This window comes from Sturnira hondurensis, unplaced genomic scaffold (assembly GCF_014824575.4).
Source record: "Sturnira hondurensis isolate 20B ecotype Veracruz unplaced genomic scaffold, ASM1482457v3 Scaffold0004257, whole genome shotgun sequence".
In the NCBI taxonomy this organism is placed as follows: Eukaryota; Metazoa; Chordata; class Mammalia; order Chiroptera; family Phyllostomidae; genus Sturnira; species Sturnira hondurensis.
In genome coordinates this window covers 1751219-1806394 of record NW_028076888.1, presented here as the reverse complement: position 1 = coordinate 1806394, position 55176 = coordinate 1751219, and the positions used below count along the sequence as shown (strand labels likewise).

General features: G+C 50.1%; 2 protein-coding genes across 3 annotated transcripts; one reads left to right on the top strand and one right to left on the bottom strand.

Annotated features, from left to right (window-relative positions):
• The first annotated feature begins 2026 nt into the window (after positions 1 to 2026).
• On the top strand, positions 2027 to 25797 carry SZRD1 (SUZ RNA binding domain containing 1). Of its 2 annotated transcripts, none has more exons than XM_037045122.1 (4): positions 2027 to 2115; positions 20589 to 20638; positions 22315 to 22566; positions 23673 to 25797. In XM_037045122.1, the coding sequence occupies exons 1-4, from the start codon at positions 2065 to 2067 to the stop codon at positions 23773 to 23775; spliced, it is 456 nt and encodes a 151-aa protein (XP_036901017.1). In that variant the 5' UTR covers positions 2027 to 2064; the 3' UTR covers positions 23776 to 25797. The 2 variants fall into 2 exon arrangements, with proteins under 2 accessions (XP_036901017.1, XP_036901016.1); XM_037045121.1 differs by having other exon boundaries at positions 22312 to 22566.
• A 2141-nt stretch (positions 25798 to 27938) lies between these two features.
• SPATA21 (spermatogenesis associated 21) lies at positions 27939 to 43523 on the bottom strand. The gene is made up of 10 exons (XM_037045049.1): positions 43435 to 43523; positions 43014 to 43062; positions 38782 to 39224; positions 38307 to 38395; positions 36437 to 36574; positions 33983 to 34054; positions 33751 to 33868; positions 29026 to 29201; positions 28010 to 28184; positions 27939 to 27951 (listed from the first exon to the last, which is right to left on the bottom strand). The coding sequence occupies exons 1-10, from the start codon at positions 43521 to 43523 to the stop codon at positions 27939 to 27941; spliced, it is 1362 nt and encodes a 453-aa protein (XP_036900944.1).
• Positions 43524 to 55176: the final 11653 nt, after the last annotated feature.

Below are 55176 nucleotides of genomic sequence, written 5' to 3'. Positions count from 1 at the left end.
CAGAGTGAAAAAGACAAAGACCTTTATCTTTGAAGTTGGTCAGGCTGTTCACAGTATTATTTGTTATTTTAGACATAGAGAATTTGAGCTGCTAATGAAATATCCATGTGGAAATGCCAATAAGGAGTCTCTCTATATGAATCAGAAACACCTGGTCAGTTTAGGGCTGGAAATCAAATGTGGGAGTCTTCAGCATACAGAGGGTGGCTTATACCATGCCCCTTTAGGTAAGAACAGTGGACTGAGGACAGAGCCAAAAATGAACAATATTTCAGAGACAGGAAATTGTGAAACCAGAGAATTAGTGAGCATGTCACTTTAACTTCTAAATAAACACTGGTAACATTTAATACAGGACTGCAATTTATAAAAATAATCATTAAGAATACAAATTGCAAAATTTCACAAGAAGCTGTTCCTTCAGAAAGATTAATAATGTGCTAAAAATACATCCCAATACCTGGCTGGTGTAGCTCAGGGGATTGAGCGCGGGCTTGCGACTCAGTTGATCGCGGTTCGATTCTCAGTCAGGGCACATGCCTGGGTTGCAGGCCAGTTCCCTGCAGGCCAACTCCCAGCAGGGGACGCACAAAGGCAACCATACATTGATGTTTCTCTCCCTCTCTCCTTCCCTTCCCCTCTAAAGATAAATAAATAAAATCTTTAAAAAAAAAGAGTTTTAAAAAATACATCCCGATTAAAAAAACAACAGCCCAAGTCAGATAACTTGATTGTAGCAGCCAAATACAACCCTATTGAATGGCATGTTTTAAAGATTGATGGGCCTATTTAAACACGTCAGTAAAAATAAAAACCATGATGCTTGCTTTCCCTGCTTTTTGAAAAATATTTTATTTATTTATTTTTAGAGAGAGGGGAAGGGAAGGAGAAAGAGTGGGAGAGAAACAGCAATGTGTGGTCACCTCTCATGTGTCCCCTACTGGGGACCTGGTCTGCAACCCAGGCATGTGCCCTGACTGGGAATTGAACCAGTGACCCTTTGCTTCACAGGCCCATGCTCAATCCACTGAGCTCTGCCAGCCAGGGCTCCCTGCTGCTTTTTTGATTTGCAAAAGAAAGCATGATCAGAGATGTGAGACTTACAAATCTTATGGCCCAGCAAGACATCCCCATAATAATAATAGGCAACCTGTAGAACTCATACTATGGATCAAGCACTGTTCTAAGCATTTCAGCATAATAACTCATTACCCATCACAATCTACTTTTGAAGAAGCTACTACTACTATTAACTCTTTTTTTTATACTTGGGGAAACCAAGGCACAGAATCTTTAAGTCACTTGTAGAAGATCACACAGCTGTTCAAGTTGGAAGTGTTCGAAGTTGAACTTTAAAGCCCAAGGTCTCCACTTCTACTCTGGAGAAAAATAGAACACTGTTTAGAAATATGCGTAAATACATTTTAAGGTAATTCTAACATATGTATCCGTCATTAAAGACTCAGGAGAACTTTAGTAGTTCTTGTTGTCTAGCTCAAGTGCAATATCACCAGCTAACAGTAATGTGTTTACCTCATGGTAGGAAATATAATTGTTAACAGATGTTTGGAATACTGCTTTATGAACAGGAGATACTGTGATAATTTTCACCCTATCAAATCGAAGTAATAAACTGTTTTATGCATCAGCAAATATTTTTCATTATTTGTTGAGGTACACAGTGTTTTCAGAATTTTGAAATAAAAACATAATCTGCACTTCCTGAAAACTACGACTCACTTAAACTCCCCCCGCCCAATTGCTTGCCCTTAGGAAAGATGGTTCCAAATATCACGCTTCCGGTACTCAAGACAGCGATTCACAGGACTCCCATTCGGTCTAACAACGTTGCCCTTAAGAAAAATGGCAACATTCTAACTTCTCTGCCCTCTTCCAAGATGGCTTCCTCGACAATCATGGTCCCTGGTGTGGCGCCTTTTCCGGGCTTGACAGGGGGCGGGGTCCATTGAGTAAAGGCCTGCGTGCTAGCGCCCGTGACCGAGGCGCGTATCAAGGCGCAAGCGCGGGGAGGGGGTTGGGGGAGGAGGGAAAGCGGCGAGTAAGATGGAAGATGAGGAGGTCGCTGAGAGCTGGGAGGAGGCGGCAGACAGCGGGGTAAGGAGGAGCCGCCGCCCTGGGGCAGGGCCGGGCGGGTCCTGGCGTGAGGGAAGCCTCCGAGGAGCGGGTCTGAGTGTGGTTATCCCTAAGGAAGGGCCCCGCACTGCGGGCCGGGGGTGGTGGACAGTCCCCAGCTCTCTGAGCGCTGTGAAGGCCTCTTAAAGGGGCCGCGTTCCATTTCTCCCTCCACCTTTGCTCGGTGCGCCTCCTTCCATCCCCGCGGCGTGCGCGTCACCCGGGGCGCCCCACCCGTCACCCAAGTCCTCTTTTCCTAGCACCCGCACCCGCTCTCTCGCCCCGGGCCGCCTTGTCTATTTCTTTCCGGGCCCTCCCGCCCGAGGAGAGATACAACGTGTGTCGTGGGAGGAGGGGGGGTGCGGAGTGGGGCGGCATGCGGGGCTCCGGAGAGGAGCTGGAAGGGAAGCAGTTGTCTTTGGGCCCCTCCACTGTCTACTCAAACCCCCCACCGCTTGCGCTGTCCGCCACGGTGGGCGAGTGTGGGTTTTTTTTCTCTTTCAATTTTACTCTTAAGAGCCCTTTGCAGGCGGGTCTCCTGGGGACCCTGCCAGCAAGACCGTAAGCCCAGTGGGCAGCCCTTCTCCCCCGGGACACACTCAATCATCTGAGCCCGAAGGGAGAGTCTCGGAGTGTGCTCGCCTGGGTGGAGAGGGGAGGCCTGCGATGTACAGCATAAAGCAGCCGCATTCAAGGGAGAGGAGTGGGAATTGGACCGTTCGGCTTGCTTTTGGAGTTTTTATTTGCCTCCAGAAACTGTAGGAAAAGTTCATCCCAAGCAGGAACAGCCAAGTCTATTAGGTAATTAATGTGGTCTTTTCAGGATTTGTGGTTTCAGTGGTGACCTTTGAAAAGATGGAGAGAGGTCTCTTTGGCCTCCCCACGTTTGTGTCTAGTGCTGGCTCGAGTGGCATCTGCCGTAAAGGTTTAATTGCTGGGATTCGGTCGTGGAAAGCCGAGTGTGCGAGGGTAGGACAGGAGCTGGGTTTTCCTCCCCCAGCGCCATTCGGGGTGTTTGTCAGCTTGAGGAGAGGCCAAGAAATGGACTCGCAGCAGCGGGTGTTTCTCTGTGGGAATGCTGAGACTTGGCTTCACAGTTGTTGGGGTTTTTTTGGTGGTTCAGCAATTCTCTCACGGTGTTCTTTTTTCCACTTAGCATGATTGAAAAGGTGAAGAATTAATTCGTTCAAAAGGTATTTGGTACAGTTCTTATGTGCCGACCATCTTTCTTGGGTTTTTGTCTTGAGTAAGGAGAGCAATTGAAAGATTTTATAGGGAGCAACAGGTGTCATGTGGGTATTTATTAAATGAACAAACATTTTGCGGGTCTGCTATGTGCTGGGCAGTGTGTGTGCGGAGCAGTGACTTTGTGCCAGAGAATGCGAAATTTCCCGTAGAGGCGTCAATTGCCTACTACTAATGTGAGTGAATCATTCAGACACCCCTATGCCTGCCCGCCCTCTGCAAAAAAGCTTGGCCTACATTTTGCATGTGACTCAAATGATAAATTTCTTGATCGTGTTAGCCTTTCTTTGTTTTTCTCACTTATTTCTAAGGGACATGAATGTCTCATGTTAAAGAAGTAAGAAAATGAAAAAGAAATGAGTGTAGGATTCAGAAATTGGGACTCACATTAGTGTTTCAGAGTGGGTAAGTTGCTCGGAGATCAGTACTGCATTTTATAGCTAAATAAACCCCAGAGATGTAAGGTTTAAATTTAGGCTTTTCTGATGCCTGTCCAATATTCTTTCTATTATCCTTTACTTTTGTAAAACCCTCTGAAAGTTCTAGGTACAGTGATGTAACCCAAACCTTGCATCATTGACCTAATGAGCAGTAGTTGCCAAAATGTGAGATCCCCTATATTATCTTTTATTAAATTGAAGTGTTGAAATATCTGTAGAAGCATCTCCTTTTATAAACAAGGAACCTGAGTTTAGGGTGTGGCCTGTCTTGTTCAGGGTCACACAGACAGTGGGGAAGCTGGGATTTGACCTCCAGCCTGTCTGACTCCAAAACTAGTTTCCTTCTCTAGCATTTTGCTGCCTCCCTTACCTGGGGACTTGTGGACGACTTGGGAGTTGGGCATTAGCTGTCACTTTTAATAAGTTTAACTCAAGTTTATGTTTGAAGGCTCTCTTGAATTTGATTCCCGCTTCAAAATTTGCAAGGCTCTTGTAAATGTGCACGTTTGAAGGAAGGGAGACAGGGTGAAGCCCTGTGTCCACATCACTGGGAAACCAACTGACTGCACTTGTCTTTCAGAATTTTTAGCTCCCAGTTACTCTGCCTCCCAACTGGTATACTGGTATATGGTAGTGAGCATTAAGTTACTTCCCCCTTGCAAAACAAATACAAGCCAAAAAAACAAACCCAAGTGGTGAGAGTACTAGCAAGTAGGGGTTGTCGACCAATTCTAAAAGTGAACATTCAAATTCTATGGAATCGGAGGCAGTTCTAGCCCCTGAGGGTAGAGGGTTTTGGTGATCCTTGTCTTCCACACAAATGGACATCATGTTAAAATTTCTCTCTTAATTTGCCACTATATTTGAGGTCATTGTTTCCTGTGTATCTTCAGAATACTTAGGACAGTCCAACTGTGTCATTCCAGAAAGACTGGCTTTGAGAAACACCTCAAATATTCTGTAAATAGCTAGCTTTTTGCTTTTAGTTAGTATGGTGAATGCTTGTTTAATATAAAATTGTCTCTTTACCTGTTTCCTCCCAAGAATTTACATCCCAATCAAAGGACAATTCAAGAAATATAACTTGCTTTTCACCAAGGAAATGCTTCTTTTTTGTTTCTTTAGATTTTTATTTATTCTTAGAGAGAGGAGAAGGGAGGGAGAGAAACAGCAATGTGTGGTTGCCTCTCACACACACCCCCACGGGGGTTCTGGCCAGAAACTCAGGCATGTAACCTGACCAGGAATCAAACCAGTGACCCTTTGATTCTCAAGCTGGCACTCAATCCACTGAGCCACACCATCCAGGGCAGGAAGTGCTTCTTTAAAAATAATATTGCCACCCTAGCTGGTGTGGCTCAGTGGATTGAGCGCTGGACTGCAAAGCAAAGGGTCACGGGTTCAATTCCCGGGGAGGGCAAGTGCCTGGGTTGCAGGCCAGGTCCTCAGTAGGGGGCATGTGTGAGAGGCAACCACGCATTGATGTTTCTTTCTTCTCTTTCCCTTTCACTATCTCTGAAAATAAAAATAAATAAAATCTTTAAAAAAATAATACGGCCTTTGGGAGAAATGAAAATATGAAATTGAGTTATTGTTGATTCCGACAATAACTGAATTGTCTGAATTGTCTCAAATTGTCTTCAATTGTGTCCATCTTAAGCACATCTCAAGGGACAAATAGAGCATTTTGTAATTGGAAGACATTTTTGTGCTACCCCCAAAATCACATCAACCGTTTGCTCAGTCTCTGATGGTTTGAAGCTTTATATTCACTTGTTTTTCCTAGTTCATCTTTTTGGTAGTGAGCTAACCCAGTCCTAGGGGAAGGCAGATGGTACACAAATTAAATTGGACTGAGTTACTGTAAAGCGTTGGCAACCTTTCTAATTTCCTTGCATCTCAAAAGTTGCATTTTATTCTTTCTCACAAGGGCAAGTCCTGTAGCAGTTGGAAGGTAATGCATCTTAAGTAAGTTAGAGGTTGACCAGTCTTTCGGACTAAGAATTCAGATTTACTTTCTACCTTCATTGAGCTATCATCAGTGATTATGGGTGGTGTACAAGCCCATAGAAAGGTGTCAGTAAACATTGAAGACCAACTGTGTACCAGGCACTAGAAACAGTCCAGTGGAGGAGTCAGACAGGTGAGGCAGCGCTTTCCTGGAAGAGGCATAGATGGGGAACGTGGCCGGGCTCAGAGACTGTCTTGTAGAAAACGTGATGCCTAAATTGAGTTGCAAAGGACCAGTTGAATTAAGCAGTAGTAAGTTTAGGAGGGGCAGGTAGAGTGTAGGGCCCTTGCCCGTGCAGACAAGGAGGTGGCAGGAAAAGAGAGTCCAGCATTGGGAGAGCTACAGTATTTCCTTCTGGCTGAAGGGTAGGGGGTTGGCAGGGCTGAGCGGAAAGAGATGAGGCCAGAGAGGTACGCAGGGGCTGGATTGGGAAGGGCCTCTTTGGACTTGGTTCTGGGGAACTTGGACTGTTTCCTGACAGCAGAGGAGAGCTTTGAAGCTTCTATATTTTTTTTAATTTTTACTTTTTTAAAAGCATGATAGTAATACAGTTAGATTGCAATTTAAGAGATAAGAACTTTGAACTGCTTCTCTTTCTTCAGGGTAGAGGTCGTTCTCCCTGCAGCATGGCTGCAACCCCACTTAGGAGTCTCTAGTGCTGCGTGTCGCTGCTGTCATTGTGGAATATGTGTGGTGGCTGTGGGTAGTGGACAAGTAACAGTCGTTTCAGGGCTACCTGGTGCTGATTTCTTTGTGTCTGCCTTTATAATAAAGAAGACATTTAAGATTTGTGGTATCAGAAAGAACAAATCCAGGTGTACCATGCCTGCGGGACCCATTTCTAAGCTAGTCCTGGTCTATTCAAGAAGATGGGGTGCTAGGGACTGTGAGGTCCTCGGAGCGGGCCTGCATTTCTCTAAAGCAGCTGGCCAGTTTAGACATGACTGTGCTGAGTCTGGCCCTGGACTCTGGAAAAAGAGCTGTTTTACTGTGAGAGAAGATAATGTAACTTTCTCCTGGGAACTTCTTAGCTCTTTTCACTGAGGCTGCATGCAGGTAGGGCCTGCTCCAGCATGCTTTGATGGTCCTAGGGAGCTGCTGTGGTTGCGGTGGTGGAAATTCGGGCAGTCACAGGCCTTCTTGCTTTCCCTCCTACAGCAGGGGAGAATTTAGTGTTTTGTTCTAACACTTTGGTAGAACCCCACAAAAGAAAAGGCACGTGGTTCAGGTCTGACGAGTCCAACATACTCTGAGTCCACCTCTTTCTTTCCATGCCCCAGCCTGCACGGTGGCCCCCCCACAGTTCAACGTCAGTTTCTGGCTGTATCAGGTAGCTAGCCTTCATGAGGTGTAGTGTGTTCTTTCCTGCACACTTTTCCCGTGGGAACAGAAAATTTTCCTGTCGGGACAACTACTGACTTGTTGGTTTCCTAGGAGAAGATTGAGTTTAGCTACTTATATCTGTGGCCAAAATACAGAATGAAATGAAATTTTTTAAAAGTAGTAACCATAGAGATTTCTCCTCCCAAGCATTTTTAACTCTGCTAGCCTCTGCCAAGCATGCTTCCCTTTAACATCAAGTTCTGTGCAGGATGTTGGTGGGAAGATAAAGGTTAAAACCAACTACCCCAAATATTGCTAATTTCCACAGTTAACGACAAATCCCAACAGGGGTCTGCCTGTATGTGGATAAAGAATTTTATCCCAGAGGGTAGTACAGTTCAAAAAGCCCCCCACAGTAGGTGATCCCCTCCCCACACCCAGACTCTTTCCCTTGTAAAATGAACACAGGAAATAAGTCATTCTTTTATAGAAGGAATAATAAACATGTACAGTTGAAATTGCTTTCTTCAGGGACACTACCCTTAGATGAGCTTGTACAGGGCAGCTGTGACATGCGTCTGGAAAGTAAGGACTGTCGCCGCTCTGCATTGACCTGGAGAGCCATATTCCCATCCTTCACACTCTGGCCTTGGCTTATAAAAGCATTTGTGACCCTCCTGCTGTCATTTGCTTCTGCTACCTGGTTGCACATCTCACTGGTGAGTGGACACTGCCCAGGAGGCTGTAAGCTCCCAGATCCCACAGGCTTTTTTTAGATAGCGTCTTGAGGGCTCACTGTAGGGCAGACACAGTGTACGTTCGTTATCCCATTCGATCTCAGTGGCCTAGTGAGGCGTAGATGCTGTTATTCCTAGTGTCCAGGAGAGGAATCACATGACATATTCCAGCCCTGGGGGTTGGCTTTACTCTTTGGGACCTTTTTGGACAGTTTGTTGACCTTTGCTTCTCAGAAGATGATTAACTTGTTAAGTGTTTTAGAATACACGTAGTTTCTAGTTCCTTGTTACTTGTTTCTCCTGGGGTTGGCCCCCTGCTTCAAGAACCTGGATGATGAGCTGATAAATTTTGTCTCTCTTGACAAACTTGAACTTGAGAGCCAAAAGGTTAATGCTGCTGTCAGTTGTAATACTAAGAACAGTGACTGCACATGAGGTGCTGGTTGATATCTTGATCGTAGTTGGGAAATAACTTAGCATTTGGCCAGTGGAAAGAGATAATATAATAGAAATCATTTTTGCTCAGATTTCTTGAGAAGATTTAACAACTCTGCTGTCTTAGGATTCTGTATCTGTAGTCGCAGGCTGGCAGCCTTTGGGCATTCAGCTGAGGGTATGTTTGTTGATTTGAGAGAGAAACATCGATGTGAGAAACATCGATCAGTTGCCTCCATATGTGCCCTGACCTGGGACAAACCCTACATCTAAGTATATGCCCTGACCAGGAATCAAACCTACAGCCTTTTCGTGCGTGGGACGATGCTCCAGCCAGCTGACCCACTCGGCCAGGTTTTCAACATCTTGAATACCTTTACCTGGGACTTGGTTGCTCTCTTCCCCTCTGCGCCCCCCCCGCCCCCCCCCCCATCTGTTAACTAGTGCTCTGTCCTGCTGGCTTTAGCCATTTATTTTATTGGCTTGACCCTGGAGTCGTTTGTTGTTCCTGCTGGGTGCCTTTGATGACTAAGGATTTGCCCTTGGGTGTTTGAATGACACCTGGTCCTGGGGAGGAGGGTTGGTGGCTTTGTTTCGGCCCCCAAGTCTGTGTGCCTGCTTCCAGTGGCTCAGGAGCCTTTCTGTCTCCCCTGTGTAAAAGGCAGCAGGAAAGAGTAAGTCACCTCTGCCTTTAGTAATCCACTTTCTCCTTCCGTGGCAATAGAAGTCAGAAGAGCAGGCTCAGGGTGCAAGTGTCAGGTCTGATTTAGGGACAAATCACTGCCTGCCTTTCTCTCAGTTTTGTTTTCTCATTTGCAAAATTGGATTACTCTGCCTGGCCTGGTGTTGAGAGATAAAGAGTCATTCAAAGGCAGATGCTGGAGCAGGGAGCACTGTTGCCCTGTGAGTGAGGGCAGTTGTTCCCTCGTTCTCCAGCTGCTGATGGTGCAGCCTCTGCCCAGGTCTGGGGTGCAGTTCCTAAGACTGGGTGTCACTCTTGCTCTGTTGAGGACTAACATTAACTGTTTGCTCTGAGAGCTGTATTACTTAGTGTGGTATGACAACCAAAAGGGAAAGGGCAGAAATAAACTCGAAGAAGGGGGGCCCCGTTAGGTTTTACCCCCTACTTTATTCCAAGGGTGGGCCTCAGCAGCATTACTCCCACCCCCGCCTGCCCCACTTCCTTAAGATGAAGGGCCGTGTGGCTGGCCTCCCCGTGGAGACCCTTTGAGGAGGCGCTCGGAGCAGAACAGTGCACTGTCTGATGGCGGCTACCAGGTTTCCAAGGCCTCCAGCCTGGGGTGCGTCTGACTCGCTGGGTCTGGTCTCGTGTGTACTTCTTCATAGACTTAAGATTTTTTGAGGTGATTTTATTGTTGTTCAAGTACAGTTGTCTGCCTTTACCCCCCACCACTTCCCCCTACCCCAGCCATCCCCACCTCCCCTGCTTCTACCCCACCTTGGTTTCGTCCATGTGTCCTTTATAGTTGTTCCTGGATTTACGATCTGGACTTCAGGTTCCAGGTCAGTTGTGGTCTGCTGCTGTAGTCCTTCCCTAGGAGCCTTGGCCTGGATCTCGGGCAGGCTCGTGTTGCTCGTTAGCCTTTGTCCTGCCTTGCTAGTTCCTGCGGCCGCCCACCAGCCACTCTCCTGAATCTTTTTGCTTTCTCCTTTTGAGATTTAGGGTTCAGTTCTGTTGTTTACAGTTGAGTGGCTTTAGGCAAGTCACTTAGCCCAGGAGCATGTTGCAAGGCTGCTGTGTGTCCTGGGCTGGGGTGAGGCTTAGCAGTGGCAACGGAAGACAGTGTCCTTTTACACACAGCTCTGCAGGCTTGGAGAATGCTGCCTCCGCCACCACTGCTGAGGAATGCCTCGGGCAGCCTTAGCTCTTATTCTGAATATGATTAGTGCCTCTGGTTTCAGACCAGATAGGCCCCGTTCGTGTTCTGGCTCCACAAAGATTACTTTCTAGTGAAGAAAGACAGACAGTAAACAGTGATGTTTTATACACACACACAATGAAGAAAAATAAAACAGATTGAAGGTATAGAAAATGACTGGAAGGGGTACCATTTTGTTTAAAAAGAAAAGGTCTGAGGTGGCCTCTCAAATGAAGATAGACCTGGAAGAAGTGAGAGAGCAAGCTGTGCAGAAGCTGGTGGAAGTGCATTCCAGGCAGAGGGAACTGCCAGTGCAAAGGCCCTGGGGCTGGAACCTGCTTGTTTTATCTGAGGAACAGTGGGAGGCAATGTAGTGGGAGTGGGTGAAGGGGCAGTTGGTAGGAGGTGAGGTCAGAGGTAGTAGGGAGCCAAATCCAGTAGACTTGTAGGCCGAGGTGGCTATCAACTTGAAATGGGAAGCCACGTTGAGGGCGTGGAGCAGAAGCTAATTTAGTTTTTTAAAGAATCGTTCTGGTTGTTATTTATCCAATAAACTGTTGGGGCAAGGGTGGAAGCCCAAAGAGTGAACGGATGCTATTGTCACCGCCTGTTCTAGGGCAGTTGGTAATTTGGACCAGGGCAGTCACAGCAGCAGAAAGTGCTGAGAACGGTCAGGCTGTATTTTGAAAGCAGCAGAACCAACAAGATCTGCTGATGTGGGTGTGAAAGAGGCATCGGAGATGGTGGACTCGGTCCAGAGGCTTTGGACTGAGCCCCGGGAGGCTGGAACTGCTGAGGTGGTGGGGGTTGTGGAGGTGGAATGTGGGAGGAGCCGGCGTGGGTGAGTGGTGAAATCAAGAGTTTGGTTTTAGACATGATGGGTTGAGCTACCTTTTGAAATCCAATTGGAATCGTCGAGTTGGCAGTTGTGTGTCAATGTTTATAAAGCTGTGGAACTGGATGAGATCATTTACCATATTTTGCTGTGTATAATATGCCCTTGTTTTTGCTTGAATTTTTGAGTGAAAAATAAGGATGTACATTATGCTTAGGTAGTTAATACTAATTAATACTAATTAATTAATTAATTAATACTAATTAATTAATACTAATTCTGTATTTATATAGATGGTTTTTTAATTCTTTTATTTATGCTTATGTGTTAAAAGTGGAACTCTGGAAAGCAATAATGATATCTGTATGCAAAATAATACCCTGGAATGTGATCATCTGTTTTGTCTCTAAATATAAATACATAAATAATTGAATTTAAAAATTAAGACGATGGGCCTGCGAACCAGAGGATTGCAGTTCGATTCCCAGTCAGGGCGCATGCCTGGGTTGCAGGCCAGTTCCTGGCAGGGGACACATGATACATTGTGTGTCCCCGGCAGAGGCAACCATACACTGATATTTCTCTCCCTCTCTCCTTCCCTTCCCCTCTAAAAATAAATAAATAAAGTTAAAAAAAATTAAGACGAAAGTTTTTCCCTGAAAGTTTGGGCCCAAAACGTGGGTGCATGTTATACATGGGAGCTCACTGTGCACGGCAAAATACAGTAGCAAGTGAGCACAGCTGCCGAAGGGAAGAGGTGTGAAGTTCCCAACCTCAGGGATCTGGGGAGGGAAAGGAACCTGTTGTAGGGGAAACCAGATACGGAGTGTGAGAGGCAACTACCAGGGCAGTGGAAGGGGACCAGCAGAGTGGTGTCTGGGAGGCCAAGTGAAGCGCTTTAAGGGAGGGGCGTGGAGCAATGCTGGATGCTGCTGAAAACTGGGTGAAACGAAGATTTGGAATTTACTCTCGAATTTGGCAGCAGTGAGTGTCACTGACGACTTTGATGAGAACAGTTTCAGTGGAATGGTGGGGCCCAGAGAGCTGGGTTGAAGTGAGGGGAGTGAATGTAGGCCAGAGCCAAACACCAAGCACTGGGTTGTTGCTTGGCTCGTTGCTGTTGGGCCAGCATGACAAATAGGACTGATCAGAGTAGGTTTTTCACGTTAGTGAACAACATGTCCTTGGGTCCTTAAGGTGCTCAGTCACTAGTTCCTGAAAGATGAAATGCATAGCAGATGTGTCTTTACATGGCTTATTTATTTCATCCAAGGTTAGACCTGAAGCAGTGTTGGCCAACAGAAGTCCCATGTGAATGTATATCTAATTTAAAATTTCCCAGAAGCCACACTTAAAAAGTATAAAGAAACAGGTGAAATTAAAATTTTTTTAATTTTTCAATTACCGTTGATATTCAATGTGGCTTTATAATTGTTTCAGGGGTAGTGGTTAGACGTTTATACAACGTACGCAGTCATCCCTTTCAGTAAGTCTAGTACCCGCCTAGCACTGCAGTCACTAGAATGTTATTGACTGATTCCCTGTGCTGTGCTTTACATCCCCGTGACTGTTTCGTAACTAGCCAATTTGTACTTCTAAATCCCTTTTCTTTTCTCACCCAGCCCCCAGCCTCCCTAATTTTAGAATTTTTAGTTTAACCCAGTAGTATCCAAAGTAGTGTGTCAACATGTAATCAATATTGAAAATCTGTTCGTTGAAAAAACGGACTATTTTACACTCTTTTCTACTAAGTCCAGGAAGTCTGTGCATTTGGCACTTCCAGCACATCTCGGTTTGGACTGGCCACCTGTCACGTGCTCCCCAGGTCCACATGCTGTTACCACTGTATGGGGTGGCATAGCTGGAGGGGGTGCCCAAAGGATTCCCTCTTCCTGGGCAGGCACAGAGAGATCCTGAAAGCCATAGTGAACTTGGGAAAGAAAGCGTGCCATCCCAAAGCCCATCTAGATTTTCCGGTGCCTTGGATTTTGTCAGATTTGTATCTTGCTGGCCATAGGAATGAGAACTAATTTTCTGCAGCAGCTTTTTGAATAGAATCAATACCATCTGGTAAAGATCATTGCCGACAGCAGCTAAAGTCATCTCAGGTGGTTTTCCAGACCTAAATTAAGAGATGGGTTCACTGTAGATTGGAATCTCTTAGATTAGAAACTATCTTACTATATATTTTTTGAGAATTTATTTTTATTTATTTTAGAGCGGGGAAGGGAGGGAGAAAGAGAGGGAGAGAAATATCAATGTGTGGTTGCCTCTCGTGCACCCCCAAAACTGAAGACCTGGCCAGCAACCCAGGCATGTCCCCTTATTGGGAATCAAACCAGTGACTCTTTGGTTCGCAGGCCAGTACTCAGTCCACTGAGCTAAACCAGCCAGGGCAGAAACTATCTTACTTAAAGTCCCTTTTCTTTTTCCTTCTATTCATATTTTCATCTTCTTTCTCCCCAACTTTTTTATGCCCCTTTCTTTTCTCCTTGAAATTCTTTTTTTTTTTAAGATTTTATTTATATCTTTAGAGGGGAAGGAGAGAGGGAGAGAAACATCAATGTATGGTTGCCTTTTGTGCCTCCCCTGCTGGTAGTTAGCCTGCAAGGAACCGGCCTGAAACCCAAGCATGTGCCCTGACTGGAAATCGAACTGCGATCGTCTGATTCGCAGACCCGCGCTCAATCCACTGAGCTACACCAGCCAGGGCTTCTTTTCTCCTTGAAATTCTTGTCCTTTAAGTCCCTGGAGGTTTCCCTGACTTGTCATAGCAGGATTGCTCCCTCTGTTTTTCTGACCAAAACAGTGTTCGTGCAACTAATACAGCATGTGATTCATTTCTGTTTCCTCGTCCGGAAAGGTTGCCTTACTCACCTGGGTATCTAGCATCTGCCAGTTCCACTTCATAGGAGGTTTTCCATAAATGCTTGTCCCCACCTTTTTGGTTGTAGTGAAGCAAAAGGTAAATGGTCTTTGAGATACATTAGCCAAGTATACACTGCCCTAGAGAGGGAATTTTAGAACTGTATCCTGTGCCCTACAGTAACCCACTTAATTACAGAGGAGTGTTTTTCCTCATTGTGAGAGTAACAGAGGAAGGAAGAATGCATTGTGGGAAATGGAACCTTCTATAACCCCTCGGGGTTATAGACTAACCCCGAGTCTATATTATGACTCATAAAATATCGAGTGATGAATCCATGATCTAGATGTGTGCCCATAGAACTTCTTGTCTCTCAGCCCATGAATTCTACTTTTGACTTACCCGATCATGTTTGCTCAGGAGTCGAGTTCATTCTTCGAATCTGTCGGTGATCTTGAAGCATCACTATAGAATCAGACCTGGGGTGATGTGACTCTGGGTGCTTCCCTCTCTGGAGGTAGCCAGGGGCGGTAGAGTAAGCAGGAGCACTGGAGATGGCCAGCCCTGCCAGACAGGACACTGCCACGCCACTGACGTAGAGAAACAAGGCAGGGATGGAACACAGAATTAAACTAATCAACATGGACTGTTTGAAAAAGTCTCTATGGATTGCATGACTGAACTTGAAAATAGCCATTGGTGCACTTTAAAGGTACAGAGACCCTTCCATCTGATAGTTTTAGACCAAGTCTTGCTGGTCCTATGACTTCTTTTGCTTTATTCCTAAGTGCAATTGGGGCCTCATGGAAGGAGCCGCAATTTCATCCAGATGCTCAGCATAGGAGACGGGCGCTTTGCTGGGGAGACTGCTCTCCCAGCAGACCTGCCACAGGCCGACCTGTCGCCAGGGGAGCGGGCACTGGGGCCCTTCCCAAGACATGAAGTGGTGAGGACCAGCATGGGCACTGCCCGCTGTGGGGGGCGTTCGGGGCTGGACCGTGCTGGAAGTTATTCCTGCCTTCTGCTGCTTCACGGGATATTCTCTTTGCTTTTTTCTAAAATGGTGGCAGTGTGTCCATCGGGACCTGCCAGGCTCTGGTTCTGTGAGGGACCCTTGTTCTGCTGTCAGGGTTCCTGTCTCTTCTTCAGATCCCTCCGCCCAGTGTCTGTTTGTAGATATGTGTTCCCCAATTTGGGACAGTGGGACAAGGTCAGGGGAGCCTGTGGGACGTAATGGTTCACAAAGAACATGAGACCCTTCGCCGTTCCTTGAGTTTGAGGGGCAACAGGAAAATGTCATCTTCTGAAATGCAGACTGACAAAAGAGGGGCAAATTATCTGAGAAAGGTTACATAGTAACTGTTTCTGATAAAAAGAGGGTGTTTTCTCAGTCGGGAACCAAGGGTGCCTCAGTACAAGACGACTTGGATTCTTAGAGGTTTGTAGGTTGCATTGGTGGCCAGACGATTCTGGTTTTCAGAGAGCGGGATGCATTGTGGTGGAGCAGGCATTTTGCTCCCTTTGGCTCCAGGCGGGAGGCCCTGGGGCATGGGCAGCACCGCCCCACCCCCTTCCATAGCTAACAGGTGCAGTTTTGGGTTTGTTCACTCTGTCTCATGGGAGTTTGGCTGGTTTGAACCTGTCTCCCAGGGCTTCACATCCCCTGGGTAAAGTGATAAAATCTGTTTGTTGGACGTGTGGGTCTGGACACGACAGCTGTGTTGGTGCTGCACCTGCTGCACTTTGCACCAAGGCCTGTTCATTTCCACCCTTTGCCTTTCTTAGTCTCCTCTCTCCTTTTTTCTTTCCTCACTCATATCTTGCTGCTACAGGAATTACCCTGCCATTGTAATTTACCTGCCCTTGCAGGTAGGTACCTTCCTATCAGCTCTTTGGTCTTTTTGGAGATTGTGACTGTGTTCCAGATTAGGCCGTCTGAGGTGTCCCCTACCCTGCCTTTCCCTCATATGCTTCCACCCCCCGCCGCCCTCCACCCCCAGCTTTCTGCCGGAGTCTCACACAGCATCATCACTGCAAGGTTAAGGGCATCAGTAGCCCGTGCTTTCTTCCTCAGGTGAGTTGAATTTGCAGTTGACTTCTGACTTCATTCATCTTGTGGCTGTGGCCTCTCCCTTATCTCCCGCAAGGGACCAGTCCCGTCGAGAATCACCTTGCTCCCCACTGTGGTTCTTACTGCCGTACTGCCTCTCCTCTTCCCTCCTGGTTTCACGTTTGCTCTCAGATCAAGAAGTGTGTACCTCGCTTTTATAGAGGTAGAGCTCCACTGGGCAAGTGATACCTGGGTTTGGTAACAATAGGTCTTTTGTTTAGGGTTTCGCCCAAAGCAAGGAGGCCACCCCAGTTATTAGAGCACAAAGTGTCATCCTCGGGAGTCTGCTCAGTGCTGCCTAGCAAAAAAGGAGACCCTTCCCAGGAGAAGCCATTAGAAATGAAGCTTGTTTAGCACCTGGCCTCTGAGTGCTTGTGCTGACACCTGCCTGTGCCCTGTGACCCTCCCTCAGAGTACAGTCAAAGAGTGCTGAGCTTATGGGTTTCTTTCACTAGCTGTGGAGGTTGGGCTTCCAACACAGGAAGAGCCTTGACCTTAGTCTGGGACTGTGTATATCCTTGTAAAAAGAGAAGGTGATCTTTGGTGGTAAGACTCCTTGCTGGGGCCCACATCTAGATGCTTTCTCTCGAAACACTGAGGGCTCTAATTCCATTGCACTGTTGCCTCTCTGAAGGAGAGGGTTGTTCTTACAGTGTGCCCTGTAGGGAAGCTTCAGCTTGGTCCGGCTCTTCAGAGCGCAAGTCTGAGAGCAGGCTGATTGCAAGGCCTTGACCAAGTAGAGAATGGACTGACTCATGATACCTGGATAGACTCCAGAGGGAGATGCAGTGCCCTCTCCAGCTGCTGGCAGGATGCGCTCCTGCTTGGGCAGCTCTGAGCACGCTGGTGTCCAGTGGCCATCTGGAGAGGGCCAGGATCAGCTTTCCTCCAAAGCTGTTGGAGTTCCGTCCCACTCTCTGATCTCATGGAAGAATTCCTCCGAAGCTCTGATAAGCTGGCCCACCTGATGTGATGGATTTTGATGGGAGTGCAAGGGGGCAGGGTGGAGTTCAGGGGAGTCGAGGAGACGAGACGCTCAGTGGCTTGACCAGCGTATCTGTGGGTCAAGCATTGTCAGTATGCAGCAGCACGGGCAGGGCCTCTGGAGGCTTTGGTTCGAGGGCTCCCTCTGTGATGTACTAATCTGCGACTTCGAGTAAGTTCCCTTTCCTCCCTGAGTCAGATTACCCTCATCTGACAGAGAGAAATAAAAGCTGCTTTGCCTACCAAACAGGGTTGGTGTGAGCAGAAAATGAATGTTTGGGAAAGTGTATGATAGCCATGAAGCATTGTATTGACATAAGGCGTTATTTTTATTTTACTTTTAAGTTAAAAATTTTTTAATTTATTGATTAGAGAGAGAGAGAAACATGGATTTGTTGCTCCACTTATTTATGCAGTCTGGTCGATTCTTTTTAAACTGTTTTTAAATTCACTGATCTGAGAGAGACATCCATTTGTTGTCCCACCTCTCGATGCACTCATTGGTTGCTTCGTGTGTGTGCTCTGGCTGAAGAGCGAACTGCAACCTGGCAAATCAGGACAGTGCTCCACCAACCGGGCCACCCGGCCAGGGCACTAATGTATATTTTACCACAATTTGTTAAAAATCAGCTAATGTATTAGGCCCATTTGTCTGCATGTCTTATTTGGCCCTCTTGGTGATATGAAAGCAAGAGTTCATGTAATAAAGTTTAAAAGGGGGGAAGGGTTTTCTAAAAATAAAAAATAATAAAGTTTAAAAACACAGAGCTTTCCCATAACAATCTTGAATTAGGTTTCTCCTAAAATAATGTGGCGAGTGCTCGTCGGTGCCTTTGTAGTCCCTTCACTTCCCCACTGTGCTCCCACACACGGGGTTTGGTTACTTGCTGGGCCTGCGGGGGCATTTGGTGACCCTGTGTGAGAGTGTCTAAATCCCGCAAATGGTAGGTAAACTTTGCATTAATGGTGGAGGAACATGAATAGGCAGGCTCATTTTTATTATTATTTTTAAGATTTTGTTGATTTTAGAGGGGAAGAGAGGGAGAGAAACGTGGATCAGTTGCCTCTCGATCAGTTGCCTCTCATGCCCCGACTGGGGACTGAACCCACAACCCAGGCATGCACCCTGGCTGGGGATTGAACCTTTTGCTTTGCAGGCCTACTCTCAACCAACTGAGCCACGCTGGTCAGGGCAGCAGTCTCTATTTTAGATTGGAGCAAAATGATACACTGGGAACTTTAAAACCGTAAGTTATTGGTAGAAAGCCTTGAAAAGCTCTTAGATGGACATGAGACTGACATGAGCTATAGTATTTACTCAGGCAGTGACACTGATACTAACTTAAAAGAACTGAAGAGAATGACAGTTGTGACAGGCGATGCTGTGGGCATAGTTTTTCTTTGAGTGTCTATGTCAGTTCACAGAAAACACCCGGGGTACTCCTTACTCTTGGTTCCCCTTTCCACGCTGTCCTTAAACAGTAAACAGTCATCGGGCACCAGTCATGTTACTATCTGGAGTGAGAGGTCTTCATTCTAGAAGTTTCCTAGCCAGGGAGTTCCGGGTGCCCTCAGAGCACAGTCTGTTGTACTTGCCTGAGTATGTTTTGGGTCTTTCCTAAAGCAAAGCATTTTAAACATAACTCAGCACCAACCTGAATGAGTATCGTGTCAGGCTGGATTTAAGTCTAGGTTCACATTGTTCATAGGAGACAAAAATAAGGACATTGGAAAGATGAACAGTAACAGGCAGAGAGACACATGTTCCAGGGAATGCTGACCAAAGAAAACTGGCACAGCTTTCTACCAAAAAGTAGACTTTCAGGGTCACTTCATAATGATAAACTGTTCAATTTATTAGAAAGAATAATTCTTGATCCTTCCCATAGTCAATAGATCGAACAAACTAGCAAGATTTTAGAAGATTTGAACAAGTTAACCAGCTTGAATTGCCCCTGTAACTGTAGAATACAGCCATTTTCAGAACATACAGAACACTTGTGAAAACTGGCCACTCCTTGAGCCCTGAAGGGGAGGTCAGCAAATCTCAGAGACTTTGTACCAAGGCAGTGATTCTTACCATTTTGCAAGTAATAGACTCCTCTGAAAATCTTACGTTTTATAAGTCAGGGTTTCTCAGCCCCAGCACTACTGGCATTTGGGACCAGATAATTCTCTCTCTCTGTCTCTCTCTCATTTGTTGATTTTAGAGAGGACGGGGGGGGGGCGGGGGGGCGGGGGAAGGAGAGAGAGACAGACATGTGTTTGTTGTTCCACTTATTTACGCATTCATTGGTTGATTGTGTCTGTGCCCTGACGGGGGTGGGGGGTGGGGGGGTGGGGTGGAACCTGCACCCTTGGTGTATCGGTGCAGTGCTCTAAACAGCTGAGCTACGTGGCCAGGGCTGGGACCAGATAATCCTCTGGTGTGGATTATCCTTAGCTGTTCTGTAATGCAGGTTTTTAACAGCATCCCTGGCCTCTACCCACTAGATGCTAGTAGTGCCTCTCTTCCAATAGTGACATACAAAAATGTCTCCAGACATTGCTGAGTGTCCCCTGGTGGGCAAAATCAACCCTGGGTGAGAACCATTGTGACAGGTCTTGTCTTCGGAGAAATACATGATTTGCGTGCAATTTCTCCCTTCCAGTATCTAGATGGTCTTGCCCTCCTCACTGAGGACAGTTGAGTGGAGCATTTTGTAGGAAATAGCAGTGGGACAGCCATGGAGTCTGGACTTGTGGTCCATGTTCTGTCTATGGCTTCCCCTTGTCTGGTGTATAGGCTGGTGTATGGAGGGTGGAGGCTTCATGGAGTTGCTGGTGCTGAGGGCCTGAGGCCTGAGACTGCATTCACTCCCGTAGACTTCAGCCTTCTGCTTTGTTCAAAGCCTCTTGCTAGGTGATAATTACAGAGTTCAAATCCATGACAGGGAAACAAAAGCTATAAACTGTGATTCATGTGATCAGGAGGGAGTGTAAAAGAGAGAGCTTATCCTGAGGAGCAGGTGATTAACTATATGGGATCAGAGAAGAGTCACAAAGGAGAGGTGGCCAGCCAGGCTGGATTTTGCAGAATAAAAATGGGAGTGTGCAAGGGACAGGACATTGCAGGCAGGTGGACCAGCGTGCCGGCTCTGGGGGTTAGTAAGAGCTCGGTTTGCGGTGGTGTGTGTGAAACAGGAACAGCAATAAAGGAAGGTTTGGGCGAGGTGTGCTTATTAGGAGCTTGGACTTGATCGGGCGAGTCGTTGAAGCATTTTAAGTGGGGAAGTGACACAGATTTGTGTTAGGAAGTTGATTTGAGTGGCTCCATGAAGGACAGCTGGGAGGCCATGCAGAGAACCCAGCTGGATGGTGAGGGCCTAGCACTGTTGCTGCGGCTGTGGGGATGGAGGGGGATGACCCTGCAGGAAGTCAGGTCCCCAAGCCCCAGAGTTTAGTGGAGGGAGGCCCACATCCATTACCTCAAAGGACACAGTCATGTCCCTGGCCAGAGAGGACACTGCCCTTAGCTCTAAAAATACGGACGTAAGTTTTTATTGGAGAGAGATTTTTTCCTTTTTTTATATACATTTTTTTCCTCTAGGAAATAGACAGACGGTTGGAAAAAAAACTGAAGATCACACAAAAGGAGAGGTAAGGCTGCTGTCTGGTCTGAGGGCTCGTGCCCTCTGCCGTGTAAGAGCTGGGCAGTCAGTGCCGTTCTGCAGCTGGTCGTTAGGGTTGGCGGGCCAGGCTCCTGAACTCTGCCCTCCTACCTCGGTGGGCACCCTGTGTGAGGTGGTTTGACGGAAAGTGGGGAGGTGACAAGTCAGAAGGACAGGTTTTAGGCCTGGCTCTGTTTCCAGTTGCTCTGATGTTTGGGACAGGTTGTTTCCCTAGTTTGGACATCATTTTCTTTCTCTGTGACATTAGGAGGTTGGACAGATGGTGTTTCTGGGTCTTCTGTGACTTGGTGGCTTAGGGCATTATGGGGGTGACCTGGAAGAAAAGATTCTCAGAAATTCTTAGACCTTAAAGGATAGTTTTGTTCCCCATGCACAAAGCAGGGAAGGCGGGTTTCCAAAGCATGTGGAAGGTGACTTCAGCAGTCTGTCTTGGGGCTTAGGCACATGTCAGCTTCCCACAGGGACAAGTGACTGGGAGGAGAGGGCCTCCCTAGGCTTGCCTAATGGGCTACAGAGACATTCCCCAGGGAACTCGGGGGTGTCCTGCCTGCCCACTGGTGTTCCTGACTCCCTTCCTCTCTGATCAGATTGCTGGCTCCTTGTCTGCTCATCTCAGCAACCACGCCGACAGCTGGTTACAGTCCGCTTGCTGTGCCATTCCTGTCCCGCCCAGGACTTGTTTTGGTTCCCCTGACAGCAGCTGCGTTCCTCTAGTCCCTACCCCTCCCGACAGCCAAGGCTCTGAAAACAGTCCCCCGTGGACTCTTTGGTTTGGAAAAGAAGCTAGTCGACTGCTCTGGGGAGGATCTTGGTGGCTGTTGAGGGGTGGGCATTCCTGCTTGGACCCCTTTTCTCTGGTGGCTTTCTTTTCCTTCCTGTGTTGTCCACTCTCCTATGGACGCGTCGCTTGTTGTGCGCATCCACCAGCCTTGGACATTGCATTTCCTTTGAGCACTGCCAAGCGCTGCCTCCAGGATCACCCCCGCCCCGCCCCCAACCCCGCTGCATCCAGCACACCAGCAAGCCCTGGTGAGGGAGGTGTCTGCGCAGAAGCCCTTCCTTCTGAAGAGGTGACCCAGCTGGTGGTGTAGTTCGTCTCAGGGAGGCACATGCCACTCACCAGAAGGCTGAGGCGGTTTGGTAAATCCTGTCTTGGTGCCAAGCGAGGATGGCAGAGCGGGCTCCTGGTAGAGTTTGGTGTGAGCACACGAGCTGGAAGACTCTGCTGGCAGTCAACACTCGGACACCCAGCTAAGGGGCTCCCGGTGTACTAGCTTGTTAACACTGATCTGTGCAGGGAAGCTGGGATCTTAACGGAAGTCACTGGATTCTGGATGTGAAATGCTTTGGTACAGGGGCCAAGTAGTGGTTGATGAACGTGATAAACAGGGGAGTAGAAGTCCCAGAAAATGAGATGGCATTCCAGTCCTCACGGCCTGGTGGCTGTGTGAGCTTATGCAAGGCTGCTCTTTTGCAAAACCCCTCTTGAGGAGAATTCGGATATCTGGTCAGAGACCTGCAAACACTGACTAGAAATAGGTGGGGTGGGAGGAGGAAAGTGAGGAGGACTGGGGGTGGGGCAGGCACGGGGCATCTTCAGTCAAGGGCAGGACTTGTGAAGCTGTGTTTGCTCTTTGCCAGCAGGAAATCCAAATCTCCCCCCAAAGTGCCCATTGTGATTCAGGACGATAGCCTTCCCACGGGGCCCCCCCCACAGATCCGCATCCTCAAGAGGCCCACCAGCAACGGAGTGGTCAGCAGCCCCAACTCCACCAGCAGGCCAGCCCTTCCGGTCAAGTCCCTAGCACAGCGGGAGGCAGAGTACGCTGAAGCCCGTAAGCGAATCCTAGGCAGCGCCAGCCCCGAGGAGGAGCAAGAGAAGCCTATCCTCGACAGGTGAGTGTAGCTGGCAGGGCTGACCTGTTGGCCACCCCACCAGGCCACCTTGAGGAGGAGGAGGAGGATGGCCCAATGCACTGGCTCCCAGACGGCCCTTCGCTAGCACACTGCCTCTGCAGACACCAGGGGGCAGGGTAGCATAGAGGTTAAAGGCGTGGACTTCAAGTCAAAATCTGCTTGACGGAGTTGGAGCCCATCTCTGCCACTTACTTCAGCTCTGTCTCTCCATAGGCTAATCTGAAGAATGGGGTGATGATAATACCTGTCTCATCAGATTGTTGTGCGATTAAATGAGTGTAGGGTTCTGGGAACCCTCCCTGGCACGATGGAAAGTGCCCAGTTCAGTGCTTAGATGTTTTCTACTGGTTCTCATCATGGCCCACTGTGATGTTTTTCTGAATTCTCTTCTATTCCTGGTATTTTTTTCTCTGCAGTCCTAGAGATTGTATTTAAGTTTGTTGCCCTCCCCACCCGCCAAAACAATGTTTGTTCAGACAACTTCTCACATTGAGAGGCCTCTTTGGGCCTTGATGTTCTGGTACTTGAACTGACCTGTGCACTTTCTTTTTACCCCTTCCTTAGTTTGTTAGGCTTCTGTTATCTCTCCTCTAAGTGTTCACCTGGCAGAACAGAAAAAGTCCATTTCCTTTAGTCTTCCGTCATAATAGGAGCCAACCATTAACCACATGACCGGGAGGGAAGCAGTGGTGGTGGGTGCTCGGTCCCTGCTAAGCTCCCGGTTAGGAGCCCCACACTCTGGAGAGTCTGTGCTCGTGCTTCTCTGGAGGGTGTGCTGCCCAAGGTTACTGCCTCTGGGTGGCTTGGGCCCTGGAGCCCTCCCCCGGCTTTCAGGTGAATGATGGTGAGCCACCCCAGGGGGAGAGTGCTGCAGGTGCTAGAGGTGGTCATGGGCCACCCGCCCCATACAGGAGCTTCCCGACCTGGAGGTGCCGAGTCTGCCTGCCAAAGCAGCAGCCCGAGGGAGCCAGTGTTGGCTGCTAGGCCCTGTGGCTTCTGCCGTGCTGCAGGGATAGTTGGTTTTAAGATCTGGGGACTTATTTTCAATCTTTTTTCAGGCCTTCCTCTGATCTTCTCCCCTTCAGGCCAACCAGGATCTCCCAACCAGAAGACAGCAGGCAGCCCAATAATGTGATCAGACAGCCTTTGGGTCCTGATGGGTCACAAGGCTTCAAACAGCGCCGATAAATGCGAGCAAGAAAGGATGCCACCGCTGCCACCGTTGTCGCCTCCTGGGTCGTCCGCCACGGGTTGCACTCCTGTGGCAGACAGCTGGACTTGAGCAGAGGGAAGGACCTGATTTACTTGCACTGTGATCCCCTTTGCTCCGCCCACTGTGACCTTGAACCCCATGCACTGTGACCTCCCTCTTTTCCCCCCTTCCCACTGTGATTGGCATGTCTACAAGGGCTGTCCCAAGTCAATGGAAAGGGAAAGGATCGGGGTTAGGGGACTTAAGAGTAGAGAGTCAAGACAGTGCCACTTGGCCACTTGGGGTAAAGCCAGTGCCAGCAATAACAGTTTATCATGCTCATTAATTTGGGATTTCAGAACAAATGAGAACTCCCATCCACCCACCCCCAGGTGCATGTCTTCATCACTTAAAAGCAAGTTCCATTTGAAAAATATCCTTTCTTTTTTTTCCTTCCTATTTTTGTTTATACAAATATCTGATTTGCAAGAAAAAGTGCATGGGAGGGGTTTTAGCAGTTTAATGACTTTTTAATTAAGAAAGGGTAGTTTGGTAGTCTACTTAAAAATGTTTCTGGTAAGTTCACTAGAAACATTAACCAGTAGGTTTTTGGTGAGCTTAGCTTCTGTATTCCTACTGCCGCCCAGAAAAGGGGCAGGGCTCTGTAGCCCCCAGGACAGTTGAACACCCCATGCCTATACCTCCCTCCCCGCAGCTAAGTCCCAGGGCATCATGGCCCTGCCTGGAGACTGGGCTAGTACTATAGGCTCAGAGAGCCTGGGGAGGGTGCCAACCCCACCTCTAGTATTTTGGGAGATGGGGAAAGTAAACAGACTTTCCCTTCCCATTCCCCTCAGGGTGGTTTCCTACCAGCCAGGCTCACTACTTCAAGAGGAAGCGGGGAGTGAGACCGCACTCCTGAGATGAGAGGGAAGGGATGCCGAGACTTGCTCACTATGTTGCTGTCAGCACGAGGGAGCCAGGAGGGAGTCTGGCTCCAGGACTTGGCTTCCTGCCTAGTGTGTCAGGAAGGTGTCAGAAGGGGTCTGTGGAGGGCCATCTCTGTTGATGGCATCAGCTGGGTAGCTATAGCTGGTACATCTCTTTGTGAAATCACTATCGTGGGAGCGGACCGTTCTGAATACATATGGGAAAGGACAAGCTGTGCATTGCAAAGATTGGTGATGACAGATTGGTTCCCCATAGACCTTCACTCTTTTCCAGAGCGAGGGCCTGGAATGAAGGCAGTTTCCCTTCTGTTCCTGGAGCCTAGAGACTTGCTTTGGCTCCTTGAGGAGGAAGAGACTACGAGGGCAGCTGCCCAGAGCAGCTGGGTGTGTGCAATCTGGCTCCTCTCGGGCTTTCTTTCTCTGCTCTCTTTTGTTGCACTGCGCCTTATCCCTTAGCCAGCCAGGCAGCCTCCCCACTCAGTTGATGAGTTTGGAGTGGTTGGTGTGATGTTTCTATGACCAGGGCAGCTTGTACTGCCCACAGTGACAAACTAGGTCTTGGGGGCTCACTCCACCTTTGGTTCACCTGGCTCTCGGCCTTGCCCTGTGGGAAGGTAGGCCAGGCTCAGTAAGCCATGTCCCGTCACGTCTTCCCCTTAGAAGGGCCAGCTGCCAGTTGAGTCAGCAGCTAGTCCATAATGCAGTCTTACAACTGTGTGAAGCCAGGAAATTGTCTGTGAGTAGAGCCGGAACAGAGCTTCAGTCGGTAAGAACCTACAGGGTGTTGAGTTGTGCCCAGAGACTGGGGGAGTTCCCCCCAGGAGTGGGCGAGGAGAAGGTTGGCTGCTGTTTCTATAGTTCCACTGCCCTGACCGGGTTTCCTCATTCTCAAGTGTCCATCCCTCATGTAATAGTAGTTTCTGGCCCGAAGTGAGACTGTTCTTTCAGCTGGAGAAAGGTGCAGAGGCAGGCCAGGTGGAAAGGCCGGAGTGCTGATTGCCCAGCCGTTGGGGGCGTATTCTCGCCCCCCTCGCCCTCCCCTGACGGAGCCAGAGGGAAGACTGGCTGGTGGGTGTTTGCGGATTGAGGGTGTAGTAGGGCTGGTGCTCCCACCTCCCTCTGGCCAAAGATGGGGCTCTGCCCGCCATGTGCCTGTCACCACCCACTAGCAGTCATATCCTTGGTTTCCCAGACGGAGAGATAGCAGGCAAATTTTTCATTTTCAAAGAAATGAAAACAGGAAACTATTGGGGGAGGCGGGAGGGAAAATGGAGAACGGTTTGGATTTTGTGTGTGTGTGTGTGTGTGTGTTGTTTTTTCTTTTTTTGGTAGTTGTCTGTAACTTTCCTTAAGTGCTTTTTTTAAAAACTTTTTTTTAAAAGTAAGCTGCAGGCTTTGGCTTGGAAAACCCCAGGAGGGTGGGGGCCAGAAACTGGAGGCTGCTGCCCCTTTATCTGCCTTCATGGTTCTGTCCCCCTCCCCCGGCTCTTCCCCGACCCCGTGAGCCAGGCCTCAGGCCTCCCAGCTAACTGCTTCCCATGAGCCACTACTCTGTTGTCAGCCTATAACCAAAGGAGCTGGGGGTCCGGGCCTGGTGACCAACCCTTCTCAGCCCACTCAATCAGGGTGCTCCCCCCCTGCAGGCAGGAGGCAACACCCTATCTGCTACCATCAACCCCTTCCAGAGCCCCCTGCCCCGCCCTGCCCTGTCCAGCCCAGCCATACCCTGCTCCGCCCCATCTAGGGGTGCTCTGCTCAGGGATGGGCCGGTCGGGCTGCCCCAGCCTCCCTGGTAAGCAGAGACTCTGGAAACCTCTGGGGTCCTGTTTCCTGGCCACATGATCCCAAGGGTGCACATGGACCCCTTGGGTATCTGAACAGAAGGGCATGGGAGGGAGGGCCGCACCCCTGCAGTCCTGCTCTGCTGGTCTAGCGGGCAGCTGCCCACCGCACCCCGCACCGCGGGCTCCTGAGTCGGCAGATTAAGCATTTTATAAATTGTATTTTAAATACATGTTTTAAACTTGTCAGAGCCTTGTCCTCGTTTCAGTCCTTGGCCTCCTGATTTCTTGCTGCAGCTGCTTATTTAACCACTAGGAGCTGTCTCTGCTCAGTCCCAGGGAGGGGCTCTCTCTGTTAGAGAAGTGGGCGTGGGGTGGTGTGTGTGTTGAGGGACAAGGAGCCGCTCCCTTAGGCTCCGAGGGAAGGGGCCTCCAGGTCCTGGGGCTACATTGGCCAGAGCATGGGTGAGACGCTTCCAGCCTTCCATGGGGTCTGTCCCTTTTAAGGATCAGGGTCTTTCCCAGGCACTTCCCTGTGCTTACCGCTCCGAGCGAGTTCCTGCCTTTGGGGGTGCACAGGAGATCAAGAATTTGCACCCATGGCCACCTCTAGCTAGAGCCCTGACCCTGGGCAGAGTTTTGAGGTGCCTCTTGCTTCAGGGGTTCTCAAGCCTGAGGGAGGCTGGGGCCTTGTGCCCCAAGAGCCTAGTGGAGGAGTGAGAACCTGGGGTGGGGAGCTTCCCTGGCACCAGGATGGCAAGGGAGCAGGTGAGTGCCCAGAGGGCAGGGGCCCCTGGACCACCCACAGAGGCTGAGGTTCTTGGTGTTTATTGGCTTACCAGGCCACAAAAGCAAAATCCAGCAGTGTCCCTGCCTGATGACCTATCTGTCTGCGGGCCTTCAGCAGCTGTCCAGAGTCAGGACTCTGTGAGGTCAGTGGGTTCGAGCCGGCCCAGAGCTGTGGTCCCTAGGGAGTGAGGTGGGGGAGACAGTGGGAGGAAGTGAGCCACCCCGTGTGCCCAAGGGGAGAAGAGGCCTTCCCTGGGAAGTGATGGAGCTGGTTGGGCTCGGGGGCCTGGTTAGAAGTTGAGTGTTCCTTTATCCCCGAAGAGCGGGAAGGGGATACTGCAGGGGAGGCTTCCCTCTACCCAGATGCTACCTCTGTTTCCTGCTACTCCTGACATGGACCCAGACTTGGGCACAGGACTTGAGCGTTAAACCCCTTGATGAGAAAGGCAGGTAATGCCAGCCTGAGAGAAAGACAGCATGTGCCACTGAGTCCTGGACACAAGAAGGCACACGTATCCTGACTTCTGAACTGTCTACTTGGTGCACCGGCCCTCAACAAAGGTTCATTTTCCCCCTTCTTTTTTCTTTCTATAGCAGCAGTCTCCTGGGCATCATTTCTTGGAAGGGTGGATTCTCAGGTTAGGCCAAGGGCCTAGAAACGAAGGAGGTGGGTGAGCCTGGGCTGGGGCCCTCGGTCTCTGGGGACCTACCTGCCTCCTCGAGGTCCTGACTGGATCAGGAGGCTGTGGGTGCCAGAGCCCAGGCTGATGGGGTTGCACTGGTCCAGCACGTAGTGGCCGCCCTGCTTCCGGCCGACCATCTTGTCCAGCCTTGGGCAGAGTGGCACGCAGGGCACCTGGGCATAGGGGCTCTGCAGGTTGGCCGCTGTTGACAGGAGAAAGCAGGAGAGGGGAATGCTTGAATTATCAGCCTTGGGAGGCAGGCAGATCCCGGTGCAGTCCCAGCTTTGCCATACAACGAGCTGAGTGGGTTTGGGCAAATTGGTTCTTTCAGCCTCCATATAAGCTGGAGAGAGTGATACCACCTCCCAGTGGATGGGGAGGGTTAAAGGGAGAATATATGCAAAGCGCTCAGCTGAGCACAGGGTACAGGCTAATAACTGCTTAAAAGGCTGTCTTCTGTGATGGGTCCTGGCAAAGCCGGTAGGCACACTCTGGACTCTGGAGGCTCCTAGCCCATCACTGGGCCCACAGCGGAGTCTAATAAATAGTAACTACTGTTACGGGGAGGTTGCCTCGCCCAGTGGAAAGAGCTCAGGTTTTGGAGTCAGACCTGGGTATAAACTCCTTGTTTAACATGTGGGAGCTTGAGCAAGTTGCTTCAATTTACTTAGTTAATTATCTGTAAAACGGTAGGTAATGGAATTGTGGGGATTCCATTCGAGTGTATCTGCAAAGGACCGAGCACAGTGAGTGACCCCAGTGGGTACTCAATAAATGATTGGGGAGCGCTGATCACGCTCCCTTCTCAGTCCTGATACCTAGGACTAACCTGTGGTCAGGACTAGGATACCAGGAAGAGGCTGCTGAAGGCCTTTGTCAGGGGCCTGAAGATGGGGTAGCGATTATCAGCCCATTGACTGAGGCACACAGTCAGCCCTAGAGGGGAAACCATGCCTCAGCTCTCAGTTCTGGCTGTGTGGGGGCCCAGGGGGAGGGGCCAATATACAGGACAGCAGAGTCCCCACCTTGTCCAGGGCCCTCACCGTAGTTCTGCTGCTTCAGGCGACTCAGAATCCTGAGGACCCTTCTCTCTGGGACTTCCAAGGTGTTGGCCTGCTGCGGGTTGTAGGGAAGCTTCTTCCGGGACCGCAGCCGGCCGAGGGCTGATTCCATCTCCTGGGTCTTACCCGTACCTTCCTTCAGCTTCTTCTGGTAATAGCTGGGGAGGCAGTGCACCCAGCTCAGCCTGGCTGTGTTTAATTTACCCTCCTCCTCCCTCACTCTTCCCTAAGTTCTGTCTGACGAGCTCTGGAGCAGGAACAGACCCGGGGGTTGGGAGACCAGGGTTTTAGTCCCAACGCTGCCATTTAACCTCCTGTGACATGGGCGAGTCATGGCTCTGCTTTGAGCCTCTGTCACTGTCCTCCCTCTGTAAATGGGGGAAACAGTTCTCATTCCTGTCACCACATGTCACTTGACTTATTGGAGCTTTAGGTGTCCCCTGGATGAAATGGATCTAATGGTCCACGTGTTACAGGGTTAAATAACAAGGCCCATTGTCATCCTGCAAACCAAAAGCTCTCCGGTTCAATTCCCACTCAGGGCACATGCCTGGGTTGCTGGCCAGAACCCCTGTGGGGGTTCGCAAGAGGCAACAGGACAATGTATCCCTCTCCTTTCTCTCAAAATAAATAAAATCTAAAAAACAAAAACAAGGTCTGTCAGGCACTCAGCAAATCGTGTGGCCCAAGGAAAGAGCTTGGTAAATGTTACCTTTGACTTCTGTCACTGATACTTTTATTGTACTTAGATGAGCAAGTGCTGTATGTCATTGTGCAGTTAACTCCTGCTGGTCTTCCTGATTTCAGCTTAAGGGCTGTCTCCTCCAGACAGTTCTGGCTCCTCCTACAGACCAGCTCGACTCCCACTATGCGGCCCCAGTAACCTGTACTTACCCCGTCGTAACCCACAACTCATTTTATTTTAAAACACCACTACCTGCCTTTTCTCCACTAGACAGCACACCGTTCAGCAAATACCGTGGAGTGTTTTACGGTGCGCTGGCCACCCATCTAAGTACTTGGGGAAGGGCTATCCCGGGTGCATGCTCGTTTAGGATCTCGTATCACAGCCCCTCAGCCCCACCTCTAGCCACTGCTGCAAGGGCTCCCACCAGCTTTGCTCAGTCACCACCTGACACGGTCTTATCTCAGGCCAGAGCCCCTTGCTTCCTGTCCCAGAGCTTCTCTGACCCACGTGCCACCCAGAAGTGCAGGGGAATTAAACACCTTGTATGGGGCCACCTTTGGGCAAAGGAGCCAGCGGCTGAAGGATACAGGCTTCTCTCTTCCCCTGAGTTCTGAGCCCCAGTCAATCTCTGAAGATCCTGGGAGTGGTTGACCCACAAGCACCTCCTTGTATTGGCTTCTCCTCCTTTGTTGTTCTTGTCCCTTCCCAACTCCTGTTCCCTGGGATTACTTTCTAAATCAGCTACCAAGGTGCATATCTAGTGGGAGAGCCAGACCATGAACAAGTAAGTAAAACATGTCACCACGGCAGTGGTGATGGATGCTGTAAGGGAAAGTCAAAGCTGGGTAGGGGGCAGTGATGAGGAGCTATTTTGAATCTTGGAGGTGGTGGCATTTGAGCAGAATGAGAGGAGGGAGCAAGCCAAATGGAGATCTAGAGGTAGTGGCCGGTGAAAAGGCCAGGAGGTTACAAAGAGCTTGGTGCCCTCTAGGAATTGCAAGGAGGCGTGGGAGGGAGTGGGGACATGTGGGCAGCAAGATGGCAGGGCCAGCCAGCCTGGGGCTTTGTAGACGGTGGTGTTGTGAAACTGTTAGGGCTTTAGCTAATGGACCTGCTAGGGCCTCTGCCTATCCCTGGGGCCTGGAACTTTGGGGTTTAATGGGCTTCACACAAAGAAAATTGAATACTATGGCCCTCACATGGAGATTGGATCTAGACCCCTGCGTAAAATGGGAACCTGAAAAGGCAATGCACTGCATAGAAAGATGGATGAGAAAATAGCCCTGGCTGGTATAGTTCAGTGGTTTGAATGCTGGACTCAGAACCAAAAGGTCGCCGGTTCGATTCCCAGTCAGGGCACATGCCAGGGTTGTGGGCCAGGTCCCCAGTAGGGGACATGTGAGAGGCAACCACACATTGATGTTTCTCTCCCTTTCTCCTTCCCTTCTATCTAAAAATGAATCAATAAAATCTTAAAAGAGAAAACACCACACAGGTGCCAGCAGGACATGAGCCTGTGAGCACAACTCTCACGCTCCAAGTTTTAAAGGGATTTGCTGCTTTTCACGTCCTCCTTTGCCCCGCCCTGTGTGGGCTTGACCTCTGGTGTGTGGCTGGTATCTCAGCTCAGGATTGACCTAGGGAATGGTGCGACAGTGAGTTGTAAAGGAACTGGGTGCCTGGGGGGACCTTGTCTTCCTGCCTGCTTCCGCCAGGCTGTCGATATACGAGAGGAATAAACTATCTTGTTTGAACATTGGGTCAATTTCTTGACTAAGACACCTAGAGTTCTATGCCCAGCTAACCTATTTAATACCTTTGGGTTAGAATAAACACTTTAGCAGACTTAAAAATTCCACCTCCCACACATCCTTTCTCAAGAAGCTACTAAAGAACACATGTTCTTCCAAAATGAGGGCATAAACCAAAAAAAAAAAAAGAAGAAGATACACGTGCAGAGCTCAGGGTCTAATACAGGAGAGAGACAGAGGTAAAGGAAGATAAAGGGGGACCCCACAGTGACAGTGTGACTGCCATGTAGGACAAGCAGTTTAGATGGGATCGCTGTAGCTTAAAAGACAGAAATTTCGAGGGCTGGCAGTACTGTGCCTGTTGAATTATTACTGCCTTTTTAAAAAAATCCTCACCTGAGGATGTGTTTATTGGTTTTAGAGAGAGAGGAGAGAGAAACATCGGTGTGAGAGAGAAACATTAATTGGTTATAGGCCCCATGTGCACCCCGACCAGGGCCTGAACCTGGAATCTAGGAATGTCCCTGACTCAAAGCCGCAACCTTTTGGTGTACGGGATGGTGCTTGTGAAAGAGCCTGTATGAGAAATCACTTTTTGCTACACCTATCCAGTCAAGCCAAGTTTAATGAGACCAGACTTATTTTTACAAACAAATTAGTCTTGGATCAGCTTTGATAAAAATGGGGGTCATTGACAGCCCTGGCTGGTGTAGCTCAGTGGATTGAGCACTGGCCTGCGAACCAAAGGATCGCGGTTTGATTCCCAGCCAGGGCACATGCCTGGGTTGCAGGCCAGTTCCCAGCAGGGGACGCATGAGAGGCAACCATACATTGATATTTCTCTCCCTTTCTCCTTCCCTTCCCCTCTAAAGATAGATAGATAGATAGATAGATAGATAGATAGATAGATAGATAGATCTTTTTAAAAATGGGGGTGATTGTAGAGAAAAAGAGTCCATGTTTCAGTAAAAACTCTTAACACACCTTTGTGGGTTGTTGAACAGTGCCAAATTCCCTGAGTTTTTTGTCCCCTTTATAAACTGACTTCTGCCATTTTGTGCATTTTGTCAGTAATTAGCATTTCCAGTTTTTCTCCCACCCTCCAGACTTGGCATCAGTAAAATCTAGCCTGTCCTGCAAGCTAAAGCTGAATGAGTTAATACAAATTTCCCCCTCAAAATCAGAACAGATCACATGTACCCAACCTTTGTGCCTGCGACTACACAGGCCATTCCTCAAGTTCACTGCAATATCCCGTGGCCTGTGCCATCACCAAAGACATTCAAACTGCAAGCCAGGAAATTGATCAGATGGCCACTGCCTGTCCTCACCCCACCTTCTGAAGGTGCTTTCAGCCCAAGGTGTGAACATCTTCTTGATCCACTGCCCTCTGCACTCAAAAACTGAGTTTACAATCTGTACTGATCTTTAACCTCTGTTTCTCTTTTGTCTCAAAGAAATGGCCCTCATTAAATGCTTGATTGCTCACACCATGTGCAGGCCTCACTCCTGTGGCGGTGCCCAAGTCGCACCTGCTCCAGCACCTCTGCAGGTGAGCCACAGTCTGAACCAGCCTGCTCTCAGGACTAACAAGAGGCTGGTCCGATGAAATACGGGACAGTGTGCTCGGATGTGCTCTTTTCTGCTCGTTCCAATCTATGTTTTCCTCTTACAGAGCTCTTAGCTCAAATTTCTTTCCACAGCCACCAGCTAAGCTTTTAATATGTGCAACTTTTAGGGAAATTTTAGGACAGGGGAGTGGGGGGACAAAGGAGTTCAGTACAGACCAACCCAAAATAGGCTAATTTGGTATATTGACTATTTTAAGCTAAAGGCACTTGAAAAACAGCAGATGCAAAAAGGGCACCCTCACCTTCCTTTTTCTGAAAGCCAGCCATTCCCACATGAGAGGTGCCTTCCCTGTGCCAGGAGAAAGAAACATTCTTCTTTTTTGAATCCTCACTTGAGGATATGCTTATATATTTTAGGTGCGGGGGCAGGGGGTGGAGAGGGAAATATCAACGTGAGAGACAGAAAGATGTGCCCCAACCAGGCATCAAACCCACAACCTAGGCATGTGCCTTGACTTGGGATTGAATGTGCAAACTTTAGGTGTAGGGACAACGCTCCAACCAACCGGGCCACCCAGCCAGGGCACTTCAGTCTGTCTTATTTCGGTTTCTTTCACTTGAGGCAGAGTCCTTTAACCATCAAAAGCCCCATTTCTGTGTCCCCAACCCTCCCCCTCCAACAGCCAGCCCCACTCACTTGGTGATCTCCTCTAAGGCTGCCTCGGGTAAGGCCAGCATCTCCACCAGCAGGGACAGGATCTCAAAAAACAGAGTGTGAGGATTCGGGGGAGCCACGTCCGTGGAGGCGTTCTGTTCTGGGAACGTGGGATGGTGGCTGCCATTACCATTTGCTAGCCCCGGGTGCTCCCTACCCTCATCCACCCCTTCCCTCCCCCGGCTCGGACTGCCCTGGGTTCATCCCTGCTCACCCACAGAGCAGAAGAAGCGCCTCGTGTCTGTCATTACGGCCAAGAAGTCTTTGAAGCCCACGTGACCATCTCCTGTGGAGGCCAGAAGAACTCGGGGTGGCCAGGGGCCTTCCCGAGCAGGTTCAGGTATTGCAGCCCAGGCATGATTGCTAATATTTACTCATTGGGTTTGATGATAAAAGTAGCTCATATTCAATGCAGAAAGCATGGTGCAGGAAAGTGGAAGGCAAAAATTAAAATTTCCTGGGTTAGAAGCTCCCAGAACGTGAGTCCTTCAAGGCAGCAGTCTGGGTTCATATCCCAGGTCTACCACTTACTACCTGTGTGACCTTGGTACATCTCTGAATGCCACTAAGCTTTAGCTTTCCCATCTGTAGGGCAAGGACAACCATCATACCTATCTCATGGGAGATAAAATGAGGCACAGTACTCAGAACAGGGCCATGCGTATAATATATGCTCACTAAACAGTAACTATTGTTATTAGCACCGTGTGCTAGTGGCTGCGTGAGAATTCATACGTACAGACAAGGCTTCCACTTTGGCATTCAAGGCCCTGCTACACCTGCCTGTCACCTGTCTCCAGCCTCACCTGTTGCCAAGTCCCTCCAGCCCTAACCTGCTCTTCTCCCAGGAACCACGTTCTTTCCTGTTCAGGACCTGTGCACATGCTGCTTCCCCTTCCTAGAATTCCCACCATCACCCTCCAACTCCTTCCCTCGGAGCGTCCCTTCCTCAGAGAGGTCAGAGCAGCCCAGGTCCATCCCCATCAAATACTCTCACACGATCCCGAATTTCACCCGCACACTCAGAAGATGTGGAGTCCCGTGGAGGTTCTGGGGAGGCGGGAACTGGGCTTGTTCTGTTCTGCGCTGTGTCCTCGGGCCTAAGACAGGCAGGTCTTGGCCACTGTTCTCTGAACTACCTGATGAATGAATGAATAATCTCCGATCCTTCAAACCACCCTCTGGGCGGGGGGAGGGGGGAGGGGGTCAATACTCTTGTCCCCATGGCACAGATGAGGCCTGAAGCGCAGAGAAAAGCAGCTTATTGCCAGGGTTGTGTGGGGCAGGGCTGGCTTAGACTCTCGCCTTGTGTGTGAAGACTCGCACTCATGCAGGGAGCCGGGGGTGGGGGGTGGGGGGCAGCGGTCAGGGTCCCGGGCCCTCCACGGCCCCTCTGCTCCCCACGCCCTGCGCCCTCTTCCCCGTGTCTAGGTTATTCCTTCCACCAGGAATGCCCCTTTTTCTTTCTTCTCTCCTTGCCTAACCGCTGCTTAGTCTTTCCCAATGTGACTCAGGCATCCCCTCTCCTAGGAAGCCTTCCTTCCTGAGCCCTGGCTCCACGCCACCTTAGGAAGACTCTTCCATCCACCCCAGCGTCTGTGTGAGCACCTTGAGGGCAGGCTGTGTGGGACGCACGCATCTCTATCCTCAGCGCCCAGCTCCAGGCTTTGCGCACAGGGGGCATTTAATATCTAGTGGATGAAGGTACCAGCAGCTGGTGTCTTCTGGGTGCGTTCTGTGCACCAGGTGTTTGGCGCAAAAATGCTTTGCCTGGATCATCTCATTAAATCTTTTCAGCAGCACGGTGAAATGGATACTGCCATCAGTTCTGTTGTACAGGTGGGGAAACTGAGGCTTGGTGAACTTCAGTGACTTGCCCCAGGTCACACGGTTGGTAAAATGAGTGACCAAGCCCTGGCTGGTGTGGCTCAGTGGATTGAGCATGGGCCTGCGAACCAGAGGATCGTGATTTGATTCCCAGTCAGGGCACATGCCTGGGTTGTAAGCCAGTTCCCAGCAGGGGACGCACAAGAGGCAACCATAGATTGATATTTCTCTCCCTCTCTCCTTCCCTTCCCCTCTAAAGATAAATAAAAAATATTAAAAATATATTTTAAAAAGATAAAATGAGTGACCAAGTCACAGGGGAATGTCCAGTGAAGCACACCTGGAGGGCTGGAAGGGAGGGGTCTCAGCAACCACGTACATCTTGGGGCCAGCAGGAAGGTCTTGGCCATCTCTGAGTCCCCAGACCCTGGCATGGAGTGGGTGCTCAGAAGGCCTTAGCTTTTAGGGCCAGGACAAGCGACACAATTTGTAGGGTCCAGTGCAAAATGAAAATGCAGAAAGCATTATCAAAAATTTCTAGCCCGGACTGGTATAGCTTAGTGGGTTGGGCGTTATCCCGTAAACCAAAACGTCACTGGTTCGATTCCTGGTCAGGGCACATATCTGGGTTGTGGGTGAGGTCCCAGGTTGTGGGTGTGTGAGAGGCACCTGAATGATGTTTCTCTCTTTTTTCACTGCCTTCCCCTCTCTCTAAAAATAAAGAAATAGAATCTTTTAAAAAGAATGTCTAGACTGCGATAGCAGAGTGTTAAACCAAGGGCAGGGCCCTTTGCACTCAGAGCCCCAAGCGACTTAACTGCCGCGGAGCCGCCCCACTCACCGTCAACATCGGCACTCATCAGGGCCTCCTCCACCTGGGCCGGTGTCAGGGAGATGCCCACGAGGAGCAGGACACTCTCCAGGCTGCGTGCGTCCACCTCACCGTGGCCACTGAAGATCTCAAAGTAACTGTGGAAGGCTGGGCCGGGCGGTGGGGTTACGTGTCGTGGGGACATTTCTCGTTTCTACCGCTTGTCTCATCCCCTCCAGCCACCCTCTTGCCCAGTGTCCTTCACTAGCACAGCTGGGTGGAGGGACAAAGGACCCAAAAAAGTGAAAGTGTAGGGGTGTGGTCTCCCCTCCCCTTACTCCACTCTACACCAAGTCAGACCGAGGGCTCAGGCAGGGCGGCAAAAGCTAAGCTGCTCAGCAACTCTCACGGACAGCCTTAGAGGAGCGGGGTGCTTGTTTCTTCTGTAAAACTGGGGAAACTGAGGCTCAGAGGTTAGGTCACCCATGAGACAGGTCTTTCGGACTCTCAGTCTGCGCCCTTGACTTTGGTGCTCTGTGGTCCCTCGTCTGCGTGAACAGGGCTTCGAGGGCAGCTTCCGTCACCTGGACCGGAGCAGGGGACCCGGAGGGTGCCGAGAAAGCCCCGTGGTGGCGCCCTGCTCATGCATGCTTAGCGCCTGGTCTCCCAGCCCACAGCGAAATGTGGGTTAGCATCCACAGGCCTGGTGTGGAGACTGGCCTGGGATTGTGGTCGTGGGCTGAACCACGTCCCCCTGAAATTCCTGTGTTGAAGCCTTAACCCCCTTAGAATGTGACTGTTTGAAGAGGAGGTCTTTAGAGGAGATTAAGTTAAAGTGAGGCCACAAGGGTGGCCCTTAATCCGATCTAATTGATATCCTTGTAAGAAGAGGACACTGGGGGCATTGAGACACCCAGAATGTGCTCACACGCAGAGCAGACCATGGAGGGACACGGGGGAAGGCGGCCATTTGTAAGCCAAGGAGAGAGGCCCCAAACCTGCACCGCCTTGACTGTAGGCTTCTAGCCTCCGGAACTGAGAGGAAATAAACTTTAAGCCACCCAGTTTGCAGTACTTTGTTAGGGCGGGCCAAGTAAACTAATCCAGTTGCCAGGGGTGAGGCCCTGCCCTTCTCTGAGCCTCGACTTTCTCATGCAGAAGATGGACATAGTGCACCCTCCAGGAGCGGCTGTATTAACTCAGTGCCTGGCATGTAACAGACTCTGCAAGCCTGTAAACGTCAAGGATGAGGTCGTAAGGAGCCAGAGCGTGCACTTGGAGCAGGCAGAAGAGGAGGGTGCCAGATTCTGGGGAGGAGTGAAGGGTGCAGGAGGATGTACACCCGCTCTTTCAGGGCCAGGGCGAGGTGAGGCCAGGCTGGCAGTGTGCACAGAGCGCTGATTAGGCAGCGATCAGGTAAGTGGAGTTACAGGGCCCAGCCCCGGGGATGATGGAGAGCGAAGGGCACAGCACATTGCCCAGGGTGGGTGCTCAGGACTTCCACATTTTCAGGTGTGGGTAGGATGGGGTGGGCCCTGACTCTCACCCAGGCTGCTCCTAAAGAGGACCAAAAGGGTGGGCTCGTGTGGGGGGAGGCCGAAACACATCCAGAACCTTGGCAGGCTTGCTTTGATTGCCCAGTGAGGTGACCATGGGGCTGGGAAGCATACTGGACCCCAAACCAGAGGCCCCATCATGAGGCCTGGACCCCCACCCTCCTACCCTGCACTGTCCCCTAGCCAGATAACCCACTGGGTCCACTCACAGCACTGCGGCGGGGCACAGGGCAGCAGTATGATCTGAACCTACCCTCACCCCTCACCCCAGGTCTAAGAACCCCAAAGGACTGAGCGTTCCACCTGCCCCCCTGAGAGCCTTCTCTGGCCAGGCCTGCCCTCACCTTCCTCCTGCTTCAGGGTGAGGTGCTCCTCCACCAGCTCCTCCCAGTTCTGAGACAGCTGCAGGGGGCAGCCTTCCTCCAGCTCCTGCCTGCAGAGGACAGAGCCGGGCTGGGGGCCTGCATCCAGCTGCCAGCCCGTGCCTAAGGCTGCCACCCAAAGCGAGGGGAGGCCAAGGGGGAAGCCGGGGCAGAGAAGGTCATGGGCAGGGCCCTGGGGGAGGCTTTGACAGGTCGAGAGAGGCTGAGTGACCCAGGGGAGGAGCGACATAGAGGGGAGGGAGAAAGAGAAAAGGGGTCTGGAGACTTAGCTACAGGGACACAGAGCTGGCGGAGAGGACATAGAAGGGAGCAGAAGTGGAGTGGGACATGCAAGAGGAAATGGGGGCATTGACAGGGACAAGAGTCTGGGGGAAAGAGCCCAGGGACAAGGGGACAGAGGCTCAGGTCCTGGGCACCCTTTTGGCGTGGCTCCTACCGTGCCTTGGTGTGGCCCAGGTTCCTCTCGCCGCTCTGGTGCAGGAGTGCCGCCTTTCTCCAGCCCACCTCGGGGGCCGGTGCTGGCAGGACTGTGCCAGGTATGGAGGCGGGGACGGGGGCTCCCACAGGGGCAGGGCCTGGCCCTGGGGCTGGCTGCCGGGCCCAGGAAGGGGACGCAGTGGAGCCTGAGGCCGGGGTCTGAGGCAGGCTGGAGGCCAAGGCAGACACAGGGATCAGGGTCCTGGGAGACTTCCGGTTTGGCAGGGCTCGAGCCTTGGTGGCCCTTCGATGCGTGGCCTCCTCCTCTTCCACCTCCAGCAAGCACTTCATGAAACTCTGCCAGCTGCTCCCATGGTTCTGGACACCTGTGGTCACTGCAGGCTCCTGAGGCTGCTTCTGGGCACAGTCCTGCTCCTTCCTCTCTCCAGTGTCCCTCACCTCCTGGGGACAGAACAGGGGGAGAGAACTGGGGAAGCCTCCAGCCGGCCCGACTGTCCCATACAGTCTACTTGTGCCCCCACTCTCCAGGGCATCCTCATACTGCCCCTTGCTTTCTGGGACCCTGGAGGATGCCCCCAAATCTCACAGGCACACCACCAGGGGCTCCCTTGCTCTTGACCTGGGCTCTGCTGCCTCCTGGCTCTCCAAGATGTGGTCCCACCACTCATTCATTCCCATCGCTGCAATCAGCACGGCCTGCCGTGGTCTGGCCAGAGGTAAGCTTCATGAGAGCAGGGACCCCATCTGCTTCTTTTATCCTTGTCTACCCCACACTCCGCATACAGTAGGCACTCAGTAAATTCCCACTCATTGGCTCAGCAATCCACCCACCCACTGCATCCGTCCCTCCCATCACAGGGATGGCCGTGGTCCTCAGCCCATCCCCCACCAGGCCATTCCCTTCGGGCTCTAGCCCAGCCTTTTCTCAGAGATGCAGCTCTGTCACTCACTCACTCACTCACTCACACACACACACACCCCTTTCTTCCTAAAACATCAGCTCTGCTTCCCCACCAGATTGCTCCCATGAGCATGTAAGCATCCATATTATCTTCCTCCTTCCCTGGCTGGTATAGCTCAGTGGATGGAGCATGGGCTACAAACTAGAGGGTCACCAGTTCGATTCCCAGTCAGGGCACATGCCTGGGTTGCAGGTCAGGTCCCCAGTGGGGGCCACATGAGAGGTAACAAACACATGGATGTTTCTTTAACTCTCTTTCTCCCTCCCTTCCCCTCTCTAAAAATAAATAAAAATCTTTTTAAAAATAAAGATAAAACACTCTCCTGATGCTACAAACCTCTCTGGCCTCTATCCCAGTTCTCTGTTCTTTTTCTTTAGACCGAAATTTCTTGAAGGACCTGGCTGTCCTCCATCTCCAATCAGTTTCCACCCACTGCTCCCCAGAGCTGCTCTGGCAAGGCCACGGTCAGGTCTCTGCCCTCCTCGGAGTCCGCCCCTCAGCAGTGATGGCCACAGACGACCATCTGTCCTTCTGCAGATCTTTCTTCTCCGGACTTGCACTCTCGCTGGCCACTCCTCCCGGCCCTCCCCTGTTCTTCCTCATTCTTCCATCTCTAAGTGCTGTGGGTGACGAGCCCGGGATTTGTCCTCCGGGGCTAAGTTCACTCTCTCTTAAAGGTTATCTCCATTGTTCTGACATTCACACCTCCAGTCCTGACTCCTCTGTCCTGCCTAACTCCAGGTGTTCTCCTTGACATTTCTCCCAGGAGTCTAGAACAGGACCAAAGCAGAACTTCCTTCCTCCCGTTGCTCCTTCCCCAGTGCCCCCACCCTGGTTGAGGACACCACCTGCTGCTCAGGGCCCAGACCCGGAGGCCTTTGACGACTCTTCCTCCTCCTTTCCCACCACACAGCCCACCGGCCAGTCCTTCGGCCGCATGCCCCATCCCTGCTGCTGCCCCCTGGTCAAGTCATACCACCATCTCCTGTCCAGTGTGCTGCCAGTGTGTCTACCCTTGGCCCCCACCCAAGTTCATTATCTACCCACTGCTACATGTTTCCAAATTACATCAGTTCATTTCATTCTCTTGCCTAAAACTCTTCAATGGCTTAGTGCAGAATTAGAATTCACTCCAAACCCTCACCCTGGACTTCAAGGTCCTGGGTGGCCTGCCCCCGCCAGGCCTCTAACTTCCTTGCCTGTCCTCTCCTACCCTGGCCTCATTCCCCTGCTCAGGTCTTCTTGCGGCGGGACTCGGTCCTGACAAGCTCATGTCCATCTGCCACTGCGGCCGGTCCTGCCCAGATGTTCTCCAAGATTCGTGCACAGCTTGGCCCCTCCTGTCATTTGAGACTTAACTCAAATATTACTGTCTGGACTTCAGAGCAATCCGTCAGAGAATTTATCATCTCCCTCCAAGACTTTCCCCGCGTCCAGTGTGACTGGCATCACTGCTGTCTACAGAGAAACTAGTTATCGGTTCACTTGTTAACCATCTCCCCCGACTAGATCATAAGCTCCATTCAACGTTAAGTTCCCAATGTCAGGACTGGCGCACTGTCTTTGATAAATTGGTGTTAACCAATGACGCTGATTATGTCCTTCTTCTTGGTGACATCTGAGGAGCCAGCTCATGTGAATAGAGTGCTTAGCGCAGACCAGTTGAGAATTCTGCAGCCCAGAGGGCGACTCTGCTTCCCACCACTAGGCTCTTTTGACTGTTTTCCTGAATTAAGGGCAAACGCTTGGTTCCTGTTAGGCTTCAGACCAATGTTACAAGCAGTTCTGGAACTCCTACCCCATGGTGGCGGGGGAAGTCGTAGGCAGGGACCCCAGGTGGCAGCCATGAGCCCAGTTTGTCATCACCTCTCCCACAGCTCTCGGGGCTACTAAAGTTTGGGGCCTCTGGCCCCAAATCAGATCCAGATTCTGAGCCCCAGGAGGGTAGGGGTCCATCTCAGAACCTCCCCGATTATTCTGGGACCCAGCACCAAGCTTGGCTCCTTGCAGTTGTTCAGCTCCCATGAAGGATGATGCCAAGGCCCCAACATCTTTCTCTGATGCTTTCAACACTTGCAAGTCTGGCTCCCTGAGCCCCTCCCACCTGGTATCACTTGTCTTGCTGTGATACCAGATGCTGCTGCACTGATGACCTCCGTGTAGCTCTTCTTCTGTGCCTGCTACTCCTGAGCCTGCAGTGGCCCCCTGTGACCTTCAGCCTCATCTTCCATCCACCCACACAGCTCATACTTACAGTCAGTGACTGGAGGGGGGTGTGGGCCAAGGGAGGTGTTTGTGTTTGGTGCCTAATATTGTAGCTACTAACCTATGTTTGGGTGCTGGTGAGACTGATCCTGTAGAGATGCAGAGACTGATCGTAAGGGAGAGAGGGGTTAGAGGCTGGGATCTAATGAATGAGTGGGGGACTAGCAGTTGATGGGGGCAGGGACCCATCTTCACGGCCTCTGTTGTAACCAGATGAAGGCGGGGGGGGGGTGGGGTTGGGGGTGGGGCGATGCGGTGGTTCTTCTCATCTGACGTTTCTCGCTTTTTGATGACACATGAGGCCGGATCATCAGCCCAAATGCATGGCATGGACAGTAGTGTTGTGAAATGACGTGCTGGAACCGAGGGGGACAGTGGCATGGCCAGGAAACAGCAGACGATTGCCAGGAGCTTCTGACACGAGTGGCTATTGCTTGAGAGTGAAATCCACCAACAAGACAGGATTTTTCTCCAAGCGTGTTGAACTGCTCGTATGTAGGTGGAGGGTAAGTGGGTGGTTGGGTTTAGCCAGGGTTGGCGGTGTCCAGTGGATACGGGAGAAAGAAGCAGGGGCAGGTGATGACTTTGCGGTCACAGGCTGCCCAGTCAAGTTCAAGTGCCAGGAAGTGGTAGAGCTGGTGGAGGTTGGCGGGGCACAGGCTGGAAGGGGGTTGGGAGCCTCTCAGATGCTCAGGGAAGCTGTGGATTGTATCCTGTGATCCAGAGCAAATGTGTGGAAAGAAATCTATGCTGATGTGGAAAAAGCCATGATATGACCTGGGATGAACCCAAGGGCTCAAGAGTGCGAGAGTATGGTTGACCCCCACCCAAAAGGCACACACACGTGTGCATATATGTTAACACACATGTACATGCATGCACAGACACTTGTGCGCTCACACCAAAACACAGGAACACACCCCTTCCCCAGTCTGACTCCAAACACCCCCCGCCTCCATCTGATCCCCTCACTCGTCCCCACCCCCACTCCAGCTCTACTTACTGGTGGAGGAGCAGGCCCCGGAGTTGGCTTGGTCTCTACAGCCTTGACCCTAAACAAGGGAGAAACCCTCCATGGGGGAGGGGCTCAGCTCAGGGCTTGCCCCTTGAACCCACGTCCTTTCAGTTCCCTGGACACGCAGGCCCACCACCTCCACCTCAGTATCCTGGCCTTTGACTCTCAGAGGGGCTTCTCACTCCTTCACATCCCCACATGGGGACATGGCCCACAGAACAAAGCATTCTGGTATTAGAGCTCTCGTATGGATGGGGCAATTCAGACCCAGAGAGACTTGACTTGCCCAAGGTCCTACATCAGGTCAGAAGCAGTCAGGACAAGAATTCACCTCATCTGTAACCTAGCAGAAGAGCAGTGTGGCTGGGGTCAGGGAGTGGGGGAGGGGTGGCACCAGAGGATGGCTTACCAGTCTCTGGGCATGTTAGGTCCTGGCATGGATGGCGGGAAGGAGTCGTCAGTCTTTTCCTCTGGAGTTGTCGAAGCTATGAAGGGCATCGCTTCCTGGGAACTGTCTTTGTCTCCTGGTGGGCCAGGCTCTGGCAGGGGCCCCTGTGGCCTAATGTGTGGGGTGCCTGCCTTCTTGGGGGGATTGTCTTCCAGTTGCTGTCCACAGCTGTCCAAGGTGCAAGAAGGCTCAGTTGGCTGCACTCCATCTGACCCATTTGCTTCCTGGTGACTTGGGGTGGGCTGACACTCCAGCTGCTGCTGAGGACAAGGACACCAAAATGGGGAGCCCCGTCTTGGCTCCCAGGTGAACCTCAACAATCATCTGGAAACCAGTTATCACAGGCTTAGTCTGTCCTGACACTGCAGGCAGCACCGGACTGAGCCTGCCAAGCACACCTAGAAGGCAGCACAAGTCAGATGACCCACTTTGAGGGAGCAGGCAGCTGAGGCCCAAAGAAGCCATGCCCGGCTGGCCCAAAGTCACGATCCCTGCTTCTCTGCAGAGGTAGAATGAGAGCCTAGAGAAAGTGGGGTGATCCTCTGCAAATGGGGTTTCCTAAGGGGTGTTTCAAAGGATAAGAATCCTTCATGGAACACTCTAAAAAGGAGACTTTTTACACCAACTGACTTCAAGACATAGTGTAAAGCTATTATAATTAAGACAGCATGGTGTTGGAAACACAATTTAGGTTGCTCCCTGAAGCTGTGCCTCTCAGGCTGCAGTTCTCCCTTGCTCAAATAAATGCCTTTTATAGGTATTTTAAAAAGACAGTGTGGGTTTGGAATAAGGATGGGTAAATATATGAATGGAACAAAGTAGAGAGTCCAGAAATAGACTCACAATGATGCGGTCAACTGATTTTGGACAGGGGTGAAAATTCAGCAGAGAGGACTTCCAGTCAAGATGGCTGCGCGTAGGCAGACATGGCTTGCCTCTTTGTATGACCACATCGAAATTACAACTAAAATACAGAACCACCGTCACTCGGGAATGTCAGAAAGTGAGCTGAATGGAAGTCTGACAACTATGAAATCAAGTTGACTGGAAGTCTGACAACTACGGGATTAATTCGTCCAGACTGGTAAGAGGGGCGCAGACTTTGAATGGGCTGGTCCCACACCAACAGGGATAAAAATTTAGGAGGGATATCTCAAGAGCAAGGAGTCCCAGACCCACACTAGGACCCCCAGCCCAAGGTTCCAGTACCAGGAAGATAAGTCCCCACAACTCCTGGCTACAAAAACCAGCAGGAACTGAGTTGGTGAAAGAAATTTCTAGAGCTCCACGCGGTTCCTATTAAGGATGCACGCATGGACTCACCTACACAGACTCACTCTCTCTGAGCTCCAGCGCCAGACTAGCAGCTTGGAAGGCACCAGTGGTGCACAGGGAGAAACTGGAGTGTCTGGCATCAGGGTGAGTGTTTGCTAAACCCTCCCAGAAGACAGCTGACAAGCCAGTGCCATATCTGAGACTCCATCAACCTGGCTAGCACTGTTTGACCTGCCTTGGAGATCCCCAGAGGCTCTGCCCCACTCAATTTACATGACCACCCAAGCTGCTTTTCCAAAAGAATGTCTGGTCTTGGCTCCTAAATTCTATCAAACAAGTGGCAGCTGTCTTCCGTGAGCCCTGGCGGCAGCCAGATTAGATTCACAGCTTGGCTTCACCTGGGAATCTCTAAACGTAGCACGAGTAGCAGCCATCTCAGATTGTTTTACGGCTCAGACAAGGTGCCCCGGGCAAAACACAGGTGGGGGCTGACCTTGGCCTGCACCACCTGGGAAACCCCAGGGCCAGCGCACCCAGTGGATAGCTACAAACCGCTTAGGGGCACCACCACCCTGCCCCTGCACAGCTGATCCTCCACGGAGGGCGGAGGTTGGTGGTCAGTGGCCATAGCCAGGCCTTGCAGGTGACTAACCTGGGCAAATCCCTCCCATTGATTTGCCAACAGCAACCAAGGAACTACAAGAGGAGGGTGTACTCAGCCCACACGAACGGTGCACATCGAAGACCCAGCTTGGGGGTACGGGAGGCTGTGCCACTGAACCCTACAGGACAGCTACTACTAGGACGAAAGTCACTTTCTCAGGCCCCCTTTCCCAGAACTGGCTGGACCCCATAAAGCATGACTGACCCTAATTGTTTTCTGGGCCTTTATCCTCAGGACTAGAAAATTCCTGGAAGCGCCCTGAAGGCGCAGAAGCTCCTGGAACTCTCAAAACAGGACGTCCCAGACCACAGCAACCTGAGACTTGGACCCTACCCAAGATAACATTGAAATAAGTTATAGCCTAACAGAAACATCCTGCTCTACAGCCGCCCCCTCACCCAACAGAAGCCCAAAGCCAAAGCCCTAACCCCTCCCCAATGGTGCCTATCTCGGGACCAGCCTTCCCCCTTCCTTAGGAAAGCAAAACCTTTACTCTCTGCACTTTTCTTCTTTCTGTGAATCCTTTCACAGCCCTCCTCACTGAGCACCCTAACACCTACTACGTTAGGCCACACTACCAAGACACAGGTCAAAACAGCTCTACCTAATACACAGAAACAAACACAGGGAGGTTGCTGAAATGAGGAGACAAAGAAACATGACCCAAATGAGAGAACAGAACAAAACTCCAGAAAGAAAGCCAAAGGAAATGGAGATAAGCAATCTATCAGATGCAGAGTTCAAAACACCGGTTATAAGGATGCTCAAGGAACCTAGTGGGGACCTTAGCAGCATGAAAAAGACCCAGTGAGCCCTGGCTGGTGTAGCTCAGTGGATTGAGTGCGGGCCTGCGACTCAGACGATCGCGGTTCGATTCCCAGTCAGGGCCCATACCTGGGTTGCAGGCCATTTCCCTGCAGGCCAACTCCCAGCAGGGGACGCATGAAAGGCAACCATACATTGATGTTTCTCTCCCTCTCTCCTTCCCTTCCCCTCTAAAGATAAATAAATACAATCTTTAAAAAAAAGAAGACCCAGTGAGAAAGGAAGGATTCACTACTTGAAATAAAGTGCAATTTACAGGAAAACAACAGGAGAGTGAACAACAAGATGGAGGCGTAGGTGGAAACACTGTGCCCCCTTCCACAACTAAATTTAAAGACAGTGAAGTTTTAGAAACAAAAACGCAGCCAAAGCAGTGAAAATTGAACTGTATGGAAGTCCAACAACAACGAACCATTCAGCCAGACCGGTAAGAAGGGCAGAGTCAGCAGCTGAGCGGGGTTGGGCTGGAAAGACCGTTTGGTCTGACCGGCCCAGGAGCAGAGGCAGTTGGTGGATCCCAGGTGTGGGGTGGCGACGGGCAGACCCAGTGAGAGCACAGGGCCGCTGGCTGACTGCGGTCATAATTTCGCGCGCAGATAAACCAAGCAAAGGAGCGAACAGTGAGACAGATCGCTCAGGCTAGGTCCCCAGCGACAGGAATTAGAGCCTGAAAACACCAACTGGAAAGACTTTCTTGGGGTTGAGGGGCTGGGAGAGGCTCCCGGGCTCACAGAGAGTTCATTGGAGAGACCCACAGGGTCCTGGAGAGTACACGGGCCCACACACCCGGGAACTGGCACCAGAGGGGCCCAATTTGCTTGTGAGAAGCCGCAGAGGAGACAGAAATCTGAGAGAGAGTGGAACGGAGCAAAGCACCATTTTTTTTCCCTCTCTGACTCCACCCCCACATACATCGTCACAACCCAGTGACTGGGTCGCCTGGCCCTGGCGGACACCTAAGGCTCCGCCCCTCAGACATAACAGGTGCGAACAGACCAAAACATTATGACTCAAGAACAGCTCAAAGCTCCAGAGACTATAATTCTAAGTGACCAAGAAATAGTCAACCTTCAGACGCACAGTTCAAAATACTGGTGATCAGGATGCTCACAGAATTGGTTGATTTTAGCCACAAATTAGAGGAACATATGAAGGCTAAACTGACTGAAATGAAGGGAAATGCACAGGAAACCAATAGTGATGGAAAGGAAACTGGGACTCAAATCAAGGGAGTGGACCAGAAGGAAGAATGAAACAACCAAACAGAAAAGAAGGAAGAAACAAGAATTCAAAAAAATGAGCCCTGGCTGGTGTAGCTCAGTGGATTGAGCACAGGCCTGCGAACCACACGATCGCTGTTCGATTCCCAGTCAGGGCACATACCTGGGTTGCAGGCTGGTTCCCTGGAGGCCAACTCCCAGCAGGGGACGCAGGAAAGGCAACCATACATTGATGTTTCTCTCCCTCTCTCCTTCCCCTCTAAAGATAAATAAATTAAATTTAAAAAAAGAATTCAAAAAAATGAGGAGAGGCTCAGGAACCTCCAGGACATCTTTAAACGTTCCAACATCCCAATTATAGGGGTACCAGAAGGGGAAGAGGAACAGCCACGAGTGGAAAACTTATTTGAACAAATAATAAAGGAGAACTTCCCCAGTCTGGCAAAAGAAATAGACTTCCAGGAAATCCAGGAAGCTCAGAGAGTCCCAAAGAAGTTGGACCCAAGAAGGAACACACCAAGGCACATCATAATTACATTGCCCAAGATTAAAATGAAGGAGAGAATCCTGGAAGCAGCAAGAGATAAGGGGACAGTCACCTACAAAGGAGTACCCATCAGACTGTCAGCAGATTTCTCAAAAGATANTTTTCCAGCAGGACGGACGTGGCATTAGTGGATATATGGTGTTGCTTTTATTCTTACTGTTTCTTAGTATTCTAACCTTTACACTTCTGATAATTTGGAATCTCCTAGAATTAATGACCACTCTCAGAGAAAAAACAACAGTTGGCTCAAGTCCTAAGCAATATCACCCTGGCTGAATTAAGGCATCGTACTTTACTTATTTGTTCCTGTGAAAGCCACCCAAGAAAGAACAGTTCAGGGAAAAATATGTATTCCCACAGAACTGCCTCATAGAATAGCAAAAACCCCTTTAGAAAATAGCCCCTGATTGTTAAAGAGTTGTTAGAGTAACAGCCCCTCCTTTACCTTGAATAGGAATATATATCAATTAGAATTAGACAGGCATAAAAACAGAAGAAGCTGGTTAGCTATTACAAACTAAGCACTTAGAAACAACTACCAAGGAGTCAGAGTCCTCAGTATACAAAAAACATTTTAGACAGCAAGATAGATAGCTAAGTTAGATATTACAAAGGCTTATAATGAATTTCCTAACCTCTGCTCGGTCTAAGCGTACCTGTTGCCAATGACTATTTCTGAGAACTTTAATAAACAATAAGACATTTAAACTGTATACATAGAACTATTTCAAATTGTCTGATTAATGGTTTTCCTGGTCAAAATAACTTTTGTTTAACATAACCGAAACTATGGGAACTTTCGTATTTTCCTGGTTACCTTTGTATTGATTTTTTCTGCTTAACTGATCATGCTGTACACCTGTAAATGTTAATCTATGCCAAAAATGAAAATATAAAAAATCAGCTTGTACTTGCAATAAACGGAACAGTGCTTCACCTGCCTTTGAGCTGTGTAGTTGCCTGTTACCCAGCGCCGACGCCTACTCTCACCTGAGGACCCTTAGATGGGCTGCGGCTGGACCGCAGCAACCACACCTAAAACAAAAGCAAACTAAGAGGACAGCTAGATTGGGAGTAGAAACATAGAAATGGAGATCACATGGAGGGTTAGCAACAGGGGAGTGGGAGGAGAGGGGGGGAGAAGATACAGAGGATAAGAAGCATAGATAGTAGGTAGAAAATAGGTACAGAGAATAAGTAGCATAGACAGTAGGAATACTTTGGGAAATACAGAATCTAAAGAACTTGTGACACATGGACATGAACGAAAGGGGGGAGAATGGTGGGGGAGGGGTGTGCAGGGTGGAGGGGAATGAAGGGGGGAAATAGGACAACTGTAATGGCATAATCAAAATATGTTTAAAAAATAACTACATTTAAAAAAGAGTAATAGCATAATCAATATTTAAAATAAATAAAAATAATGGGTAACATATTTCAATAGACATTTTTCTAAAGACGATATGGAAATGGCCTATAAGCACACGAAAAGAAGCTCATCATCATTAGTCACTAGGGAAATACAAATGAAGATCATGGTAAGGTCCCCCAATACCCCGACTAAAATGCTGAGGATCAAAGAGACGAACCATACCAACTTGGGGAGGAGGGTGTGGAGCAACTGGAATTCTCGTACATTGCTGATGGGGATGTGGAATGGGACAACTGCTTTGGAGTGGAGTTTGGCAGTTTCTTAATAAGTTAAACATGCACATACATATGATCCATCCCACTCTGAAGCATTTATTTGCCTAAGAGAAATGAGTGCATACAGCCAAATGGACCTGAGAGTTGTATTCGCAATAGCCTAAAAGTGGGAACAAACCAAATGTCCATCCACACGTGGGGATGAAAAAATTGTGATACGTCCATACAATGGAATGTTAACTCGGCAACACAAAGTGTTGGTCCACACAATCACACAGACAAATCTCCAAAGAATTGCACTGAGCGAAAGGAGCCGGACAAAAAGAATGCGTGCTGAATGCTTCCGTGTGTGTAAAATTCTAGGAAATACAAATAGATCTATCGTGGCAGAATGCTGATCTGTGGTTACCTGGAAATGGTAGGGTAGGGTGGGGGCAGGGAATGACAGAGCGCACGAGGAAACTTTCAGGAGTGATGAATATGGTTTATCTTCTTGATGGTGGTGACGGTTTTGTGGGTATATATACATAGGTCCAGAATATCAAATTGTACACCTGAGGTATGTGCAATTGTATGTCAGTTATACTTCACTGAAGCTGTTTAAAACCACAAAATCTTTAAAATACAGAGAAAGGTATTTTGAAATCAAGTAAGTTTGAAAAAGGCACCATACTGTAACCATCCCTTGCGAGTCCCACAGGGCTAAGACCCAGCTTCTAGGACATCCTGGCTTAAAGAAACCAGTTGGAGCTTTGTCAAACACAGCATGTCCCAATTTTAATTGTGACATGCAGACGCCCCGCCCCGGTGCACCCGCTCCCTGCCTCCAGCACCCATGGATGTACCACCAGGCCACTCTGGAGACAAGTCAAAGGCTTGCTGTGGGCAATCAAGACCACCCAGAATTATGTCAGTAACCCACGGTAACGATACAAACTGCATGTGCGACATCTCCAGGCACAGAAAGGAGCAGACACGATGCACCAGAATGGGGGCAGGGGTCCTTAATCTCCCTGTGGGTCTGTCACTCCATGCCTTCCCGCCCAGTTGTCGCAGGCATTACCTGGCACCCCTTGGGGGCCTGACCCTCCACCGTCCCTGGGTTCTGCTGTCTCCCCTGCAGGTCCTTGGTCTCCTTCGCTGAACCCTGCCGCTGAAGCCCTTCTGGTGCTGCAGGGACCCTGGAAGACAGCAGCCCCAACTCATGTCCTGGCTTGGTCCGATCCTGGCCCACTTGCAGTTCCTTGGGCTCTTCCTGGGGGACCCAGGATGACAGCTTCTTCCTGGGAGAAGAGACAAAGGGACCCTCAGCTCCAGGACCGAGGCATCGTTTTTTATATTCTCATAAGTCTTTGTAGTTAGTTACCAGATCACCAGTGCAGAGCTGGGTACACCATAGGTGCATACTCAGTGCCTGGGAGAATAAATGAAGGACTGACGTGAATTCCCCAAATCAAATCGTAAGCACTTTGATGTCACTGTTTAGAGAGCTAGGATTTAATATTCTTATTATTTATTATTTTAAAGAAAAGTCAGAGAGAACTGGCATTCAGAGAGGCTGAGAGACTTGAACTTGGTCATAAAGCTGAAGTCGACTGCTCAGGACTTGCATCTGTGAATCTGTGTCAACGGATGTCGCTTCAATACCCTGGAGTAGTCCCTCCAGGCTTCTCCCTATGAATATACATACGTATTCGTAATGAGGGTCTATTTAATTACCATCTTCAAGTAATTGCGTAATTTTACATTGTTTTGAAACTGTATTGCATCCACAGTTTTGCAGTCTTTTTTTCATTTAATATTATTCCCATCATATTAACGTCCTATTAACATTCCCATGCCAAGAATCTTTCATAAGCCCTGGCTGGTGTAGCTCAGTGGATTGAGCGTGGGCCTGCGGACCAAACTGTGGTTCGATTCCCGGTCAGGGCACATGCCTGGGTTGCAGCCCAATTCCCGGCAGGGGATGCAGGAGAGGCAACCACACATTGATATTCTCTCCCTCTCTCCTTCCCTTCCCCTCTGGAAATAAATAAATAAAATCTTAAAAATAATAATAAAATAAAATAAACTTCCTTAAAAAATAAAAAAAAGAATCTTTCCTAAGCATACTTTTTAATGACAGTGTAAAACTCTGTATTTTATAGATAATTGTAATTCGCTAAACTGTTCCTCTGTTGTGGGCATTGTGGGTGCATGGGCTCCAATTTTTAGTGTGTAAAACAATGTGATGGTGGAATTGTTTCTGCACAAAACTTCGCCTGAATCTCCAGCGATTTCCTCAGAGCACATCTCTAGAAATGGACGAACAGGAAAACAGTTTCAAGTCAGTCTGAACAAATGCCAAGCTGTTCAAGCAGACATGTTGACATGGTTTTCATTTCCACCAGCACGATATGCAGTACCTCTCTCAGGGAACTTGAACCTGGCTTTGACTGCGTCCCCTAACTTTTCATGTAGAAGAGATTGTGTAGAGGTTTCTGGTTATAACTAAATTTAAACCATAAGCTAATCAGGTTTTACTATCCCCGGTTCCCAAATCCTTTACCCTGCCTTTCTCTGGCTCTTGCCTGATTTTCTCTTTTTAGAAAGAGAATACATTCTCACTGCAGAGAAGTTTAATATACATCGATATCTAGAAAATACTTAGAAACTAGTAACAATAATTCCATGTAAATGTATGTTTCCACGTCTCAGCCGCACTTTGTTCATTCTTCTGTTAGTTCAGTGAATACGTATTTACTGAGCATCTACTGTACACCAGGCACGGCCCCAGATGTGAGGAATTTGAGGCTCAACAAGACACAGCAGAAGCCTGTGTTCAGTGGGAGCTCAGACAAAGGCCTACACAAATAACGGTGCAGTGTGGTTTGTGTGATGAACGAGAAGTTCAGGTGCTCTGACTGGGAGGGTCCACCCTGGGCTGGAAATACTCCCTCCTCTCTCCCCCAGCTTCAGGGAGGTCACAGGGGCTTCTCTCCTGGATCTGCTCTCCGAGAAGCCCCCAGCTCACCCTGGGTCTATCAGATGACTCTGCTCTGGGGTCCTGAGCTCCAAAGGCTCCTCTTCTGATGCTTCTCTGTGTCCAGGCCTCTCCGCTGGCCTTTCGGAGGCTGATGGGGGCTCCTTCCCACTGTCCATCCCTGCAGCATCTGGAAACACGGCCTGGAATGAAAACGCTCTTGGTGCTGGCTCGAGGGCTGAGTATCCACTCTGGAGGGATACCCCCCACTCCCTAGACTTCATCCCCACCTCAGGGGCAGGGAGATTCTATGCCTAACTGGCAACTTTGTTGCAGAGAGAGAGGCTGGGATGCAGTGCCAGCCCAGCCTGTCGGTCAACACTCACGGCTCTGATGAAATCCTGGGGTCCAGAGTGGTACCTGAACCAAGGGTACCCCGCCAAACACTGCTTGACAGAGCACCTTGGGGACTCAAAGACCCTTAGGAGGTCTGAGAAAGACTCCCACAACTTCCACTACTATTTCAGACCTCAGGCTCAGAAACTGGGTTGTCACGCCCACCTTGGTGTATCACTCCCTAGCTGGGTGACCTTGAGCCCGTGATTTAGAGCCAGCTCCAAGCCTCACCTGAGTCAGCAAAATCCAGTCAACCTGGCTCAATGCCCTGGCTGGTGTGGCTCAGTGGATGGAGTGCTGGCCTTGGAACCAAAGGGTCAGTTGGATTCCCAGTCAAGGCACATGCCTGGGTTTTGACTCAGGTCTCCAGTAGGGGGCACACAAGAGGCAACCACACAGTGATGTTTCCCTTTCTTTCTCCCTCCCTTCCCCTTTCTCTAAAAATAAATAAATAAAATCTTTAAAAAACAAATTAAAAGAAAGATTCTGGTGTGAACTAACAGTAAGGAGGCAGGGCCTGTGCTGGTGCCTCAGAGATTTCACGCAGTCGGTCCTCACCATGACACACATGAACACTGAGGCTCAGAGTGGCTGCAGTGACATGTCCAAGGCCCCACAGCTGGTTGAACGGCAGGGCCAGGCCCCATGACTACGCTGTTGAAAAAGCCTGTCCTGCAGGACTTCTGAGCTCTTAATATACTAGCGCGCATTACAGATGAAAACCCCACGTTCTTCTGGGGCTAAGGAACTTCTGGGCACATCTGTCTGTGGGAGTCTCTGAGGTCTCCAATGGCAATACGTAGTAGTTCATCAAAGCACCCCCGCCCTGCCCCGGACACATTCCTTTCTAAAGCCTTTCTGAGTGTCTCTCTCCTGCCTCTCCCACCTAACTTCGTATCTGCTGCACCGCCAGCCCCTGCACCAACATTCCGCTTTCATCTGCACAGACTCCTGCAGTCCTAACGCCACAGCCCCCCAGCCTGCCCCTGTCTCTCCAACACCCCCCTCACCTCATCCTTCAAGCTCCTACTGCTTTTCCAAGCTCCCAACCGCCTCAGCCCTCTCTTTAGCCTCTGAATTCTCCTGAGGCAACATCAGCACCATATCCATGGGCACGCCATGGACCCCTTTTCACTGTTTCTAGGGGTAAATCCTACCTCTCAGTGAGAGAGTGTGACCTTGAGGCTCCTGTTGGGGATTTGTCCACCTGAAAGCGCTGCAGGCCAGCCAGCATCCATGGGGGAACCTTCTCTTTGCTGGTCACGTTTGCAAATGGTATTCTCCTAAGCACCCTGTGAGGTCAGTGGGTCTGGCCCTGTTTTGAAGATAAGGAAGCCAAGGCTTAGAGCAGCCCACTGTCCCGTCCAGTACTGGCATGGCTGGCCTGCAGAGGAAGCGGATTCAGACCCAGGCTTTCGTGACTCGCAAGACTGCTTATCTCACCACGCTATCTTGCCCCCAAAGAAGCTTACGCCCTTGCAATCAACAATTGTTTAATGGACTCGCGCCCATGCTAGGCAGCACCAGGCCTCGGGGATACACGAGGCGTTCTGGCGGCTCGCACGTTTTACGGGGCCACGGGGGAGGAGCCCCTGACAGCTGCTGACCAAAATCCCCCGCTCTCCTCCTTTCCTCCCAAGCCTGCCTGCCCTGCTGCCCTTCCTGCAGTTAGGTTTGCACCCCCACAGTGCAAACAAGCCCTCTGCTCCCAGGAGACCCCGCGCCCCACGTGGCAGCTGTAGCATCCCAAGGGCCTAGGCTCTCACTTCACACGAAGAAGTCAGCATTGTGACCAAGTCCTTCTCTCTTCCCTTGGAGCTCCTCTGTCCTCCTTCCTCTCTCCCACGAGGGTTCCCTAAGCATTCCCGCACTGGGGGAGGATGGCCCATCCGGAGGAACCCCTGACTGGACCCCTCAAACACGCCCCTCATTGTTCACCCTCTCCCCCTCAGAAAGTGAGGTCTCAGTGTCAGAATGCTCAGGACCCAACATTCCACAAGCTGAAGTTTTAAGTGGGATGAGGCTCCAGAGTGAGGGGGAGCCCTCACCCCCATCGTCAGCTTACAAACTGAGAATCTGGACCAGGAGGGGAAGCCTGAAACCCTGGCAGGAAGGCATGGAATCTGAGGATGGAATTGAGGGGGGTGGGTGGCAAATATAGGCTGTG

Excerpts from the sequence above, each read along its gene's own strand:
- SZRD1 (XM_037045121.1), top strand. The coding sequence starts at position 2,065 with ATGGAAGATGAGGAGGTCGCTGAGAGCTGGGAGGAGGCGGCAGACAGC. Across the intron at positions 2,116-20,588 it reads AGGAGGCGGCAGACAGCGGG|GAAATAGACAGACGGTTGGA; the intron begins GTAAGGAGGAGC and ends TTTTTCCTCTAG. Across the intron at positions 20,639-22,311 it reads AAGATCACACAAAAGGAGAG|CAGGAAATCCAAATCTCCCC; the intron begins GTAAGGCTGCTG and ends GCTCTTTGCCAG.
- SPATA21 (XM_037045049.1), bottom strand. The coding sequence starts at position 43,523 with ATGCCCTTCATAGCTTCGACAACTCCAGAGGAAAAGACTGACGACTCC. Across the intron at positions 39,225-43,013 it reads CGGGGCCTGCTCCTCCACCA|GAGGTGAGGGACACTGGAGA; the intron begins GTAAGTAGAGCT and ends TTCTGTCCCCAG. Across the intron at positions 29,202-33,750 it reads GCCTTAGAGGAGATCACCAA|CTATTACCAGAAGAAGCTGA; the intron begins GTGAGTGGGGCT and ends CTGCCTCCCCAG.